This window comes from Clinocottus analis, unplaced genomic scaffold (assembly GCF_023055335.1).
Source record: "Clinocottus analis isolate CAN_PGR_092001 unplaced genomic scaffold, fCliAna1.0.p SCAF_10, whole genome shotgun sequence".
Classification (NCBI taxonomy): Eukaryota; Metazoa; Chordata; class Actinopteri; order Perciformes; family Cottidae; genus Clinocottus; species Clinocottus analis.
Genome location: NW_027175821.1, coordinates 6,993,461 through 7,064,630, shown reverse-complemented (window position 1 = coordinate 7,064,630; position 71,170 = coordinate 6,993,461). Strand labels below are relative to the sequence as shown.

General features: G+C 41.8%; 7 protein-coding genes across 10 annotated transcripts in view; 3 read left to right on the top strand and 4 right to left on the bottom strand.

Annotated features, from left to right (window-relative positions):
• Positions 1-3,462, top strand: part of gjb1b (gap junction protein beta 1b) — a 9,074-nt gene extending 5,612 nt beyond the window's left edge. For 2 of the 4 annotated variants that reach the window (XM_068584915.1, XM_068584906.1), the window contains exon 9: positions 2,013-3,462. In XM_068584915.1, the coding sequence (XP_068441016.1) occupies positions 2,013-2,854 (842 nt within the window). In that variant the 3' untranslated portion in view covers positions 2,855-3,462. Of the gene's footprint in view, positions 1-1,009; positions 1,129-1,464; positions 1,725-2,012 lie in introns of those variants that run through there. The other 2 variants (XM_068584934.1, XM_068584925.1) reach the window with 2 other exon arrangements.
• A 2,044-nt stretch (positions 3,463-5,506) lies between these two features.
• Positions 5,507-8,538, top strand: LOC137794069 (gap junction alpha-3 protein-like). The gene is made up of 2 exons (XM_068590665.1): positions 5,507-5,750; positions 6,599-8,538. Exon 2 carries the CDS (start codon positions 6,623-6,625, stop codon positions 7,703-7,705), a length of 1,083 nt encoding a protein of 360 aa, XP_068446766.1. The 5' UTR covers positions 5,507-5,750; positions 6,599-6,622; the 3' UTR covers positions 7,706-8,538.
• Positions 8,539-13,890: 5,352 nt separating this feature from the next.
• Positions 13,891-16,144, bottom strand: vma21 (vacuolar ATPase assembly factor VMA21). The gene is made up of 3 exons (XM_068581197.1): positions 15,965-16,144; positions 15,569-15,678; positions 13,891-14,794 (listed from the first exon to the last, which is right to left on the bottom strand). The coding sequence occupies exons 1-3, from the start codon at positions 16,018-16,020 to the stop codon at positions 14,652-14,654; spliced, it is 309 nt and encodes a 102-aa protein (XP_068437298.1). The 5' UTR covers positions 16,021-16,144; the 3' UTR covers positions 13,891-14,651.
• A 5,635-nt stretch (positions 16,145-21,779) lies between these two features.
• mtnr1c (melatonin receptor 1C) lies at positions 21,780-29,654 on the bottom strand. Its single transcript, XM_068582946.1, has 2 exons — positions 29,444-29,654; positions 21,780-22,642 (listed from the first exon to the last, which is right to left on the bottom strand). Exons 1-2 carry the CDS (start codon positions 29,652-29,654, stop codon positions 21,780-21,782), a joined length of 1,074 nt encoding a protein of 357 aa, XP_068439047.1.
• A 4,483-nt stretch (positions 29,655-34,137) lies between these two features.
• Positions 34,138-43,730, bottom strand: neurl1b (neuralized E3 ubiquitin protein ligase 1B). The gene is made up of 6 exons (XM_068585481.1): positions 43,523-43,730; positions 39,255-39,499; positions 38,832-39,165; positions 36,921-37,661; positions 35,551-35,676; positions 34,138-35,042 (listed from the first exon to the last, which is right to left on the bottom strand). Exons 1-6 carry the CDS (start codon positions 43,551-43,553, stop codon positions 34,795-34,797), a joined length of 1,725 nt encoding a protein of 574 aa, XP_068441582.1. The 5' UTR covers positions 43,554-43,730; the 3' UTR covers positions 34,138-34,794.
• Positions 43,731-63,593: 19,863 nt separating this feature from the next.
• Positions 63,594-66,992, bottom strand: dusp1 (dual specificity phosphatase 1). The gene is made up of 4 exons (XM_068593536.1): positions 66,329-66,992; positions 65,955-66,100; positions 65,603-65,822; positions 63,594-64,902 (listed from the first exon to the last, which is right to left on the bottom strand). Exons 1-4 carry the CDS (start codon positions 66,735-66,737, stop codon positions 64,547-64,549), a joined length of 1,131 nt encoding a protein of 376 aa, XP_068449637.1. The 5' UTR covers positions 66,738-66,992; the 3' UTR covers positions 63,594-64,546.
• A 3,304-nt stretch (positions 66,993-70,296) lies between these two features.
• ergic1 (endoplasmic reticulum-golgi intermediate compartment 1) overlaps positions 70,297-71,170 on the top strand; it is a 15,400-nt gene continuing 14,526 nt past the window's right edge. The window contains exon 1 of the mRNA XM_068595866.1: positions 70,297-70,437. Coding sequence (XP_068451967.1) covers positions 70,418-70,437 — 20 coding nt within the window. The 5' untranslated portion in view covers positions 70,297-70,417. The remainder of the gene's footprint in view (positions 70,438-71,170) is intronic.

Below are 71,170 nucleotides of genomic sequence, written 5' to 3'. Positions count from 1 at the left end.
TACTTTCATAATAAAACTGGTATCTACACGTGTATGTGTGTGTGTGCTTCGTTTCTGTATTGTAGATTATTGTATATTCCATAGAAGAAATTATAAATGAGGTTTAGTTCATTCAAAGAATTACCAGGCCACCCAAACCCGCCCACGACATCTGTCACAAATGACGCAGAAAGGCTCATTGCATAGTGAACTGCTGAAGATCATCTGATAGTACATGACAAATGAACACATTGTTTGTTGCTACTGTAAATTATTGTTTTTACTGTTATAGGGAGGAGTTTTACCAGAACTAAATGTGCACTGTCAGTTGATAATAGCAAAATGTTTGTTCAGGCGCTCGATCATAGATCATTTATGAGCTTGTGTGTTTTATAGCGGAAGTCGAAGTTATGACTGCAAATTAAGCTTTAATGACTGGATATTCATCAAGACAATGTGTGCATATGCCCACAAGAGGATATCAAATCAATAGAAAAATGCAACTCATAAGTAGTTTTAGTCAAGTTAATGGGTTATCATGAAGATTCAAAGTTATTTTAGTTTAATGGTTATAATGACAATATATTTCCTACAGTATAGCAGCGTTTACATTTGAGATATGGTTGTGAGAAAAATCAGCTTGAACACAAGAGAAGACTGGTTTAATTAAAGCATGTGTATAAATGATTGTGTCTTTAAGACTTTCTTTCATTTTCTACTTAATTGTTTTTTTTTGCATATGTATGTTTTGGATGAATCTGCGAACCTGGTGAGTGCTCTGAATGACAGCGTCAGGTCAAAGCTTCCTTCTCTTCCCGGCCCGGCCAAGCACAATAAATAATGTGACAGGCCGAGGTCTTTTGTGTCCACACAGATTCCTCCTTTTGCTCGGGGTGGGTGGAAATCGAGGCGTTTGATCCGAATTCTAAAGAGTCTTGTTGCAGCCCGATAAAGGCCACCATTGTATGTAAATGGTTTATATCGGAGCATATGACTGCTACGGTGCAGGGCACTGGCTCGTGGCGGAGGAATGATTAGCATTTTCTAAATGCATGGTTCTCAATCCAGCCTTCTGGCTTGCGAAGAAAAACACAATATTTTAATTCATCTCTTCTCTGTACACATTTTTGTGTACCACCACAGCTGAAGGTAAACTGTCCTCTCATTCAATTCTGTTTTATACTAACACTCGGTGTGCAATGAGGCCAGATTTTTGTGTGTGATTGCTGACATGCCCTATTGTCTTGATTCGACAAATATGTTATTACTATTTATAGTAATATTTGAATGAATTAGCTTTTCAAGTGTGATCATGTCAAGTATTTATTCTGGTGAATTCTGTCGCCTTTCTTACAAACAATAGAGGTCTCTCAGTTGTCTTAAAAAAAACCAAAAAGAAAATCTCATAATGAGATGGATGTCTTCCTTGTTCCTTGGAGAAATGTGCTGGCAGTTTGTCAGTCTGTCTGCAACTGGGCTGTAGGTCAGTTTGGGAGTACAGTATTAATACAGCGAGAGCGAATCACGTGGCGCGCCCAATGTTTCGTAATTGGCTTCGTTCGGTTGCGTCTTGTGACGGAGCGCGATGGCGGGCCGTCACCCCTGCTCTTATACGGCCAACTTGCTGCTGGCCAATTCTTTTCCGCTGTTCCTCACTCTGCCAGCTGGATGCTCGGTCCACAGCTCAAGATGGTCATCTTCGGACCCGGCGCTGCTTACGCCGCTTGCACCGCTGGCTGAGCCTGGTAAACTTCTAAGAACTACTGTTGCAACACTTAGACTTTTTACTAAATGACCAAGTTGTTGGAGACGACTAACTCGCTTGAACAAATAATATTTTTGCTAAATGCGAGGGGCTTAAAAGTGCATGTTTTGGGTAATTACGTTTTTCCTGAGAGACATTTTGAGAAAGTTTTCTTAAATGTTGATGTGCATTCTAATTTGGTTTGAACAGTGGACCTTAAGCGAGAGATGTAGCTTCGCCGTCATCCATGTAACCTTTAATCAAGATGTAACCTCTATTCTTTTTGCAGACCTGGAGTCGAAAATGAACTGGGGTTCCTTTTATGCCGTGATCAGCGGCGTAAACAGGCACTCGACCGGCATCGGGCGCGTTTGGCTCTCCGTCATCTTCATCTTCCGCATCCTGGTCCTGGTGGTCGCCGCTGAGAGCGTTTGGGGAGATGAGAAGTCCGGCTTCATCTGCAACACCCAGCAGCCCGGCTGCAACAGCGTCTGTTACGACCAGTTCTTCCCCATCTCGCACATCCGCCTGTGGGCGCTGCAGCTCATCCTGGTCTCCACCCCGGCCCTGCTGGTGGCCATGCATGTGGCCCACCGGCGCCACATCGACAAGAAGATCCTGAAGAGGACGGGCCGCAGCAGTCCCAAGGAGCTGGAGCGCATCAAGAACCAGAAGTTTCAGATCACCGGCGCGTTGTGGTGGACGTACATGATCAGCATCATCTTCAGAATCGTCTTCGAGGTGGCTTTTCTGTACATTTTCTACCTGCTCTATCCGGGCTTTAAGATGGTGCGCTTGGTGAAGTGTGACTCGTACCCGTGCCCCAACACGGTAGACTGTTTTGTCTCCAGACCGACAGAAAAGACCATATTCACCGTGTTCATGCTGACAGTGTCCGGGTTGTGTGTGTTGCTGAACCTGGCTGAGGTGGTGTACCTCATAGGCAGGGCCTGTAAACGGTGCTTTCGAGGCCCCGAGGAAGAGTCCAAAGGACCTTGGATAAGTCAAAGATTGTCTAATTATAGACAAAATGAAATCAATCAGCTGATTGCAGACCAGTCGCTCAAGTCTATGTTCACTGTGACCAAAAAGAGCCCAACTGAGAAGGATGAAAGGTGTTCTGCTTTCTGAAACTCTGCCTCTCCTGTTTCCTTTCAAGTAATCACTGCAGTCCCACCTGTCCATGGATCGTGCCGCTCCGCATTAATGTCACTTATTCTGTACGTACACAGCTAAACCATCTATTTATATGTCATTCAGTCCATTGCTTATTGATTCATCGTTCTTTTCTTTGTTCTCGGTCGACCTGACTGAGTGGTTCTTGCTGTTAGATCCATGTCAGGGGTTGTTGCATGTTTTAGACCATGTTGACTTCATTTTAGGCTCATTTTCATGGTTTTCAGTGAGAGAAGCAACTTGCTGAGGTGCAAAGTATCTTGAGCTGAAGAAGCCCGTGATAATACGGCTCAAACTATAGATTTGTTCTCGTCCTACAGAGTCCGACACGGTTGTATTTACAACTTATGGTGTTTGGAAATCATGCTCCTACGGCAAACATTGACTTAAAAAAGATTGTATTTGTTTTATTTGGCGTTATAGGTGTCTATTTGGGAGAGAATGTGGTTGTTAGATGACCATCAGACGTTCGCATCCAGTGTCAGTTGTCTTTTTAGTTGCTTTGTCACGCATCAATAATGTAGCTTTGACAGGAAGGCACAAAAACATGAACACAATTTTTTTTTAAATTCTGCTTTTTAGAATATGCTCAGTAGGAGTATGCATGATTTCTGATGATTCAGCAAAAATGTGCAAAAAAACACCAGTGTGGTCCTTTAAAGCCGCAAATAATACAATAGAGATTAAAATGCTGGATAGAAAGCCACCATGGTAATATGTTCCACATTTAACTCCAGACTGAGTCAAAGCAAGGAAGTGCAAAGTGCAGTTATGTGAGTAAATGCCCTTAAAGCCAGCATGGTACGTTAGATTTTATCAGACAGTTTTAGTTGTTTGACTTTGTGAGGCAGACAGCTGTACAGTGTTAAGGTGACGGAGATGTTGATGTCGGTATTCGTTTTGCTCCTTTCATGGCATGACTATGTTATAACAACGTGAATCTAAAGTAATATGGCCAACAGAAATGAGGAAATCTGTTCATTTTACCGTAACTAGTGGCGACTTCAGGGTTTTCACAGACTTGTGTGATCCTAACATTTTTCAATGACCCCAAATTCACAACATGAAAGAAATATGATGCTTCTGTCCATATATTTCGTGTTAGCCTTTCAAAAACAACATTTTTTTTGAGGTCAAGAAACTGTTTACTCACCCTGACAACATCTGCTCCGCATTTATAAATAAAATAATAATATAAGATAATGATGATGCTCTTCTGCCTGAATGATGCAGTTAAAACACTTGTATAACTTACAACATAATTACTTTTTATATGTAAAAAAAGAAACAGTATGTAATACACATGCTGTGCCTTTAGTGTCTGATTTAACAGAATATTTTATCTTCATAGGCGTACACTTATATTTGATTGACTATCCCTTAAATATATCATTTAAAATAGATATATAATTTTAAAAAAAGTTTTTAATGGATGCAAATTTATTTTTATTTATTTTTTAAATCTCACGTACTCCGATTTGAGAACCACTGTTCTAGATTATATTAATTATGTATGGTAAATTAGTAGCACATCAGGCAGGAGAAATAACCTTCAGAAAAATCCATGACAGGATTATGAAAACTAACAAAAAATTGATTAAAATTGAAACAAATGAATGAAATGTGACTTAAAATGTAACCACAAGCAAACGATAAAGACAAAAACAAAATGTTAAATTCTTGTCAACATTACCGCTGCAGCTTTAATGATTATCTAACTTCGGACAGTGTCAGAATGGTTGAGAGAGAGATTATTTCACTAAAGCACGCAGAATCTCAGTACTGTACATATGTCTTTATATGTCTTTGTATTCAACTGTAAGTACTGCTACTTACTACTCAGCTTCTGTTTGAGGTGATTGTGTTTTGTCTATGAAAAATGTTTAAGGTTGACCTCCTCAGTATTACCCTGTATAATACTATTCAGTATCTCTGTTCCTGTAAATGTCCCACACGCTGGTATCTTATACAGTTATACACATTCTAGTGCATACAAAAACCTTGATGTTGATATTCATGCCTCAATGTACAGAAATTAATTTACACCCTGGTAAACAACCCAGATAATGGATAATTAGGGTTGAAACTGTGTATATTATGTAATATACTGAAATAAAGTGCCTGATAATTTGACTTTATTTGAAGTTATTTCAAAAATGATGAACAAAATGGATAAAACAGTCACATCTGTTAAATGACAGTAACCTAACATAAAAAGTGTTTTCCATTTTAATCCTCAGATCCTGAGGCTCATCTCATTACTGATAGGTTGAAACAGAACCCCCCCCCCCTCCTCCTGTCACTTCTTTGTAACTTGAGGATGCAAATGGCTACTCATCTCCAAATCATGCCCCCCATGATAGTAGAGACCCGCGCGCTATATTTAGACCACTTGTGGCCAGACAGACCGAGCGGACAGCGTCATTGGCCAGCTGCCCCGTCACTCTCTGCAACCAGCGAGGAGAGGGGCTTCAGCCGTTTACATTAGAGAGTGGACCCTGTGCCAAATATAACCGCAGTGGGGAGGGGGTGCTGGAGGGAGGGCAGGCCGGACGTGGTTGGGAGTGTGTCCAGCAGGTTAATGTGTGTTGTGGTCAGCGGGAGACCCCCGAGGCCCGGATCCTGATTCCTGCCCCGACTTGTGTTTGGAGACACAAGACTGAGTCGGCGGGCTTGTCGGTGTGGAACGGAGGTTGTTTCCAGCAGAAGTCTACTTTTCCTGTCCATTCAAGGGCATCGCCGGGGGCCCAAAGATCAGCTTTGCACTGAGGCCCGTCAGCGAAGCAGGCGGCCTCATGGACCCTCAGAGACGCGGAGGGCTTCACTGCAGGGGATGCATAAGCTGACAAAGGTGGGTTTATCCAGAAAATGTGACTTCTCTGTGAGTGTTTGTGAAGTAAAACCTTTGTTGATTGTGATACTTCCCTCAGTTAAAGTTCAGACGCCTGACTCGGGGTGGAAGGCTCTTGTTTATTGTCTTTTGTGTGAACACAATGTTCTGACCTAAAACATATCTGTTTTTTTTTTTCTTCTAACGTCCATCAATATTATATTTTGTCATTGGGGATTTCAGTCCGAGCGGTTTGATATTGAAATTGATATTGATATTTGTTTATAATTACAACCCAAAACATTTCACCTGCCACATTCCCGCAGTCATCAGAATAAATGAATCCTCGCAGCATAGGAAAAGTGCTGAATGTGCTGTCCTGCTCCTGTACGGTACAGCCGTCAGAAGGAAGACTATATATACATATGAAATTATGTGTTACAGGAGCTGATGATACAGATATGACTCATGTTTCTATAGTTCGCACTTCCACTGCCTGGTGTTTGATTTCACCTTGTGTGTGTGGATCATGTTGCTGTGGCCCAACCATGCAGGCCAGGAGCCACAGCACCATGACTTCCCCCTGTCTACACCTGCCAAATATACCCTCCTAAAGTAAATATAATCCTGTCCGTGTCCACGTGTAAAACGTAAAAGGCAACTACCTGCTCGGTCCCCCAGTTGTCCTCTCAGTTAGCAGCTTGGCTCCTCAGAGACTCCTTTAGTCTGAGCTCTGTTGAGTTTCGTGAGAAGTTTTAGTTCATCAGCGACACTCAAGCCGACTTTACCCACTGGATGAGTATTATTACACGAGTCACAAATCGAACTGAGGAACTATTTTTTGACCTTTTTTTTTTATGTGTCTCCAGTCCCAGATCTGAGCTCACACAGCCATGGGGGACTGGAACCTGCTGGGAAAGCTTCTGGAAAAAGCCCAGGAGCACTCCACTGTGGTGGGGAAGGTGTGGCTCACCGTCCTGTTCATCTTCCGCATCCTGATCCTGAGTGCCGCGACCGAGAAGGTGTGGGGCGACGAGCTGTCGGGCTTCACCTGCGACACCAAGCAGCCGGGTTGTGAGAACGTGTGCTACGACATCACTTTCCCCATCTCCCACGTCCGCTTCTGGGTGCTGCAGATCATCTTTGTGTCCACGCCCACGTTGATCTACCTGGGTCACATCGTCCACCTGGTGCGGATGGAGGAAAAGCACAAAGAGAAGGACAAGCAGAGGGAACTTGCCCAACTCTCAGACAAGCATGCCCTCATTGTGAGTGGGAAGCACAGGAAGGCTCTGGTGAGGGACGAGAAGGGTCGGGTGCGCCTGCAGGGGGAGCTCCTGCGCACATATGTATTCAACGTGGTCTTTAAAACCCTGTTTGAAGTGGGTTTCATCGTGGCTCAGTATCTCTTGTACGGCTTTGAGCTGAAGCCCATGTACACATGTGACAGGTCGCCCTGCCCCAATGTGGTGAACTGCTACATATCACGTCCCACAGAGAAAACCATCTTCATCATCTTCATGCTGGGAGTGGCGAGCGTGTCCCTGCTCCTCAACCTCATAGAGATCTACCACCTGGGCTTCACCAAGTGTCGCCAGGGCATCACCTTCAGGAGACGCCATCGGCGCCCCGCCAGTCTCCCCGACGAGCCCAAAGAGGCCGCGGTGCCATACGCGCCGAGCTACGACGACTACTTCCACCAAGTGCGGCCGGCCTACCCGCCTGTGCCCGGCTACAACCTCTCCCCTCTGTCTGAGGGCGCAGACTCGTCCTTCCACCCTTACCACAGCAAGGCGGCCTACAAACAGAATAAAGACAACTTGGAGGTGGAAAGGAGCAGCAGCAAGCCAGAGGAATGTGACCTGAAAGGAACGAAGGGAGAGGGATCGGCCCCTGGGTCACCTACGCAGGCCAGGACGGGCCGCAGTGCCAAACACAGCAACAACAAGACTAGAATAGACGATCTGCAGATATAAGGGGTCTTATGTTTCTCTGAGGGTGTCTTAAATTGCTGTGAGGGGATCATATGTCGTTTGGACGCATGCATATATGTTGAACTTTCTCCCCTCTTTAAGACGGCACAAGTTTGACTCATTCCAACTCAGAGGGGAGTGACATTCACAGGGCACACAGAGACGCTGCAGTTGTACAGTAAGACTGTAGGCCGGGAGCCGCGTATCGAATGAGCTTCAACTTTGTCGAGGAAGTTCTGGTTTCCTTTTTGAAAAACTTAATTGGATTTCACGTTAGACGGTAGCATTAATGGAATGCGGCACACATTTTCTGACCCCTTATTTTCAGTCAAAGTCTTCCCCGCTTACTATTAGCACCCAGGAAATACAAACGAATAGACAGAAAGACACAGTCTGCTCAGGTTTGGTATGAATGTGAATGAGCTGTCACTTCTGCGTATAAAGTTTCCAAACTTTGTGAACAGAATCCGGGACAGAAACTTTAGCTCAACCTCATTCGTGGAAATCAGAAAGGGCAAATAGTTCAATTGAACTTCCTTTAACTGTTTTGAGGTCACCTCCTAAGCATAGTTCACTTGCCTAGACTTGAAGTGAAACGTTGTGCAATACCTGACGACACGTTGGACACTAGAAATGCTCTACCTAATTCCAGGAGGCGCCTCGAAATAAGTTGCACTGGTCTCAGGAGTTCTCACATTTGTACTGCCTCTTTTTATTGCGACAGCTGCAAGTAGATCATTGTAAGCACATTGTTATGTTCATCCGTGTTTATATCTGTGTTTGTTATCTGTAAAGCACTTGGTGACAACCATATTTGTGAAATTGCTTGAAATAAATCTGTCTTAAATTTGCAAAGGAAGCGTTTGTAATCTTAAATCTTTAAAATGGCGACTCATTTCACTGGCACACACGTTGCAACTCTTCTTTCATTTTTCTCATAAACCAGACCACCTCACGCATCTGAATCTTTTTTTTGAAACACTGGATCTCTGATTAGAATCGACCAGGTGTACTTTGAGTCATCATATCCACCCACAAACATTTCAACCTGTTCACAACTGACGTGCTTGAGCGGGAACAAACATGTCTTCTTACACACTCGTGTGCCGGGAAAGCGCCTCACACAGGCACCGCTGGTATGGAAACCTTGAAATGAATGACATCGCATGCTCATGCCGAGGAAGCGGTCTGACACCTCGTGACTCGTACATTCATCATTTTCTGTCACTGCTTCAACGTGTCGACAGAAGAACAAATAGCATTTTTACCGAACTTGTATTCAAACTAAAAAGTACCATTTCTGATGAAATAAATGACTCCTTCAGCTGAATTTGCGAGTGTAGTCTGGCCATACTATTCCGTACTTTAGTGTGTTGTGGTGCCAGAAAACCAGAATCCTCTATAATTCTTAAAATGTCACATCTCATTTAACAAACGAGATTAAAACACGATGGTTACCGAAAGTTATTTTAAAACATACTCAATCATGTCGACATGTAATAAAGTGATCATCTTTGAAAAGTGGGTTATACAATGTTGACAGATGAATTGATATGAGTCATGAGCAAAGCCGGATATCCAGCACTTTGAAATCAAATCCTTTTAGTGTCTGGCCAGCATTTGGAATCGTCGTTGCATCCGAGCGTCGTGATATAAAAGGTTTCTATTTTGACTGAATCACACGATGAAAGTACGTGATATGTTAGCATTAGATGACATGAGGTAGTTTTGTTTTTTTTATAAAAAGTGCCATGATTTTGATTAATGGTGGCTTTTTGATTACGTAGCTCTGCAAGTGAAATTAATAGCAGCATCCTCACCTCTGACACTCAACTCCACAAGAATGGTGATCTCAATGCAGTTTGGAGGGAGAGCGGCTGCACACTCTGTTTTCAATATATCAGTTTTCTTTGTATCCTCCCTGTGACTTAGAGAAGTCTGAAAGTTCTCTTCCCAATATACAATAAAGTTGGTTAACACTTTAGAACTGGTTAAATTCATTGTGTCATTATACAAATGTTTTCAAATGTGTTCCCTTATGTAAACCTAAATATCTTATTGAATGAATCATTTTCACAAAGCCAAGCAAATTGCATTATGTATACTATGAGGAAAATAATACTCACATAACTCTAAATGCAACATGTTCAGCTTGCCTCATCAGAGAGCCCTTCAATTACCTTTCACTTACATTAAAAACTCTGATGCGCAACACAGATTGTGGTAAACAAAGAAAAATATACAAATGCAAAATTTAATTCAGCGGTAGCATAAAAACACAATTTGAAATCTAAACATCAGTTATGATTGTATAGTATCTGTGGCTTAACTAAAGCTATATTTAAATATACAGGGTTATTTATTGTAGCCGAGAGTCCAGACTGAGGACACTTTTAAACTCTGCAGATCTCCACGAAGAACCTGGACAACAATGATACGCTGCACGTCTATACTTTTCAAATGTACGCTGTAAAAGATATTTAACATTTGAGGAAGTTGTTTCTTCAGTGCTGAATCCAGTAAAAGCACCTGAGCAGAGTTACATGAGAAATACCAACACAGACTATTACAATAAAGCACCGTCCTGGTTATGTGTACTGTTGGATATGAATGTTCCCTGTAGTGCGAGGCTTCCCATCATCTTCTCCGAGTTGTAGCACAGTGCTCTACTGCCCTCTCTCTTCACTTGTACTTAAACACCGGCTAGCCGGAGCATCTGAGGCTGTGTCTGCTGCTGCGCACGCCATCTGCTGGGCAAAAGACATCCATGGTGTGCAGATACTGGTAAATAACTCAGTACGTACAAGTGAACATGTATTATAATGCGTTGCTGGATATCTGTCTATTTTGTTCTTCACTTCAAACATTCATTCAAAGAGTCTGTACTGAATAGGAAATGCATTTTAGGATAAGGAGGGGCCCACGAAATAAACACCTCCAAGTCCTGTGTTTATTTAATGCCGGACTCAAGTAAGTTCAGCACTCTTTGGCCTATTTTTATTTGTATCACACTCACACCATACACCCAACATGCTAATGTGTGATAAATGACAAAGAGCTAAAAGCGAAGCCTGCCCTTGCAGCAACTTTGTCAGGCTTTCGAAATATCAGCCATAAGGCAAGCGAGGCCTCTGGTGTTTGCTGACTGAATCAGCTCCATTGCTCGCAGGCCTGTCACCTCATCACCAACACCAGCCGAGCTAAACTCAGCGCTGACTGCACGGCGCCAACAACAACAAATACAATATATGAGCTGGAGAGTTTGTTGAAAATCAGAGGGAGATGAACTGAATTCGGATGCAAAATGGTTTCTGAGGCAAAAAAAGCGTCATTATGGCTCGGCGGCGCTGTTCTTTTCTTTATATTATGTTGCAGAAGTCAGTAAGGTTGCTGAAGAGCTTTCGTCTCAGCAGACTTTATTCTCACTGAACTATGTCAGGCTTGATAAAAAAAAAATCTGGATAACCATGAAATGTCTCCATGTGAATTGTGCTTTGAAAAAGGATGAATCAGGAAATCAATTTCAACATTTCTCCCCGTAGCATTGTGTTGTTATTGCATGCCAGACATGGCGCCGCAGTGACGGATGAATTTGCTTCTGGGATGAACACTATAATAAACCTATAATAAATCTATGACAAAGAGGGGCACGCAGAGACTTAACGTGCATACAAATACTGTCTGTTTTCAAGTGAAGCTTTGATTTAGGATTAGGTTGAACATAAAGCTGACATTCTTCGGAGTTTTCAAGTTCATTCCTAAACTCAAGCCACTGAATTCAACATTTCAATATGAAAGCACATCCTCCCTCAGAGCTTCAGCACATAGAAGACGTGTTCTCCGCCTGAATAATGTTCCTCTTCTTCCCAGATGTCCTCCATTGACGCTGCATACCTACCACTGAGAGGCATATAAAAGACACAACTGACAGTTCAAACTAAAAGCATACAGCGAAAGCCTTTTATAGAACTAATACTTATATGTATAGTTGACACTGTAACTTAATCCACTTTGGAATGAGGCAGTAACATAACAAAAATGTGTAAAAAGTGAAGCGCTGTGAATGCTTTCCGGATGCACTGTATCACAGACTGGATCCATGTTCTACACACTTCAGTAAGGAAGGTGGCGGCATGAGCCTGAAGTTGGAAAAAAAGTGGAAAATTGCATGATGTTTATGATTAAAAATGACAAAGAGTCTTCCGTAGTTCCCAAGGCCGAGGTGGGGAAAATGTTCACACAGCATTATTATATATGTTGGGTGTCAATATTGTATAGATAAACGGCTGCCAAGTAATCTTTTATTATAGAAACCAATATTGATTAATTAACATTGCAAATACAAATGAAACCTTTTGGTAACAATTGCTTATCAGTCTATTAGATGGTGCTGAGTTTTTTTTTTGCACTCATGTAAAGTAAATGGGATTGTCATGAAGCTGGTCAGACTAAGATTATGTTGGTCTCTTTGAAGAAGGATGCAACAGTAGTTTAGCTTAAAATGCCCATCCCAACAAACATATTGTGTATTGTGTATTCCAGCTGTGTTTTTCATCATTTTTCATCAGATAATAATAATATCAAATCTTATGTGTAATAGATTTGAGTAATCCAAAAGGATCATTGTTTTGGCGAGAATAGATCGACTGAAATATTCAATATAATCTGCTGAAAAAGAATATTTAACACAAGAATACAAAAATGAAAAAATAATTGAAAGAAAACGTTATGACAAACATTGACGACTAAAAGTGGATTTACATTTAATAACTTTTCGGGGTCTAAAACTGCACTAAAAAGATTTGTGTTGTCCACGAAAGATAAAAATGCTAAAAAATGTGACAAACTAATGAACCCTGTTATGCTGAAAAAAAACAGTTGAAGTAACCGAGTGGAAACTTTGTCTTATTAGATAAAAAAAGATATGAATCAAATATGGTCAAATGAATCATAATATAATGCGCAATACTATCACAATACTGAGCATATGGCAAAATGCTAACAACCCCAATAAGATGGCAGCGTGACTTATGAAACGTGATAATATTGCATCGTGGGGCTTCTAGTGATTCCCACCAAGTTTTGAGCCTCATTCCTTTCCAGCTGAACCATGGTGCACACATTCAAACAAACATATGGTGGTGTATGAAATAAAAAGTGGATATTTGTGCTGATAAATTATTTCATTTTCGTTCAGTTTTTAGGAAAAATCAACTGACCCATTTCTCTGTAATTGGGATCCTGCACCCACTTCCAGTTCTGGGAATATTCAGACTTTGCCTAAAAAGAATCGCACACACCGCTTATATTGTGTTCAAGCCATTCATCTATACTTAATCAGTCCCTATGTTGTCCCCTGAGAGGGGGACGATCTTACTGGACAGGGACGGCTGCGCTCTTTTCTGATTTTAGTAGTGAAGCATTGGCACACATTCTCCAATATGCATAATTTACACCATGCTGGCATAGTGTGGGTATCTTTCCTATTTTCCCATTTTTAATTATGTCTTATATTATTGCACTGTGTTTTGAGTCACGCACCATTCACCAAGTCAAATTTATTTTGTGCCAAACATATTGGCGATAAACAGTTTTGGACTCTGATTTGGATGGCGTGTGGACAATAATATGATCCAGAATCATTTCAGTTATTGGAATGCTATAATTAAATGGGTTATAGACCAAAAGGGTTAATTAGCCACCGGAGAAACTATCAAAATATATCCACAAATCGTTAAATCATTGAGTAATCTGATATGACATTATAAGCCTATGTTACATATTTAGGCCTCCTAAAATTATATAATTCAGTTTATAAGAGCAACGTTAATGCATTTAGGCAATTTATATTGTTACAGAAATAGGAGTATCGTGGGCTGCAAATTAAAACGGTTGTCTAAACTAATAAAACTGATGCTGAACATTTGAAACACTCAGAAACCAATTTTCAGAAAAATTACAGCTCTCCTATTTCCAGGAATGGTCTGGACACTCGTCCCGCACGCTTGAATGGCGGCATTAACGTCTTGCAGCATCTAACAATAATCACAATAATGTATTCCTAGATGAGAATATCAATAGTAACAAACGTTTAAACATTTCCATGCACAATTTGACACGTTTAAAAAATTCTAAATCTACATTGTGTGAGTGACTTATCAAAAAAGCAGAAAAGCTTTGATAATATGTAACTTTTGAAACTATATAATTATATTTTCAAGTTTATTTGAGCAAGTGAACCTTTCCATCTGCATCACACGACTTCACTGAGAGCATCCTGGAATACAAACTGATCTTGCAATAGTTTTCTGATTCAAAGTTACAAAATGTCACTGAGCTACATTACACACATTGATAATTGTGGACAGGACGTAATGACATCTTTTGCTACAAAATACAGCACGAAAAGTTAAGCATCTTCTGAGTTTATATTGACATGAGTTATTTTAAAGAAATGTATGCAGATAATAACTGAAATTTGAGAACAGAATTATGAATTCCGCTCTACAAATTCTCACAGAATGGATGTAGATAATTTTGAACTAAAGATTCTTTACACATAAACATTACAAGCACATACAGAGAGTGTGTGTGTGTGTGTGTGTGTGTGTGTCTGTGAACACGCGTCATCCAAAACCCAAGATGTTTTCCTACACAACAAAATTTTAACTGTGGAGGGACTTGTAGCTTTTAGCCAAATGGCAGCTTATAACAACGCCTCCTAAAAATAGGGGCCGTCCTTTCCGCCAAGCCAGGAAATAATACAGTAGTTTCATGCTTTAACCTTGTGTTAAAGCCAAACGCAACCAGATCCCTTAACTGTCTGGTTGGTATTGATGGTACTTTGTTTAGTGCTGGAGACCCTGGTGGTTTTGGGGTCGGGGGGCCTGCGGATCCATGCCAGCATCTGCCCATCTCCTCCAGTCTTACGAGCTGATAAGAACACGCCTCAATCGTGTTTGCCCTTCCCTTTGGGTGTTGTGCCTTCGTTCCAGGCCACGTAAACAAACAAAGCCAAAACAACATGCACAGCGAGCACTGCAACGATGGCTGCATAGAAGTAGCTGTCGGAGCTTGACATCTTCATTGAACCTGGAAAAAAGAGGTGGAGAACAATTAACAGCTGCATTACAGTGCCAAACGTGTCGACATCAACTTGATTTAACAGCTATTAGAAAAATAAGAGTATGAATGAGCGATATGATTATCTTGAGATTAAACAAAGTTTTCTATCCCGATTATGCCGTGTGTTAGGTACACTTTAATATCTACAGTTTTACTAGACCATTGTAAGATTGCAAGGTTATAAACCAATGGATTGGAATGCTGTCAGACTTGGATACACATTTTGTAATTTGCCACAAATACACTCTTGTCCAGTTAGATTATGTATGGTTAAAAATAATTAAAATTAAATAAGTCAATATTCAGGTAATAATGTTCTGCACATGAACGTCTTAGAGTGTGTATGTTCTGATGACAGTTTGCATCAACAACAACACAGTTATGAATAATGCAAACTATTTATTTGATTTACGGTTACTATTGAAGCCAATAAATTGGCTATATTATTGGCTGTTATTCGTACTTTAGGGCATTAAGGCCGTAACGAATAGAGGTATGATAGGAAACGAGGAAAGAGAATTTTACATAATTTGTAGACAGTATTGTTTTTAAACTCCAATATCAATATATGTATTGTCCTGCATCAGTCAGACTGTGGGTCGTTTTTTGAATTTGGAACAAACATAAGACCTGGAGCCAAGTGATGAGGGCAGTTTGCGGTCCAGTATCCTTTCATCTAATCAGTGGAACAAGATAAAGGTCAGGGGGCTGACACAAACAATCCAGTGGTGCGAAACTCACCCTCAAAGAGATACGCCTTCGTCGCAAAGTAGAGCCCAATGGGCAGCGTCACCATCAGGATGGTGAAGAACAACAGCGTCTTGAGGGCTGACACCAGCGAGCTTTCATTTCTGCAGGAGCACAAGTTCAGTCAGTCAGCACACATGAAACAAGACAGCGACCCTGCTGTCAGGAAGCAGCGGGTCGTGAGCTGAACACACCGATGTTAGGCGTCTTCGTGTCGTGTTTAAGCCACTGAAAATACACGTATTTTGTAAAATGTTGCTCAAACTCGAGCAGCACTGGGTGTTTATTTAAAACAGACGTCACTTCGCAGACAGAGGGGCTAAGCTAAGATGCTAGCCAGCTAGGTTAGCTCGTTGGCTGTTGGTTTAAAGTGCATTACTGTGTCCTTACCCTCTGTAATAAGCCGAAGGTCCGGCGTCCGAAGCTGCTCCGACAGGTCCGTCCATTGCTGGGCTGATCGGACACGAGGTTAAAAAATGAAACGAAACGGAGAAAATATAACCTATTAATGCTAACGTTTGCCCCGTTTGTGTTGTATTTTCACTGTAGCTCAAATCTCTGCTTCCGCATAGGGTCATGTGGTCGTCACGTGACAAGTTAGTCTCGCGCGACCAGACTTGGCGTTGAAGCCATGCGGATTTAACCTATTATGTCCTGCAGAAATACAGCAGATTTATTGGCAAAAATGTTGTTGTTTTTTTCAAAATATGGAATTATGCATCAACTCTCAAGCAATATGTATTTTGCTTACAGTACATATGTAAGATTTTCATATATTTTGTCTTATTCATTACCTACCATGTTTTCACAGTTTGTGAGTGGAAATGAATTATATGCTCCAGTCAGCAGCTGTACATTCATCGCCATTATTAAGTCAAACACATCTTATTGAGCTTTTTCAACTGTTGAAACATGTTTTTTTGTTCCCGTTTTAGTAACCAAACTACAAAAAAGAACGGTTGTCAACTTGCAAATTCATTATTCAAGGGTCATTTATGGATGTATTGTCTCATGTGCGTGTGCACCGTCCTGAATAATTAAACACCGGACCAATTGTTTAATCGCAGAGAACCATTTTGTCCATTTCGTGCCGACTATATACATTGCGTGTCATGCCCTGCCCCTGTGTTTCTAGTTGAAGTCTTGCTGCTGTACATGTCAAGGAGTGGTACTTTCTGCTCCAGTGGGCTTTGTTCTCTCCGGTCCCACGCCCAGCAGGTTCCCCAAAACACATTTCATTTGAAAAGCCTCTCAAAGGGAACCAGTCAGAACCATTAAGAATAATCCACTGATGTCTGTTGAAAATAATCATTTCACTTTCTGTGGCAATTTCACTCCCAATTAATAACCCAACACAGGACACTCTGTCAATATCAATATCACATTAAAGGCACAGTTATTTGACCTATTATTAGTATTAGGCCTGCTGATATTATTCTGAGGAACATAAAACATAACTGTACTTAAAAAAAACAATGTATGCAGATCTGGAAATTCTAAATCTAAAAATGAACTTCATGTGCATTTTTACAGTGAACAATATCAATTCTTATTTTAAATGTGTGACAATATTTATTGATAGATCAGATGAACACTATACATACAAAATGTACTTCACAAAACTGTATTGAAAACAAATGATTGATTGATTCAAATGAAACACCTTTTTGTAAAGCCAAGGCACATTGTACAATTGTGTGATTGTACAGAAAAACATCTCATTTCAAAAAGTTATGAAAAAACATTAAAGATGAGAATAATTCTAAAATAAACTAAAATAAATTCTAAATGACCTTTTTCATAAACAGGTCATTTCTAATTTTCTCAGATCAAAGTTATTTTCCCAAGACACTGGACTTTTATTTCCTCTGGAAACAAATGCAAAACAAAAAATAATTAAAAAGTTTATTGCTGTGAGCTTTGGGAATAAACCATGAACCACAAAAGCCATGTTCACCCCGTCATGGTGGGATTATAAAATGTAATAAAACTGCATCTAAAATTAAAGCCTGACAAAAGTTGCATTCTCAGTGGAATAACTGTTTATATCTGGCCAAAGGTTCTTTTAGTACATGTTCAACACAGTACTGAGTAGTCCTTCCTCAACGAGATTGACCTCTGACCTTCCACAAGTATTTCCCATGGCTCTCTTTGACTGGACCTCTCAAGCGACGCCTTTTTCGTTCCATGTGTCATCAGTGCTCTATGTCAAAGACGAGGCACCTCACACGCCACAACACACCTGTTGTTTTGACCATAGCGACAGTGACAACGTGTTGAAACTAAATAGAAAGAAAGTTTCCATTCCAAGTAGAGTACAAATAGAAAACACTTTAAAAATAGTTCCATTCTATTCTTGGCTTTGACACAGTCGCTGCCTTTACAACTGCTGCTAAAAGTAAGAAGGTTGTTATTAACATTCGTAAGTGTAGGTATTACTCAAACAATTAAAAATATTGTAGAGTTCATCCATTTATCTATAGCATTTATTTAATAGTTAGTGTTTCCAGATATATCAGGACTTGTTTTCTAAACTAAAAAAAGACATTGCACTGTTAAAGGAAAAGTGTGATATTTTAAGAAACATGCAAATTAACATTATTGCTGAGAATTTGATAAGAAGATTGTTCCCGCTCTCGTGTTTGTATGCTGAACATGGTGCTTAGCTTAGCAAGAAGACATTTAGCCTGGGCTTCTCCAAGCAGCATGTCTCAAGCTCACTAATTAACACATTTTATTTTGTTTGTTATTCTTCTCCAGAATATTGCTCGGTCAAGACCAATTGCATGGCAACCATAACCCTCTGTAAAATATCAATATGTCATGTTTACACTTCAGTTGTTCTCTGGATAAATCAAACAAGATACAGCATGTAAGTCCGCTTTAAAGTTCTAGTGGACTTCATCTCATTTGGAAAGAGCCAAGCTAACTAATGTATTATATAATACAAAATCATTACAAACATTATTCAGGTGACATTAATCAGTGGATTGAGTACTTTTATTGGTTAGGGCACTGTAGCTGACTCTTACTTGTAAATAAATATTTTTGCAGATGTGTTCCTACTTTTACATAGACGTAAAAGTATGAGCACATCTGTTATTCCATCGCTGGTATCATGACAAAGTGAGGTCACTGTCAAAAAGCAAGACGCATGCGCGTAAAAAGTAGAAAAACGTAACATTTCAATGTCATCTATTAAACCCAGTGCTGTATGCTATTCTGACAGGAGAAAAAAGTCAAGAAATCAGATGTAAATAATCATCATCATCTACATTTCCTGCTCTCATTGGCTTATTTGGATCCCTGCCACCTAAAACCTCCTGGTAGTATTGTGACCCACAGCCCATTGGGACATGTAGGAACACATTACACGCATGAGAACACAGGCAGCGCTGAACCCAATGCACAAATCCATTAGGAGACTTGCTATTGGGGCAGCAGTGAGACCCCACTGCTGTAAAATGCAATGATGTGCAAGAGCTAAAGAAATTCCTCTGTGCAAAGGGGAGCTGCGTCTGGCTTCATCGAGCGAGGCGAAAAACCATCATGGCGTGCTATCGTTGGGCCATATAACTCTTCATGCATTGTGTTGTGGAAATAATCTTTATCTCACATAACACTGAGAAGGACCATACATTCTCACCGCTATCACGTCAATGCAAAGAGCTCTGCGCATCTGTAGTTTAAAAAAAAAGAAATAAGGCAAGCCTTGTACCTGACGTCTAAAAACATGATGTGAATATATGATTCCAACGTACTCATGAATGACAGGAGGATTTATAGTGTGGCTTGGCTGTAGAAAACGTACCTGAGACTCAATGCAACTAAAGCAAATGGAACTGACGTTACAGAAAAAACAGGGAGACAGTGTCACATACGTGAAATTGTCAGAAAACCGTCACAGCATGAATAGATAGCTCTGTCCTTGAACATACCAAAATAAAAATGTCTCCACAAGCCATTGCCCTTCATATTAAATCACAGGCAAAATGACAGTGTGGAAGAATAGACGACATTTTTACTATTCGTCCTGGTCCCTGGTTTGTATTTTAGATTTATCCACTGAGCAATATAAACACATGCCAACTACTATTTTACAAAGACATTATATATATAGTGATGTTTCACTCAGCAGAGCTACTATTCACTAGTCATACAAGTGTTGGAACTGCATCATTTAGGCAGAAGAGCATTATCATTATCTTAAAGTAGCATGAAAAATTCCTTAGAGCACTTAAATTGTGAAGCAGTAACACTAGATACAAAAACCAAAGTGTAAAAATATGAAGTTGTGGTTTTATCTAGGGTTATATGTCAGACTGGATCTTGGTTACTTGTTGGTTTTTGTACAGATTAAACAAATAAATTACAATCTGTGGACTGCTGAGGCTAGCTAGCTTTGTGCCTCTGCTTCCAGTCTTTACGCTTAACTTAGCGGACTGTTTAGCTTCATACTTTGTGGACAAATACGGCTATTGTATCTCTCATCTTCCACTGAGCAGGAAAGCAAAAGAGCGTATTTCCCCAAAATGTCAAACGATTCCTTTGGAGATAACATGATAAATAAATACGAGCAAAACAAACAGCAAAAGGAGAGAATGGCGAGTGGAAGGTGAGAGGAAGAGGAAGAAGAAGAATGACCCTGTCATTAGTTTGTGACTCGGCGGTGTGGTCGAGCCGACTCTGTCATCTTCCCTCGAGCCCCTTTAGCCACTCATCTGCAGCTGACCTTGCACTGGCATGTGGGCTGCTGCTTTTCTTCCACATCAGAGCACTGTCTTGTCAGCTTTCAAGCGGGACTGAACAGTTTTGGGCAACATTGCTGCGCTGCGTTTTGTTAGCCCCTGATCCGTCCAGGATTGAGATTCTATAATCGTCCACTGAGGGTTTTCATTCGGTCACGCATCAGGCAGCGAGTCCGAGCTTAGCTGCAGAAAAGCACAGCAGGATGGACAATAAATTCAGAAAACTGATATGAAAGTAAATGTTGTGCTGGAGATATTTATGAATCCTTACATGGTGAATGTGTAATGGCTTTAATATTCCAGTAGCAGTGCATCATATCAAGAATGCGTCACATTGACATCTTGGAGCCTCCCTGTGAGGTGAACTGCTCACGGTTTGTTTGCTGGATTGAAGTTATGCTGGGAGGCTGTCAGAGCTCATCTCAGTTATGTGACATGTGCTCAGGCGCACTTGCACTAACACGTAATTAAATCTCTGGCTCCTGATGCGTATCGTGTCCCCCGGCCATTTAATAAACAAGGAGGCTCGCTGTACTTCTCATCTGTTCATCATCCCCTTTTTCAAAATGTCTCTAATTTATAAATCATTCAAGGACTGAAAGGGGACATCTGGAGCTTTAATCATTTTAGTCCGATAAATTGATCCATGCAATAGTTCCAACAGGTACCAACATTTTTTACTGAAACTGTGAGAGAATACAATTTTACAAACAAGGCACATGATTTCCCATTTACACACAAAGTTCATTTCAGACATTTCTTCCCACTGATTTTTTTTTTTTTCATGAGCGCTCAGAAGACACGCCTGAGGGTGAACCAGCATCATGGTGAATTAATACAGGCTACATTCCCAGTGAGAAGGAGCCTGCGATATGCATATGCTCTCAGAATGAAATATGGAATACAAACTTCATCTTAGCTTTTACAGAAGCTACAATGTGTCAGCTACAGGGGAACAACCAACCTTTAGAATCTTCAATCGGTAATGCTGCATTCATAAGCACAGAGACATGGTGGGAATAGAAAATACATGTATTCCCCTTCCACCATGGTGTTGGAATACTCCTAAACGATCTGTGCAAATAGGCAGTGAGTCATTCTGCTGCACACGATGTACAGATGATGGCATGTAGAAGTCTCCGATCCAAAGAATAAGCTATCCGGTGGGAAGTGCCCACATCTCTGAATGTTTTTGGACAAATACTGACGAGTTACCTAAATGTTTTTTCTTGCTTGTTAACCAGGTGGTCTGTTTTTAAATAGAGAGCAGGATCACAAAGAGAGCACAATGTGCCGGTGATACAATATATTGTTTATCTCTGTGGGTCTGACACGGTTGGAAAGGAAAACATGATTACATCTTTACAACTGGAAAATCACACAAATCTTATGAAAGGCACCGGGTGAAATATGGCACATATCCACAATGAGGCTTGTTTCCCAGTAAAACATGACGATTATACATTTAACTCTGCTACATTATTGTTTGTAAAAGCCGGCGAGGGCTTATTCAGTCCCTCTGTGGCACACCTGGAGGTCTCCATGAGGAGCAAACGAGGGATGCAAAGAGCCAAAAGAATTGTCTTGTATTCTTTGCGAAAGTTTTGGTTTAGCAGTCCATATATGACGGCATTGAGGCAGCTGTTGAAGTACGCCATGAAGTAGCTCGTGACAAAGAGCCACTCAGGTATGTTGGGTGCAACTTTCACTGGGTTTATAGCTACTGCCAGGCCTATGAGGTTCAGTGGAGCCCAGCACACTGCAAACAACACAAAGACCATAAACATAGTCAGGAAGTTCCTCACGTCACTGGGTTTCAGTTTGGTCCTTTGCTCCGGTTTAACTCTATGTTTCACTTGAATCACCAGCACCCATATCCTCATGTAGCAGTATGACACCACCAGCAGCGGAATCAGAAAGTGAATGACCACCACTGAGATGGTGTAGTATGAGCTGGCCGTCTGGGCGAAGGTGCAGGAGTAGATACGGGGGTCGTACTGCAGCGAGCCGACAAAGAAGTTGGGCACTGTGGCGAGGGCTGTCAAGAGCCAGGTGAGGCCCAGGTAGAAGCAGGTGTTCCTCAGACTGTACAGCCGGTCGTAGTGAAAGCTGTGGCAGATGTAGCAGTACCGGTTGATGGCGATGGCCGTGATGTTAAAGATAGAGCCGATGACGCTCAGACCCATGATGAAGCCGCTCGCCTGGCAGTGCAGGTCACCCATGGTCCAGTCATCATGGAAAATAGCAGTCAGGACCAGAGGGTACGGGTACAAGGCCACCACCAGGTCTGCTACCGACAAACTCACCACGAAGATGTTGCCTGGAGAAGCAGAAGAGGTTTAGATAATAGAACACAACATGACCCAGACTGGTGAATGATTAAAGCAGACAGTTCTCCCTTTTGATGTTCTGCTCCGGGTTAAAATAAAGTGTGTCTCTGGAGGTGTGATTGTGTTTACCACCATAGAAGAGCAGCTTTGTGCCTTATCTAGCTCATTTTGATAAGGCATTTAGCGTGTATTCTCCACTGCAGTGATATGGACCCAGGCAGTTGCTTTATTGTCGCAGCTTCCTGAGTGTTGCTACCCTCCTTTGTTCTCACAGAAACAGTTTTTTAAACTTTAAAGTTGTATTTATTCTGTTCATTGTCAGTCAGTCTACCACTGTTAGTTCAATGTGAAATAGCCCACTAAGTATTGAGTGGATTGACATGAATTTGACACAGATATGTATCGTGCCCACAGGATGAATCCCACTGAATTGGGTGATCCCATAACCTATTCTGTAAAGAGATTAAGGTTTATGTAAATAATGTCATCATTCTGTTCATGCGTTCATTTTCTGTCTAATACCATCATGGGGTCATCATTATATCACCGCCAATGTCGTTTTGGACTAAAGTACCTGCAAAACGAATGGCATTACCATCAGCCTCGGCTGTTCTCTGTGCTTAGTGCTAATTAGCAAATGTTAGCATGCTAACATGCTAAAAACTAAAATGGCGAAGGTGAGATCAAACTTGCTGAACAACAGCATGCAACATGTTGGCAGTGCGAGCTAAAGGGCCGCCAGCATGGCTGTAGATTCCCGTCATACATAAACTATGAACTTGTTTCCCGACACACATATATTACGTCACAGAACAGATTTGTTGTATTGGCAGAGGTATAAATCAGGCCGTTCAGTTGAGGAGCACATAAAACCAGGACCTGATTTTAGTGTCAAATTACTTCCAAACAAGTTCTCGTTCTCTTGAGGTCCAATGATGGTTGTGTGACACTGGGTGTCCTTGAAGGACATGAATCATAGAAAATGACGTCTGATATTGTTACAGTGCAGCTGCTCTGGGGGTGAGGCAATAAAACAATAAATCAATTTGTAATGTATAAGATTAAGACAATAGATAACAAGAACATGCAGTATAGTGGAGCCACAATTTAAGTTAAATTTACTTCCCATAAGTTTTGTGTTGACATTGTACAAGAAAGGGACTATTGTGAGCGTAAACACAGTATTTTCCGTCATTAAATACAGTTAACCTAGTTTTAACAGAAATAGCTCTTTATGCACTTATACATGTACTTATATAATATCCAACAAGTCCAAAAAGCTGATAAACATTGCTTTCTATTACCAACTCTACCAGTTTCTTGTACATCTTTATGTCACTGGTAAGAATATAAACATTTATGGTTTCCGTAAATAATCTGTAAAGGATTATACATAATGTGCCTCGTTTTATCAAAACAATTTGTCAGACAATGGGGTTATTCAAGGGTTGATGTAACATAAACTACATTCTGAAGGTGAAATGTGAAGGCGCAAGCCTCCTGCTCATTCACACAACAGCTGAAACAACAGCGTTGATTGGCAGATATGATGGGAGTGGATTTAAAACACATGTTGGCCATCAATCCGTTCAAAGCTTGTTACAACCCCTGCACCCCGAGGACAGCACAGCGACAGTATGTCTAATTTGAATTTACTTGGCTGAACTTCATTCATTGAATGTGGTCACAAAGAGAAGAAAAAAACGAATACACAACATCATAATCATGTCATTATATTCCTACTTTGCTAACCGGGGACTTCTGATATGTTTTATTTTTTCAAGAAAGTCAGATGTTGGTCTTGTGTTTTTCCACAATCAGATACAGTCATTTTCCAAGTTACTACAACAGCACAAGCCATCTCTCAGGCCCACGGAGATAAAAATAAAAGCATTTGCTCTTTATCCTCGAGTCTGCTCAGTGGACGAATCTGTCAGATTGTATTTGTGACGCTCACGGTGCTCACTGTGTGCATTTGTCATTGTGCAGAGGTTTGATTCCTTGCTGACATCATGCGGCTCAGTGCTATGTGCGCCGGCTGGACCGGGTATGCTCCAGCCTCATAGCTCTCTCTGGCTGAACCCTCTCACCCTTTTATCATCAAAAGTATGAGGTAAGTGCTAAAACACCGCTGAGAGGCTCGCTGTGAAGCGGCCAGATGACTGTCTTTGCTTTGTTGGCATCTATTATTAAAACATTGGTCCAACCACTACCTCTCACTGTTTAATTAAACAACTTGGCCGGCCCGATGCTTCTCACACCCAAACTCGCAGCGCTGAGAACAATCATTGCTTAAGTGTAAAACAGCTGAACAACAACAGTATTCTTTCCTGCTGACAACTTTGGGAGCCATTATTATCAAAGAGTGTGGGTTTAATAGAGCTTCACCTGAATGCTGATTAGTTCCAGGCCGTCGGAGACAGCGAACTTGCAACCTTCAACTTCTCTGACACCAGTGGCTCTGTAATTATCTGATCTTACAGTACACTCTCACAAAACAACCATGGGAAAAAAAGTTGCATCAAGTCAACTGAGTGTTGCTTTAAAGTCTCTGCGTACCGAGAGTTGAGCGACCACCATGTGGATTTCCCAGAGTGAGAAGTTCTGTCACAGAGAACTTTTTGTAGCTAATGAAACCGAAATCAAAATAATACACCGGGGAACTATTCTGCTCCGCGTGAATTTAACAAGATATATATATATATATATATATATATATATATATATATATATATATATGTCACCGGAATCATCCAGCACACACCACGCTGCAGCATTATTCAGAAAATGTATGAGACAGACACAACTTCCCACCGGGCATATAGACCTGCGTATTAATACAGGCTCGGTTTACAACATATTTATTATTTATGGCATATTGCTTCCTTATAGCTGAATAGTTACAAGTAATAATAATAAAAGTGGGAATAGAAATGGTAAAAAAAAAAAAATTTAAAAGACGTGATGCGGGTGCACAATTAGATAATGAAGATACATGTGCAAGAGTTCAAACACAGCAAAAGGCAAGACAAAAGCAGAGTCAATTTTCAATTTGACAAGTTGCAAGGCTGCGTGCACAATTATATCTCAAAGGCTTGCGTTCGAATGTCAAGCCCACCGCCTGCATCCTATTACTCTCACTGCTCTGACAGGAAACGTGATCCACTGCGCTTTAATTCACCCGGTTATATTTATACACCTTTGAAAGGCTGATGAAATCATAAAGATGTGTAGGAGGGTTGGCATCACTTGGATCACGTTGCTGATGCTGAACATCAGCATCGACGACCACAAAGTGAATATCCCAAATTAGATTATATTCTACTCAGTCAGTCTTATCATTAATAAGCAACAATAACCTTTTGGCAAGGGCATTGGCGCTGATGAATTAGTAGTGACGACTTCGTGAACTCGTCTTCAAGGGGCCGGAGATTTTTTTTCCAAGAAGTATAACATGAAAATGACACAAGCTGCCTTTTGGTGATGCAGCCCGCCATGAGCCCAGCCGAAAGCGTCACAGTCATCATCAAAAGCTATCTACCAATCAGATCCCTCGTGTCTGAGACAATAAGACTCACGGGCCCTGAGAGGAAGCAGACCGTCGGGACACAAGCAGCGTCTGGTCCAGCGGCGTTTCACTTGTTAAGCGTAGTTCCGGAAACACAAGGATGATAGTGAATAATGCACAGTTGAAACAGAACAGCCCCCTGATGGATGTAATTCAAACATAACAGTGCATTGATCTTATCCAGGTGTGGTTTTGTCAAGTAATCCCAACCTGATAACATCCTGCCTCAACAACATTACAACATCTAAATGTCACGTTGGGAAAAGAAGACATGTTTAATGTAGTGTGCTAATTGATATCCCCTCTGGATATGTGCTTTCAATTTAAACTGGCTTCTGGTTTGACTCACTCAGTCCACTGACTGGATTCACGCCCCTCTGGACACGCCGGTTTTTAGGTTTTCTTCATGATTGTAGTGACTGAGGGGATGCGGCACATCATTTAACACAACTCAATCTTGAACCCTTACAAACCGCACAGCTCCTGAAATGGGGTGCAAGCTGCACACACGCACACACATACACGAACGCACTCACGCACACACATACACGAACGCACGCATGCATGCACGTGCACGCACGCACGCACGCACGCACGCACACACACACACTCATACATGCACGCACACAAACACACACACGCACGCACGCACATACATGCACACACAAACACACACGCACATACACACACAAACACACACACACGCACACACCCATACACACGCACACACACACGCGCATACACACACACAAACACGCACGAACATGCACATACAAACACACACATACAAACACACACACACGCACACACTCACACTCACACACACACACACACACAGTCAAACTCATTCTTTCGTTATTATTATCCATCTGCTCCCCATCATCGTTCTCTCTCTCTCTCTCTCTCTCTCTCTCTCTCTCTCTCTCTCTCTCTCTCTCTCTCTCTTTCTCTCTCACACACACACACACACACACACACACGAGTGCATTTTCAGGGTGTATTTTTAGTATGGTTAACCCCAGTGGGAAACTCCAGTGTTAACACCCCATTGGCAGTCCTATGCCATGCTCTACCCTTTGAAGATTCACTGGATAGATCCTTTTACATTTACACACTTGAAAGAACCTGCAAACCTTTGAAAATGGAACATATGGTACCAGTTCCCCAGAAATATATAAAGATATCAAGGACAAATTAATCACTCAGATGATGGAGCAGCATAAAAAAAATGTGTGTGTGGAGTGGGTTGGGGTGTTCATTGGTGGATAGCGAGGCGATATATGGAGGCAAGGCAAGTGAAGCAGAGTGGAAAGGTCCTGCTGCAGTGTGTAGAAGCCAACCAGCAGTCTGAATGGTGTGTGAGAGAGGAGATGGGATGTTTTGAGCAGTCTGCCTGATTCCACAAAAATACATGTGTGAGTGTATCCATCACCCACTGTAGCTGTAACACCTCAGAATATCACTCACTTGTCCCAGATACTCCAGTACCCTGTGCATTCCTCCCCTCAGTACAATTAAAAAGTCATAAGAAAAAGTGAGCCAAACCCATGAAGAGCTTGTTAAGAACCGAGAGGAGATTGATGATAACGGAACAATTTCACTCACTTAACGAAACACAAAGTTTCGCTGAAGTTTTAGATTTCTACTCAATCGAGGACCAAAAAAAAAAAGAGTCCTGCAGCAACACTGGTCAGGACTCACGTGTGACAGTCAGTCCAATTAAAGTAGGAGAAGAGTGACCCGAGGTCACTAATCACTGCAGTGTCTGTAGTCCACTGGCCAGGAGAAGACTTTTGAACGAGTCATTTACTCCTGGCCTCTTTGTTTGAAACCAGTCGACTGTGGCAATTTTGCAAACCACATAATTCAATTATTCTTCGGGCTCCTAAACTCCTCGCCAAGCGGCTTTTGGCTACTATGCACAGGAACACATTAGATGTGTTATGCAAAGTATTTGAAGTTGTAATTAAAATCCTGCTGCCTATGGTTCGCATGTGCTCATTAGCATCATGTTGTGATCACAGTTTAGACTTTTGCCTTAGCAGCAGGCATTCATGACTTTTCTTTTAACCGTATGGGCTGCTGAGTGTAATGGTGATCGATGTCTCGTACCTTTAAGTTCAAAGCAGCACAATGTCAAACATACAGGGTTTTTTTTTTAAACTCTTTGTTCTGTTTTCAGCCCCTGGAAGACACAGCTCAGTGTTCTGCGCAGTTATTTTTGGAAAACTAAATCATGAAGTTAGATCATTTCATGAATACTGTCTTGTAATTAGTGTGAGCCAAGTATATTACGTGTGTATTACATGTTTCTTAAAAACTGGTATTCTTGTTCAGTTACTTTACTTTGCTGTGATTAGGAATATAAAACTAATAGATACAAAATGGACTTAAACATGAATTATTTGTGTATTTGCAAGGAAAGACAGACCCTATACCCTCCTTCCTTCAGCAAAATATTCGTTTTTTGCAGGCCCATAGTTCATGAAAACAGAATTAAGGATTTATGGACTCATTTCCAAGTCTTGCGAGACGCTGGAAAAGTCAGCAACCAAGCAAAGGAAGGAAATGAATGATGATGACATATTCTTCAAGAAAGAAAAATGCCCCCCCCCCACCCAAAAAAAAAGTGATCGTAATAAATATGTTCTTCACCTTCACATTGCTGTCTGGACGCTTCAAATGTAACAATAGGGCTTTGTATGCAACAGCATTGGTCACCTGCTAATGGGACACTTCAGGTTCTGACAAGGAGGATTTATCTGATGAACAATAGATAAAGCCAGATGGGGGGAATAAGGTGTTATTCTGTTAGAAGAAATATGAAGACAGACAGGCAAAGCTGTGAAAACTCCATCCCACTGAGACTGGAGACGCACTTTCAATAGCAGCCTGATTGTCAGCAGAGGTCACATGCTACAAGTTATATTACATAATTATAGTTGTGAATGGAGAGAGGAAAGCAAGGCATCCCACCTACTGAAAGCCATTCAGACAGAGATAGTTTTCCTTTTGAGCAGATTAAAGAGTCTGTTGTTCAACACGTTTTGAATCAAATAACAAAACACATTCTTTCACATTCATTTTGATTAACTGAATGTGTTTTGTGTGTCTGCTTGTCTTTAATTCAGACACATTTCCAAATGAAAGCTGCCATTCCCATCAGCATATATCTTTTGGTTCTATTCCAAAGTCAACACTCTCTCGTTTCTTCATCTCTCACCTGCATTCCTAAGCTTTTTGTTCCTGTACACGGACATGATGACCAGGACATTGCCCAGAATGTCTACCACGATGGTGAAGATCAGCACGCTGGCCAGCGCAGTGGAAACGCCGGTGGAAGAAGCGCTCACCCCGCGGTCACTCTCATTCCGGGACAAACAGCTGGACCCGTTCTCAACCATCACCTCTCCAAAGTCCAGATCCAAATCCATCTCCACCTCAAGGTGTAGAGGCCATGGTCGGAATGCTCCGGTGTAGCCTACAGATCTGGAGGGAGTCTTGAACTTGGTGATACTCCTGCTCCGCCTGTGGAGCAGTGGGAGGAAGACGCGAACTCTGACATGATAATTTGAATATTAATAGACCGCATTCATGGCAGAAGAAGTTAATTTGAAAGGTGAAGCCCAGGAGCTCGCGTTTCACCGCCGTCCTCAGTGTGGTCCTCTTGACTCACCAAGGCGTGCGCGCGGCTGTATTCTGCCCGCGAAGCCTCGTCCAGAAGGCATGTGAGCCTCTCCTGTGCGTAATGGCAATGCTCGGAGTGCGAGGCGAGTTTTCAGAGCGATAGAGAGTCCAGTGTTGTTGTTTTTTTTTTTTTTAGGTCATCAATAAAGACAATAATTGTGTTCAATTATGTCTGCCAGCATGTTTTATGAACCTGTTAAAAATCAACCAGTGAGGTTGCAGTTTCCAAAATATAATTCGTCTGCAATCGTTGCGTCCTGACCCTCTTCTCTGTACACGTCTCATCAAATAACAACACGAAGATCCAACTAATTGTGGGTTTTTGGAGAGTAAGACCAAGAATACTGTGGTGTATTTATTGTGGGGTTTACAACTTGTCAGGTTGCTTACTCATCTTCATTAAAACACTCAGCCTCTCGTTCCATGTGTATGGGAATGGCGCCTTCATGTGTCCAATAGATGTCTGCAGACAAAAACATAGTTCATATTTTAGAGTAAATATTTTTGCAGACTGACAGGGCTGTTGGCAGCTCATCACGGATTGACAGTACATTACTTCCAGGATAAAAGCCAATTAAAATAAAAATAAAAATAAAAATCACATACAACTAATATGTAATAACTTTATTGCAAATAGCTGGCTGCTAAACCTCAATCACATATTAAATTAAATTAAAAAATACAAATTTCTAAGTGGCTTTAACACTGAGCTGCACAGATACTCTGTATCAATCCGACTAAATCCATTTCATGGAGCATATTGTGGTATTTCTACTGGTCATACAACTATAAGAATAGATTTCAAATCATTTTAAATAGTGATTTTGGAATATCTTGCAGGCAGTTAAACTGCCTCAGGGACATATTGACACCCTGGTTCCAGCAGAGAAATTGACACTATAGCTTAAGTCTTGCATAACTCAACTATAAGGATGATATATTTCATTAAACGTATAAATGGATAGTTGTACAATCAAACATACCTGTTTCTATTATTTATTCATCTGTGTTTCCTATAAAATACTGGATGCAGAAATTTTCTTTTGGGCAAATTTCATTTTATTCTTCAGTATGTTTGCATATATTGTAATAAACTTGTTCGTTTCTTCAGAAAAGGGACATAAATCTCTGTCACGAAAAAAAAAAAAAAGGTCGCTGCTGATGGAAGAGATTACACTTTAAATCTGATGCCTTCTTTTTGGAAGTCTGAGAGTGTTTCTCTTCAATAAAAGCTTCTGTACATGAAGGCTAACCTATATGTGATACGGCTGGAGAAACATTGTGTTTGGAGTCACTAATTGTCTGTAACGGTTCAGGGTTTAACGAAGACTCAATAGCAGACACAGGACACACACTAGATTAAAAAAGACAAGCTCTTTACTGAAAGGCTGTCCTACACAGACCAGATAATCCCAATGTCTCCTAAAGCCTTAGTGACGTATGGGTATTTATTTTATACTCCTTACTCCGGGGTTTCGAAAGTCTCCCAGGCTCTTTCTTTACGAGATCAGGTAATTTCAAATAATCAATTTAGTCGTTTTTGTCAAAAGAGCTTCAAAGACAAAATTAATATGTCTGTGTACTGTTGTCTCTTCTTCCATTCCTCTGATTTCATGTGTTTTTGTGTTCCATCAAATTGTAACACGCCAGGCTGAACACATGGGTCTCCATGCTTAAACTGGCAACTCCGTGTTTAACCTCACATTGCTTTGAATTGTGGGTAATTGGGATTGGGCCTTTCAGGCCTCAGGGGAGGGGGGGACATTGGGATTGGGCCAATGTACCAAAATAAAACAGGAAATAATGAAAGAGTGACGCAAAATTAAAGCCATGGCCTAAAGGCCGGGCAGAACATGACAGCTCTGTCCAAGTTTCCACTGTGCCATTTAGAAAAAAATAATTGTACACTTTTTCAGTTTGGCACCTCATTCATTATACATGGATATCTATATGGAGCAACAATGCAGTCACTTTCTCAAACTACAACATTTCAATTACACTCTTCACACAACACACTGCTTAATCACTTTTATTAAAAGGAAACTGTGCGTTCCTGTCAGTCAATGTGAATGAGTCTAAAATGAACTGGTGCACTGTGGTTGTGTGATACAGTAAATTGTTACACGAGTCAACTTGCGTGAGGAAAAACAGTTTTACTTTCGGCCCAAGGGATTAGATTTTGCATAACTCAGCATGAAGTGACAGGTCTTTGGGAAGTGCAGACATAAACACACTTATGATTACAACAGAGGTGACTACACTGTCAAAACACTGGGGCCATGTTGGTAGCTTTGCTTCTAAAAAGCTGGGCACACTTTGTGGATTTAAACGTTGGCTTCACCGGCGGCAAAGTTGTCCACGTCCCGAGAAGCCAGTAAACACCGCGTGCCATCGTGAAAATACCTCACCTAGTCATATCTGCCACTAAACATATTTTCTTAGTACAATTATCAACTCAAAACTGAACTTTGAAGCGAACTGTGAAGCTGTGTGCAAGAAGAGGCACCAGCGTTGGTTTGGTTTAGGGAACCTGTCCTATTTCCACATTGACAAAAACCATGATGACCTTATATGATCCTACTTTTATTGAATCAATTTGATCTTTTCATTGATGTTATGGTTTGAAAAAACGATGTTTAAAGAAAGGAAACTCTCTGCATCAGATTGCTAAGTGGTCTAGTAGGCTGATTGGCGAGTCACAGCCCAGAGTCCCAGCACCAGGCATTTACAACAGATAACTGGACTGGATAAAAGGACGACTCCCACCCTTTCCACAGGGAATTTCAGCTTCTCCCTTACACACGGAGGAATTTAGTACCACAAATGTAGAACAAAGCGTTATAGAAATCTTTGTTCCAGCAGCCATAATTTAGGTGAAGAAATTATAATTATAACAGCGCACCAATCTGTAGCTTTGTGTACTTTTATCATCATGTTTATGTTGTTGCAATGTGTCGGGATGGACGCGTTGCTTTCTGATGCAAACCGAGTCTACCTGTACAAATAAAATAACCTAAAGTAACGGTCACTCGATGGTTGATCACATCATTTGATAGTTATCAGATTAAACAAAATGCTGCAGCTCGTGTACTAACGAGGACTAGAAAGAGAGATCATATTACTCCTGTATTAGCCGCTCTTCACTAGCTTCCTGTAAGATTTAGAATATATTTAAATATATTTAAAATCCTTCTCCTCACCTATAAAGCCTTAACTGGAAATGCACCGTTATATCTTAAAGAGCTTACAGAGCCATACTACCCCACTAGAGAGTTACGTATATTGAACGCAGGGTTACTTGTGGTTCCCAGAGTCTTAAAAAATAGGTTGGGGGCATGAGCCTTCAGTTATCAAGCTCCTCTTCTGTGGAATAAGCTTCCACTTTCAGTCAGAGGGGCAGACACAGTCACCTCATTCAAGAGTAGACTTAAAACGTTCCTCTTTGACAGAGCTTATAGTTAGGGCTGGCTCAGGTTAGCCCTGCTCCAGCCCCGAGATGCTGCTATAGGCCTAGACTGCTGGGAGCATCTTAGAATACACTGAGCTCCCTTTCCTCTTCTTCTTTCTTTTCTTTTCTCATCTCCCCTCTCCTTTCTTCTCTCCTTCTGGATAAGTTATTGTCTTTCAATGCACATTACTAACTCTACTCCTTTCCGGGAGCCTCTGTGTTTCCTTGCCTCAAGTTTTTATGGACCGTGGCTGTCTGGAGTTGGACCCAGTTGGGCTATACAAAATAAACTGAATTGAATTGAATTAAAGAAAATATGCCCTTGTTTTAGCAAATATTATTGTGAAAGATATATGTTATATTCACTTCAACTTACCGTACACACTACGCTTTATTCTTTACTATCAGAGGTCCTGTGTTCCTGTGGAAAAAGAAAACTTCTATAAGGACTATATAAAAGGGATTATGATGGAAAAAATAAGTCTTTAAAAGGCAAAGTGTGCAGGATTTAGGGGGACTGGTTGAGAGAAATGGAACATAATGTTCTTTATATAATATTGTGTTTGATAATCTTACAATGAGACCTTCATATCTCCACATGAAGCCGGTCCTCTTCATACAGTCGTTCACTCTGTTACATTAACTGAAGGTCAGCTCTCCGGCACGCTTGGAAAAAGAGGGATGAGCGCAGAGGTATTCAGTTTAGTGCAATCTTAACTCCTGCTCACTGGTCCTTATCTTATTAACAAAACTACACACATTTTAATCATACTAATTCCATGTTTATTAATCTCTCAAAGTGCAAATCCAGTTACTCAATTTTGTACTTTACGAAGACACTTTTCTCAAAGCAAGCCGCTGAACACACTTACCATACACTTACATCTACCCACTTACTATTACACCTTTTATTGCATAAATTCTGTATCCGTGTGTCTTTTTCACCACAAGCTTGTATTACTGTACATTGAAAATATGGCTAGGATTGTTAGCATAATTACTTGGACACACTATGTGACAAAAAAATCTAAGGCACTAGAAGTCATAGACTAGGGTCCACATATTCTGCTGAAGCACACGTACATCTACAATAGGGTTAAGGACAACATATTGACAGCAGGATGTCAGCAAATACATGTGACGTAAGAGACATCACATTGCAAATACAAAACAGGAGCACGTGAGACGTCTCTTCTTTTTCAGACAATACGAAGGAGCTCCTGCAGCAGTCCATGTAATAAGATGAGCTCCATCACAGCTCTGTGTATGAAGAGCATCTCCTGAAATGATTCACCCATATAAAATGGAAATATAGGCACAATTATGTTCTGGTGTGGCTAATCCTCCGATTGGGACCAAGATCCATGTCTAACCGAGCCTGAGAAGGAGACGCAGGTGGCATCCAGCGGGGAAAGTCACATCAGCCGTTTGTTGGACCATCATGGCCGGTATGTCTTGATTACATCTTTAATGGGCCTCCTGCATATCGGACAGCACGCATGGATCTGCCTCTTCAGCTTAAGCCCGCAGTCATTGCACAGACACATGTGTCCACAGGTGTAGATGACCGTGTCCACGTCCTGGTCGAAGCAAATGGTGCATTCTCCGTTTTTACCAGCAGAGGGCAGTTCTGAGGCGGTGAGCGTGGGAGAGACTGGGGGACTGAGAGGGGAGCTGGGAGCAGTCACTGGATGAGAAGAAAGGAAACACAAGCGTTGAAAATAGAACAGACGTGGACGCATTGTACACAGGTAACTCTTTTGTTCTTGCTATTGTTGTGGGAAGAGTATGGCAGGTTCAGATCTTCAATACTGTTGCCTTCTTATGTTATATTCTATGTGTGTTCCTCGTCTGTGTTTTGGAGTGTGTTTTTTTTATTATTTATGCGCAGTGAAAAATATAAATTTCCACGTAAACAGTATGTGTTGGGGCTGAAACAAACAGATATTTCTATAATCAATTAAGCTGCTGATTTTGTTCCTGATTAATATATGTGACATCAGAAGACAATCTCCAAGAGGGAAAGTTGGCGTCATCTTTGTGCGACCGACGGCCCAAAAGTATTCAATTCACTTTAATGTTGGGACAAGAAAAAGCACCTTCACCTCTAAACCGGTCCCAAACAGCCTTCCTGCTGGGACATTGTGGGGTTTCTACACACACCGAAGGCCGGCCGTCAACATGAGGGAACCTACCCAGAGAGGATTCAGAGGCAGAGGAGGATCTGTTGACACTGAACGCCAAGTCTGAGTCACTGTCATCTGGACTGCTGCTCTGAGAAGTGCTGGGAGATGTGGAGGGAGGACTGGACTGCAGAGTTCCTGTGTCACAAACATTAACACAAATGATAATCACATTCATGTAGAGCCTTTAAAGGTGCCTTTCAGACAAAGTGTATATTTAACTGTAGTTGAGATCATTCCAACGCAGAGTCCTTGAAGAAGTCCTTGAAGTGTTTGAGTGGAACGTGAGACTGTAAGAACCTTTGCCAGTCAGATTAGATATGAATATTTGTTTCTTTTAGTTTCCGTTTGGTGATGATATTGAGTTGATGGAAGTTTATGTGGGAGTAGTGGGACTTTAGGACAGTTAGGTCACAACAACAGGCACATGCTACTCAGATGCATTCCTTTAGTCTGGGAGAAAATTACTGTCGGGGCTGCAGAGACTCAATAATAGACTGATGATAATTAATGTCCTTTGGGGGCTTTTATCATTTCAGTATAGAAGTCAAAGTTAGACATCCTGGGAAATATGTACTTTCTTCCAGAGAGCTAATTCCAAACTGTGTTGGCACTCTCCTTTCTGTCCATTAAGACGAGACATTAGAGGCTAATACATTATTTTTTAATGCACTGGGCAATTTTGAGATTTAGGGCTATTCACTACTTTTGTCGATTTCTGAATGTAGATTTCTCCCAAATTCAACCAAAGTTAACTGAAGTTAAAGGGTTATTTGTATATTTAAAATAAAAATGTGTAATCCAAAAGCATGTTTTAATGTAAGTAATCAACTGGGGAATTTTCATGGTGATGAATATTTTTTTTTTTACCGCATCCACCTGCAGTGTCTTCAAAACATATGAAACTCTGATCCTGAAATCTCCACTTCACGAGCATGTAAACACCAAACATTCCAGTTTCATTTATATTTATATATATTATACATATATCGGTTTTTACTGAAGGTTTTTCATTCATAGCATGATTTGCAGAACATTTTAGTCCTAAAGACATGGCAAAAAAAAAACATTATTCATGGCCGTTGGCATCATTTCTGGATTTATGGAGTCATAAAAAAAGATATTAAAAAATCCATCTGTAAAAACATTTGACTAATATGTCAACAAAATGAAAGAAGAAACTGGTTTTATCCAAAGTTCAGATTTCTGTTCTTGAAATAGATGCAAAGGAGCACACACTCAAGAAGCTAAAGCCTCGTTTAGGTGATGCTAATGTCACACTCTTCTCAACTCATAACTACAATAATAGACCAAATAGGACTATGTGGGGTTTAGATGCATGACATCGCCTCTCTGTGCTGCTGTAAATGCACTCAGCTTACCGAGTATCCTGAGTCTGTTGACAGCCCCGTGCAGGGTGAAAAAGGCCCACAGGACCTGAGAAGAGTCCACGCAGAGCAGCCGGCCACGTCCCACTCCGTTCACCCCGTGGTGCACCTCTCCGCTGGGCATCAGACTGAAGCTGAGCACGTCTCCAGAGCAAGGCATGGGGAATCCCCGATGCACGACCCAATACTCTTTACGGTCCAGGAGAACTTCGGGGTCTGCCGGCAAGTCCCCGGCATGTAGACTAGCCGGGTCACAGGACGTTAAACCAAACAACAGCGCTCCAAAGTAGGGGAGGCCCAAGTGGCCGACTTCCACGTACAAAGTCTCGCCTACATGTAGCGGCCGGTCACTGAACACCAGAGTCCGAGTGCTGTCCAGAAAGTGGATGCAGGCGGCCGAGCGGTCTGCAGAGAGGATTACATCAGAGCCACGGACGGGGTGAAAGTGCAAGTCATTGTCCAGCGAAGAAGGGAGGCCCCGGACGATCCTCGGGGTGCTGAATCCAGTGGATGCAGATGAGGACAGTGTGGAGGCGGAGGAGGTGGAGGAGCAGCAGGGGATGAGCTGTGTGTAGTTATTGATCTGGAGGTTGGCCATCTTGGCAGCAGCAGCCTGGTTGTTCTCCAGCTGATTGTTGCTGTAATTGGCCGAGTCGTGGCTGCTCTGAGGCAGATAGGCGCTCAGACGGGCCGCACTCAGGCAGCTGGATCCCACACTCTCAGCAAACGTGCTTTCTGTGGTGGAGAATATGCACAAACACGTTTGTGACATAGTAAGATAGGGATCTGTCCCAAATAAGCTCAGGATACTTCGATTAGTTCCTCTTGCATATTCCATAAAGTGCTTTTGACTTTTATGACGCCTGAGGAAAAGCTGGATGCTGAGATGCTATCTACATGTTACCACAGACTCTTTGATGTCTGCTTCTGCTCTATGAGCGCTATTGTTTTTATAGGCTTATCACAGGACTGCTACTAATTCATAACTTTATTCTGCTCTTTTCTCACTTGATTAATAATCTGTAAAACATAAGCAAACTGGGATGTTTTGTAGTCATAAATAGTTTTTAGTAAGCAGTTTATTTAACAGTCACCCACAAATACTTTCCTCTCTTCCTTACCATCTCTCAGCTCTCTGAACTATCACGTTTTATTCACAGGGTTCAGAGGACAGCTCAAGAAGTCTGGCGCTAGTAGTCCCCCTTTGACTTATGATGCATTCCTTTATTACTATTTCTAGTGATGCCGGAGCAGTTGAGTGCACTGGCCCCTCCAAGGCTCCTGGGATCTGCCGCCTTGACCAAACATGGCCATAGCTCTTGTCAGACTGAAGATAAACACACCCAGTGAATACGAGAGGGAACCACAGGGGAGAGGCTGATGGAAATGAAGGAAGAGGGAGAAAGTGACAAAGCGATGGGAACGTGATCGTAAGAGAGTGGAGAGCGGTTAGGAGCGAGGTGTTCAGGGTGGATTGAGATGGGTGGTGCACATCCTGTTTATCTATGGTATGGTTCACAAACAAGTTTTGTCACACAGATAGCGGATCATTGAGGCGTCACTACCTACTCCTACTACAGCATTCATGTCGAAGCTGGTTTCTGAGCTGCTGAAATGAGCTGTGAATGTGTTGACACTATAAAAATAAGTTCCTGAGGTTTTGGGGTTGTCAAAGGCATGGTCAAAATACGTGGCTTGTTGGATGACTGTTTCTCCACCAATTTGTATTTTTAGATGTATATTAAATTTAATGATGGATTGTGTACAGATTCATAACCAGTCAGTTGTGAAGGGTGTTCCCACCCCTTCTGCTCGCCTCTCTCGGCCGCAGTCATGAGAAAAACAATAAGTATTTTATGGGAGTCATTTCGGCGGAGCAAGTAAACAACATCAGGAAGTGCTTACCGAGCAGCGTGACCTCCTGCGTGATGCCATAGATATCTATGATGGCCCACAGTGGACAGCCGATGCTGAGCCCGCAATGGAAGAGGATGGGCTCTCCGTCGTTGATGCTGTAGAAAACTCTCCCGTGGCGATCGGCCCAGAAGGACAACACGTTGTCCCTCAAGGCCAGTCTCTCGGGCAGAGCTTTGGCCCAGTAGCCGGGCCGCGTCACCAGGTCTGGGCAAGCGTACTTGGGGATGTCTGTTGCGACCAATTCGCTGGGGTCCAAACTGGTGAAACCAAAGCGCAGAGCTCCACTCCAGCCAGTGTGCACCCCACTCAGGCGAAGACGCACCTGAATGAATGTCATGAATCAAAATTGAACGTTTGCACCCTTCATCCCTCGCAGTTAAAAAGAGAAATACGGGGTCGAAAAAAACGCACCTTCTCGTAGAGGTGGACCGGCCTGTGGCTGAAAGTGATGCCGTTACAGAAGCTGTTCTTGCGTGTGGCCCGGCGAAGCTGCCCATCCAGCCTGATATTCTTGCCTTTGGCGTGGGGGTGAAAGCGAGGTGACTCCATGTTGATGCTGACGGGAGCCGCAGACGTTCGTCTCTCCACACCGGCCCCATTGTTAGGGAGGTTGTAGTACTGCCTGCTGGCCACCGGACGGGGTTGCAGAGTTGCATCTGTGGGCAGCGCGATAGGAGGCACAGTGAGAGAGAAGAAAGCCGTCAATGATTCAACCTGATCAACCAATTTGGACAGCAGCGTAGTCTGCGAACAGTGGGTCTGCTTTTATGCGACTCAGACAAGGTCAAAACAGGAATGTTAGCGACAACAGCTGTCGGAAAAAGAGACGGACAAATCAGCGCAAAATAACTTGTTTGCGAGTGGTCCATGGCAGTTGGTTTAGAGGGCAGAGGCCAGTTATGTAAAGGAGCCCACAGTCTCAAGCACTTCCTTTCCAGCACTGGCCCCATAAAGCACCTCTGCTTTTCTCCCCGAGTACATTAAATAGTCTCTTTGAGCATGCAACCCACATTTACAACTGTATCAAATCCAAATCAGTCTTCTCACCGCATCCATATGCAGCATTTATATTACAGAAATAACACATAGTAAATTTAGACAAAACCCATGAGCATATATCACTGGGAAACACAAAAGGGACATTTAGCTTATGTAAAATCCTGATATATTTGAGTTGTGCTAACATTAATAGCATCACAGTCGAGAGAAAACACAACAACAACGAAAATCAACAGAAAGTCGACAGCAGATGCGATAAGCCTTCCTCTTATTTATGGGCTACACACACCCTTGGCCTACAGCATAAACAAACCCTGAATAGCCTCTTTCATTCCTCCACAGTTATCTTCAGAAGTGGAATGAATCACGCAGCGCCTAGTTAGTGCAGATACACCCAAATAAAAGGCTTAATCTTCGATCCCATCTTCACAGGAGTCAGTGTCCTGCTATGGAGACGTGTTTCTTCATGAAGCATCGCAAAGCAAATTAGCAAGGATCAGAAATCAAACGACACACAGTGGACATTTGCTTAAAAGAGACTGTGTGGGGTTTGTATGAAATCAAATGAAAGTTGTAGATGGGTGTTTATGGTAAAGAGTAATATTCAAAGGGAGGCGTTGTTTCTACTCGCCTCCGGGGCCACAGAGTGATTACATTTCTCTTTCAAATTCACTGTGATCTGGTGTAAAGACAATAACTCAGTGAAATGTTCCACAGTACATTTCCTAAATTAGACATTATCACTGATTATATTCTAAACTATGAAGCAGCAGTGAGAACATCTGTAACATCTCAGACGATGTGATGGTACCCCTTTCCTTTCTTCTTCTTGGAATTTGCCTTTGTATGGGAGTAAAATGCACTTTAGGTAAAGATCATGGAGAAAAACAAGTTGAGGATCGACCCACGGGCTTCAGGCTTCACTGCCTCGCTGACAGAGCGACGCACTGGGACTCAGCAGTTAAAGGCGGCGGAGACGGTTATAGACACTTGTTTGCCATTATTAGATGAAAGGCATAGCCCACCAGGTCATGCAATGAGGAATAGCCTAACTTTGTGCCTCTATTAACATTTCCTTGGAGTCACAGGCGATCTTTGAAAGAACACAGTAGGTTGTTTATAAACTATTCTGCTCTTAAAAACCCTTTTAACTTTCTGGTTGTATAAATAGCACAACATTGTACAAAGTGAAACAAATTTAAAGATACCGTGCAGAGGTTTTGACCTCTGGCAGCGCTGTGCAAGTGTTTTTTTTTTTTTGTTGCTTTTGTTAACAAGTCCCCATTTTGTTTGCCTTGTGCAAACAAGAGGACGCACACGTGCGACGCACGGCCCTGTCGATGGTTTAACACCACGGCGGTGGTAATGCGCTAGGAAATGCAGCAATGTGTCAACAAAGGCAAGGAACCAGAAGACAGATGGCGACTGAACATGGGTAAAATATGCTCAGCAAACACTTTATGGGGAAAGAAAGGCATTTAAATACATTTGTTTGAATTCAAGGTTACACACAATTACACCAAGTTTAAATGTTTCGTTTGTTTACAAGAAAACTCGACGGGGCATGTCAAATAATTTCATTTTGCGCTTGATTGAAGCAAAACTCTGTTGCACAAAAAGAGCAAGGATGCAGGTCATTTCCAGCTTCCTGGAAATGAAAATATTGTTAAGGTTCATACTTTTTCTTCATTGCACAGACCACATGGTCTTTGATGTTTCTGGAGGTACCGTCAGAAAAGCTGTAAGTGTCATCAAACAACTTTCTGGTTGATTATTTTTTCGGAAAATGCGTCGCTCAGCTCTGTGACTTGAATGCAAAGGATATAAAAACCCAAAACCCAAGCTTAGGCTTGAGATGTAGAAGCCAGAGAGCGATGACTACTCAGACCTACTGATAATGTAACAATGTGTAGGTGATGCTTGCATGATGGACCACCAAAATCCACAAGAACAGCAAAAGATGGGACACAACCAGAAACATCTTTTAGTAGTTAGGACTGGAAAGTCATGGGAAAGACTGAAAGTGAATTTTGGGAGGTCCACACAGAAAACTGTTCAGGTTCACAAATGTGGTCCTCATGCAAAGCTCAGTCTCAAGTCTCACAAGAAGCATATTTCTGCTACCGTTTGAGGTTCAATTGTGCGTTATGGGAACACGGTCTCTCCTGATGAAAGAAATCGCGCAAATAAATGCAATCATAAGACTGCACAAGGCCCACTGCCGTGTCAAGGAAGGCTTTTTGAAATGTAAAACTGATTATGTGCATCCGTCAGACTTATCTTTGATGATGACTATTTATTCTCTCATATCTCTAGGCTGTATGTATAAACTCATTCAGTGAGCAAGACATGCGCCTCTATAGTTTAGGCTCTGTTTTGCTTCTACGAATTGCAAAACATGAATTTCTTGGGGGGGGGGCCGACACCTTGGTGAGGTCACTTGCTATACTTCATCACACGTAAGCCTGCAAAATGACTCTTTACCGTTTGATATGAACCCATGAAAATCCACTGTGTGATTGATTGTGAGCATCTCTTTAACAAACACCCAGTAAACGCATATATTCTATTAATTTAATGTTAATTGAAGCCATACAGTGCACGCAAAGACCCACACTGCTCCTCTGTGACTAAGTGTTCTCAGTCCAAACCCTACGTCAGCTGGCTCTGGTGGCAGCAACCACATCATCACGCCACTGAGTTGGTCTGTTGGGGGCGTGGGAGTGTGACAGTCATTAAATCAAAGTGACATGGGGAACTGATTGTCAAGTAATGTGCTGTAGGTGGCATGACAACATGATATTCTGAGAGCTCATTATCAGTGCTTTATGCAAAAACTTTTTGTTGCCGATCAATTCGCATGCAAAAAATAGTTTACTAGCAGAATAGCAGATGCATTATAAGAGAATGATCTTGCAGTGACTGTTTCTATAGGATTCAGGGTTTTTTTTCTCATTATTGAGCTCTTATTTGTCCCCCTCTTATGGGATTCATGTACGACTTGGCTGCTGGAAGACTGCAATTTCCCATCAGGATGCAGTCTGCATACTCTATCTATCCATGTATAAAACACTGTTGTATAGTGATATTTGTTTTTTAAACAGACACCACAATAATAAATCGTGTCTGAAATATAAGACAGATTCACAGTTACAGAAACAATCTGATTGTGCAAAAAGCATAAACTGAATGCACAGGCTGCGGTCTTTTTAAGTCATAAAAAAATGAGCCATTTATCAACAACAGGGATGCATTTAAGAGTAGTATTTTACTGCTAAAACAATACTCAATATCAATTGTCAAAAAACAAACTAACGTGTTTGTGATGATGGATCCCTGTCAACAGTAACAGAGGAGCTTCACTGAAGATATTCACGACTTTATGTGGTGGTGGTCATAATTGTCGCAATTACATTTGCCTACTCCGTCTCTTGTTTGTTTGTTTGTTTGTTTTTTCCTTTTTTTGTTTACATTCATTATCGTGAATATCCAGATGAAATGCATTTACGTAATGAGTGAAAAGTGCATGATCAGAGCGCGCTTTGTTTGGACGCCCCGTGATGGGGAGCGCGTCCGGAGCCGCCATGTGTGTCTCTGGCTCCCAGGCGGGTTCGCGCAGACGCCGCTTCGCGTGAGTGCATCGCGAGCCTCGTGAATCACACAATAATGACGAGTCTCACCTATTAAAGGTTTAGGTGTCGTGTTCCCCATTACATCCAGAGAGTCCTCACACCGGCTGACAAGTTAATTCCGATTGCACTGTCTCTCTGTCCATCCATGTATCCTCCTCGGTCTGACGGGTATCTGCCTGGAACCAGTTCAATCGGAGGATGGGTGCCTTCAAATTGCGACGGATCTCCCCGCTGAAGCGTGGACGCGCTCCTCTTAATGTCAAGCTCGAGCCGCTGCGACAGGCTGACACCTCCAACTGGCGCACAGCAGCCCCCTCCCTTCTGTAGCGGAGCTCCCCTCTGCACGACTTTAAAGACACAGTGAGCAGAGATCCCCCTCAAGAGCGAAGCCTCTGAATAATTCATTTCATTATTCACCCGGGGCCTGCGATGAAGCCTAATGAGTGCATCCTATAGGACAAACACATCATGCTTGCAGCGGATGTGTAATCTAAAGGAAGACAGTGTGTTTGCACATATGCAGACGGGGTCACGCAAACATGCCGCGAACTTTGATAAGATTGGAAATGATTGCGAGATCATTGATCCGGTTGCTTTTTACATCCTGAACAGGGTTGAACTCATCTGGATGCAGAATTTACAAAAGAGTGGTCCTTCCCACAGACCATCACAGGCAGTTATCAGACATTAATTCACCGCCACACAGATATGCATTGCACACTGTTAAATACAAGTCCAAGCGCCATATGAGGAAATCCCCCTTATTTCCCACCCTATCCTCTGCCCTCCCACAGCCGCGACTGCTGGTCTCCTCTCAAGCTGTTTCCTGTCTTCTGGACTACACTACTCTCTGAGGAGCCATGGCCTGCAGGGTTTAGCACTGAGAGCATCAGTGAAGGGAGTGCCGGGACAGCGTATCTAACCATTTAGCGGTGAACTGGAGAGGCCCGGGGTGTCAAATATCCCGAACAAAGCCGGCTGCTTAAGCAGTGAGAACACATGCAAGTGTAGGTGCAAAAATGCACATGAATCTTCCTCGATATTGGGACTAATTGGAAAAACGTATCGCAAAGGAGGAACTTGCGTTCTGCTTTGTGTATGCAGGCTGACCACACACAGACATGATCCGTATCACACACAGCAAAGTGCTTCTGCAGCTGTAATAGTCATACGTGATCTCACTCAGTTTGAGGGCAAACAAGTCTCGTGAGAGACGGCGTTTGGGTGAAGGCAGGCCGGCACTAAATATAACTCAAAGACAAAAGCATTTGTTTCTACGTCCTCAATGCTGTTTGTTTAGGCAGGATATGGTGGCTCTTTATATGAGCCTTGGGTGAATGGTGTTTGGGGTGAAGCACAGCAGAAGTTAAATCCCCCTCGGACCCCTCCCCCTCACCCCCCACGCCCTCGACATTGCCTCACACGAAAGATCTGCTACAGCAAAGGGGATTAACACAGGAAGTGAATATGAGGCTGCGATGGAGTCTGCAATCAAGCTTTCCCCGTAAACACAGCAGAGCAGCAGGAACAAGTGCCGCTTCCCCTAATAAGGCCTGGCTTTACAGCCTGAAGGCAGACTACGGGGTGTTAATGAACGCATAATGATTACTGCGCTGAATCTGATTCAAAAGGGAAGGAACTGTATATGCTCGAGATGATCAGCACAAACATTTAAGACGTTGAATGTTTACAGAAACGTCAAACAGCACAGAGAAATGGTCAAGGCACATCCAAGTGTGTCGGCGTGTTTCCGATTCGAATCATCTGATTTTAACACAGAAGAGTGCTTTTCGTTTCTCGTCTCCGACCGGCGGTGGATGTCGTAATTATTTTTAAGTGCACGGCCGCGATCATTTCCTAAACCATGATGATGAAGCTCCCCTGACCTTAACCGAGTCCTTAATTGAACCAAAACCATGATGGTTGCTTTCGTACCTAAACCTTAATCATTGAGTTGTCGCATCATAAACATGAACCACATAGAAACAGCATGACTGGGATTAAATCACAACGATACAACATGTTACTCTGTGAGCTTTAGAGGAAGCCACAGAATGCATGTTCTTACTTTTGGACACAGCCAGGCTGTTGTTCATGTTTTCAGTCATCGGACTGGCTGCTGGATTTAGCCTCATACTGAAAATTTACAGAGGCAAAAAAATGAGTAGTGTCCATCGTTTCTTTGCAAGAGAGTCTGACTTTATCTCCCAAAATGTCAGACTATTCATTTAAGGTTTCCTGTGTTTTCTTGTTTGTTCTGTTTTCAGTGTAAAGGTGTCGTCAGTGGATTTTGGCAGCATCTAGCAGTGATGATGCAGATTGCAACCAACTGAAACCGAATGCCAAGGAAGTATAGAACAGCCCACGAGAAAAATGTGAAAAGCGAATGGTGAATCTCGAGCCAGTGCTTGGGTTCGTCCCTTCTGGAAACATGTGTACTTTAAGAAAATGCAAAGAAATACAATAAATCCTTTGGCACACACAGGCAAAATCTAAAATATGAACTATGAAAAGCAAGCACCGCTGGTGCTCTCTGATATGCAGTCAGAACTCTCTCAGTGTGTTCAGATGGTCTGAGGACAGTTGAACGTTAAACAACGCACATTAGTTTAGGAAGCGTGTCAGCGGACTGCTTCATACTCAGCCTGACTCCTAACCCGGCGTCCCCCTCAGCCCTGACCCCTGGACACTGTTAACACAGATATGTCAGTCTGATTGCACGACAGCCTGGGAGGGGCAACGACGTCTCTGGAAGGAGTTGTGGAGGCCAACTGTGAAAGAGCCCACGCTGTTGGTTTGGACTCCCGTGGAACCAAATCAAAGCCTAATTCCCCCACTGCAGTAGGGAGCCATGCATTCTGTGTGTGACTCGTTAGTAGGAAGATGATTGGTACAAGAGTTGGGATTTCCACCAACGAAACTAGGTGAAGGACATACAGTACGACACACTGTCAGCTGCGTCTATTTTTGATGTAAATGGACGCAGACAGCATCACTGTGCTCCCATAATGCATACTGTCCCCTTTTTGTGTATAGAGCATCTGTGAAGCAGAAATCTCATGAGGGCCCCTACAGCGAATAAAGTTATTTCCAGAGAAGGAGGGCAGACATGCCTCCTTTGCTCAAGGAAAGTTGGCCCGTAGCAGTGTGACTGCTGCCATGCCGAGCAGCGCAGCGACTGGGTCTTGGACAGCAAAGTGTTACATTTGCAGGATTTTAATTATCTTTAAAGATTCAAAAGCAGTGTAGCAATGCTGAGCAGATGGCTGTTTGGGAAAGTTTGTACGCAGTGGTCTCAGTATCAGGGGAGGGCTGCTGTCCAAACCCCAGTCACTGATCTAATGGATGAAGTGAGTCATACCCACCTTCAATGTGAACACAGCCATCTCCATCAAACACACATGGGCCAACACAATGAGCCACATTCATGCAACAATGTTTTTCTGGTCACCTCTTTTTGTTCGAGCCCCGTTTCCTCCAGTGCATTCACATTTGTTTTCAATAAGCGCTCTTGTCTTTTCATTAGATTGACTCTTAAAGGAGCAGCGTGCTGGATTTAGTGGACTCTAGCGGTGAAGTTGCAGATCGCATCCGACTGCATCCCCCGACGCTCACTCCTTCTACCGCGGCTGGGCATTACTGCGGCCGTCTTGTGGTTATGGACTTCCATAGCACATGGCAGCGCAACATAACAGACTAAAGGACCCACTGTGTAGATATGAAGGTGTCATTCAGATAACGTGATTAGGCACCACTGGAAACATTTGTGAAAAATGATATTCCATCTATGTTTAATCCTGAGCAACGCCCCTTTAAGAATCCATTTGAGTCAAGAATCTGCTTTTTAAAAGCACAAAAATAATTCAAATGTTGCACAAAACCATCGCACAGAGATGATGGAACATACTGAGTTGAAGAAGGTTTGTATCGAAGCATCAGAGCAGAACGTGTCTTTCGTTGGAGCCATTGAATGGAAATTCTTGCCATGTGCTCGGTGCCCTCGCAGATTGTTCTGATTTCTAAAATCCTCAGATCACGAGAGTGCTGTGGCAGTCTTGAGCTGAACCAATGCATGCATGCTTGGTTTCAGATATTAGTCAAATAAAAACATCACCTCAATGAAGGGAATCACTGGCAAGTGATGAAACAAAGCACTGCCACTGGTATGAGCGCCGCACAGCAATGCAGTCACTTGACAATTGGTGTAGAATGTTTTTATGTGCTGAGAAAACAATGTAAATACTTACAAATATTTCGGATGAAGTTAGCTTGGTTGTCGTGGAGAAACAGTAGATCAGTTGCTCAGTTTAACAGAGCAAACTTCATCCACTGAGGAAGACTGTGACTGCTTTTTGCAGTTTGAGGTCCAGTGAGAGGATGACGTTTTGAGGAAAAATATTTTTTCCAGGTCAATAATGAACTTTTATGATTAAACTCTACTCCAGTTTTTGCATACAAACACCCAAAAAGCACAAGTGAAGATTACAGACATTGTCAGATTATGATCATCCGTCAAGAGTTTTTCTCAATTCATATTTAGTTTTAAAAGTTCTGTCTACTCTTCTTGTCCACGACCGAGTCCCCTCTTCCTGTTGGTAGGCAGGTTGTTAATAATGAAAATGATAACGGACACGGATATTGACTGTGATGCGAGGAATTTCCTGATTCATTTTCCATTGAAGGAGTCTAAATCATGACATTACGTAACATGTCAGGCCCTCACATGAAATGACCCCTGCTAAGCTAACACAATGGAAACTGTCAAGGGGCTGCATTGAAAAAGAAAATTGGTCTGAATATCTTTTCAGCTATAATTGAGCATTTCACAGTATACTAAAATGTCAGTAAATCAATGGTTGTCCTTTGATAACAAAAAAAGTGTTCAGTTTATGTCAGTAAAAGATGAAATAGTGGCACGGCTCCACTAAAATGTTGTTTTAGGCCTCTCTGTCAGTGGGAGACATGCTAAAAATGGCCTTTCAATCCATTTAACCAGATGCGGACAGTGTTCTTCCTCCATCTGTTCTATTGTCTGGATTTTCTCTGGGATGAAGAGCGGATGCAACACCGAAGGAGATGCAGGAAATGCTGTTGGCCCAGAACAACCCGACCAGCTTGTTCTTGCCTTTTGCACAGTGGCTTCAGACACAAGCGTATAGTTTATGACCACGGCAATATGAAGGTATTCCCAAATAAGCGATAATGTCGTCTATTGTTTTACAAGATGGAGCAATCCGTCTTCATACTTGTGGTCCAAAAGGACAAACATTCTTCATGCAAGAATTCTATCCTCATGTGTTGCTTTTTCTTTCATCTTTTCAGCACTGACTAGACAGTATGCATGCTTGATGCAGTGGAAAATTCATGGAATTATACAGTTGGGAGGGTTAATCGCCACTCTGAGCGGTGGCCAGTCTCTGACCAGAGAGGAACAGGAAGGTCTTACGGGTGTCTATGTCAAGGTCTTTGTCATTTTTAACATGACTCCACACAAACAGCAGCAGGCTCACTCCAGACGGCCTGCCAGGCGCACGGCAGGAATAGACATTCATGGCCGAGCATTAAAATTTACAAGGTAAAGCCGTATATTTTTATTTGTTTTTCAAAAACAGGAAGAAAAAAAAGAAGGCCGTCTTGTAAAGAGATGTATATAATGCTAAATAAAGAGAGGTGTGTGTAAATATGGAAATAGTTTCATGTTGGTGTGTGTATTTCTGTATAAATGTGTGTTTTGTGGGATAATATTTTAAAGAGAGATGATGTTGTTGACCCACACCATTTCACTGCTGCACCGCAGTTGTAAAAAAAACAGTCTCTTGCCATATTCACATTAATCCTGTCAGACGTCCACGGGGAAGCAGGGAATTCTTGTGGTATATTAAACAACAAACCTATAGTTAAGAGGATCAAAATTAAACATCATTAGAATTTATGACACAGTTCAAAAGGAAATCTCTTCCCAGGCAATTTAAGGCTTGTCAGGATTTGCCTTCGGGGTCCCAAATTCTAACCTCTAAATTGTTTTACGCTCAAATTTTCGGAAGAAAAGAATCCAAAATCTCATTAGCGAAATGGGAGTGGTTTTGGGGAACTGCTGAGCAGCTCTGTTTTGGGGTTTTGAGCCACAGACATTTTAACGTTTTAATGAGTCTCTTTTCATATGTTGATGATCATTTCTCACTCGAACTAAGGCAGCAGTATATTCGAAATAATGTTCCTGAAAAGTGAAACCCAGATTTCGGTCTGTATTATGTAGTGCGAGGGTGAAAAGTGTACAGAAGCAATTACAACGCAGTAAACACTTAACCAACACGCACAATCACAAAGTATTTCCTTTGTAAACCCTCAAGTCACAAACAAAGAGAAGAAAATGAACACGATGTAAAGCCCAAGTTGGCACCATTCCAAAAATCTAGATTTGAGTATTTCCAACACGTTGCTAGAGGTAACAAAATGTTTACACACAGCCGATCCCCGCGGGTATGCAGACCTTGACCACGAAGCACTCAGCGACCCACGAAGGCCCCGGGGTTATGACACAAAATACTTCTGCTATTATTATCCTGTGCAGTCACTCGGCATGCTAAAAAAGATATCCAAGCCCCCAAAGTCTCTCGGTTCAGGAAAAAATTACAATGTTTCCACGAAGTGGGAGAAGTTCAAGAACAACAGCCAGCAGCTGTCATATTAAATACTGGCCATTTTTGAGTGCCCGTTTTGTCTCACAGTCCCAAAGGAAAGGGCATATAGGGATAACGGAGAGCTGCAGGTACTACATTACATAATCGCATATTTCTACTAAAACCTTTTTCCATTCCTCTGCAGTTGGTAGCTGCAGACAGTGAGGCTGACCTGAGCTGTATGTATGGTAACCTTCTGCTAGCTTTCCCGTTGGATGTTTTTCGACCAGATTATGAGGCTGTCCAGCTCCAATTTTCCCTTAGAAGGCAGAAACATCAGACTGGACAAACTGTAGTGGTCTGCCCATGTCGAAGGTCACAGAGGGTACTTTGTTCGTCTCGTCAATGCAGAATTCATTGGCGTCGGAGCGTTTGGTATTATCAAATAATGGAACTCCCTGTGGGAATGTGCGATTCTTTTTATTCTTCGTGATGTCGTCACAGTCCCAGCACTCTAATCATGGCAGGCCTCCAATAGCGGATCCCCCAGATGAAATACAAAATAACTTGTGAGCAAACTAAAACAGTGGCTGTAATACAAAGCAGTTTTTGTTCCCCGCAGGACTCTGCATCGTTATGAAGGACATATGATTGACCCTCTGGTGGACATAATCGAGCCTCTCTTTCCAGAGCACTGGGTGCACGAGTCACGTCAACTGCCATAAAAGACATTCAAGGCACCAGCAGCGGTATACAAGCAGGTTCGACAATAACGTTCCGCTCTTTTGTTGTCAAGGGCAATTTCAAGGCCTTAAACTCCCTTTGCGAAGGCTTTAATGAAGGCGGACAGCGTGGCCTCAATTCATGTTGCATGCCAACTATTCTTTCACTCCATGTCAATCGTGCGATGAAGGTGACACAGTCTTTCTACCACCTGTCCTCAACAAAAGAGCCCTTTTTTCCCATTTACCTGTCAGGTTCGCTCTACAGTCATGGCAGCATAGCCTCCCACAGGCCTGTGTCACGTCCTTTCCAGCCATCAAGTCGCTGCTGTGCTTTTGCCTTCACGCATCTTTCCTCCACGTATATTTCCCAAAAAAAAAGTTACAAGAAGTCAAAGACATATTGCTAAGGGTCTTGAGATGAGGCGAGCTCCCTGCCTCGGCGCTGACTCCAGTGGGCGTCGGTAATTAGGGGGCAGGTCATGTTAGTCCCGGGTCTCCAGGGAAACAGCGACCATACATCCCTGGTTCGCAAGGAGCGGCTTGAAGCTGAGGTGTGTGCCGACTCCTCGGCGAGCTCCCACTCTGTTCTGGGCGGATGACCTTCACTGAGCACATGAAGGCTGCCTTCTTTCCAGTACCTGAGGTTTCACTTCAGGATCACTGGTCACCATAACAAATTCTGACAATATGAGAGGGGAGATGCACACTGTATATCTATCATATTTCAGTCTTTTTTGTAAATTAAACTAATAATGTGTGTATTTCTTCTCTCTATGTCTCAAAGATTCACATCAAATGAAAATGGTCTGAAAACACTTTCTTTCTTCATATGCTGATATTTGAATTACTACTGATATAAATATATATATATATATATATATATATATATATATTATATATATATATATATATATATATATATATATATATATATATATATATATATATATATATATATATATATGTATATATATATATAAATTCTGCTGTGTTCCTCTGTGTCTTATCATTAGATTTCCAGACTGTAAATAAGAACAATAAATGGAGTACAGGGAGAAACAGCTCTTCTTCATGGCAGATTTGCAGCCCTGCGGCTGCATCTGAACCAGGAAGCAGAGACAGATTAGCAGCAAATGACCAGGCTCCCTCTGACAGATTATTGATGAGGTTGATGAACAGAGCCGGGCTGATTCATTCTAAAGACACTAACGTGTTTTTATAGAAACAGATTACAATTTTAGAGGAGTATACAAAATTGCATCTATGCTGTCATCCAAGCCTCTCCTTGCTTTGGTGCATGGTGGCGGGCCCTACTGACTGGCTCACGGATGCCACTCGACACTGACCTCATACAAAGTTCACCGCTAATGCTGCGCGTACCACCCACCCTCCTGAGGTAGAGACTGTTTGCGCTGTTAGCTGCAAGTTGCCGGCTCAGCCATCATCTATCATGTTGATAGCAGGCAATCGAAAATGCTCCAAAATAATACATCCAAAACAATAACCAACTAAAAGTATTACGGACGTTCATATGCAAAGCCTTCATGATTTTACATTGGACGTATAACATGATCTACAGTTAACATTCCTTCAAATGACATCTGACTTCATTTATTCATGAATATGCAAAGATTTCTCCCAACAGGACACAAGATGTCTCCGAGTTCACTGAAAAGTCAGTTTTCAATAAATGTTTCTGTAAGTTTCATCTTAGACAACGGCCGTGCTTGTGCCAAACTTTCCCCCTTCAGCAGATGAGAAAACAACCTTCTAATGTTCAACTCTGCACATACATCACTCCTCACTATAAAGGTCAAACATAAGTGAAGGAACAATTATCAAAAGACATGTTTGACTTTAATCTAAGGCCTTTGACGAGTGGTTTGCCAGTAAGTGACATCAACTGTAACTGATAGTTCCTGTGCTGTCAGAATCCAGCAATGTGTTGGATTGGACACTATCTGCTATCTAGAGGCTCACTCCTTAGACGGGCCGCATACCAGACATCAAAGACTACTGTCATGGGAAGGACATGGGCCAATGGGAACCCTGCAAGTGGATCTTACGGCCCTGACACTTTGAGACGTTACAATGTAAAGTATGCGGCTAATATGCTCAAACAGGTAAACAACTGGGAACGCAGCAGGTAAGGATTACAGCTCTGCAATCCGTCATCCACGAGATAAAAGACAAAACTGCGGGGGCCTTGAACACCCCATTACGCAACCCTCGCCTTTCATTTGAAGGGGGAAACAGCGAGGTCAATTTCACAGACACGCGGTTCACCTTTAGCGCTTTTACGCTGCTGAGTGCTTCCGCCCATCTGTGCCCCTTTTCCTGTTCTCCCTGTCCCTCCGCTGCCATGAAGTCAAGCACCATCCACGCCCTTTGCCGTAACCCCTGTCTCCTTCTAGCGTGAGCTCTTATTTATCTTACTCAATATTTGCTTTGCCGTTCCTTAAAGCTAATCTGACCTCCTTCCCATTCCCTGGCCCTCTTCCTCTCTCCCTCGCCCTCTTGTCGTGACATTGGCCTGTGACACGTGTGGGAAACTTTTGCGGGGGCCCCGCTTCGGGTAGGACACTGATATACTGAGAGTGCTGGGTGACAAGGCTATTTTGGGAACTTGTAAATATGAGAACTTCCTTTCCTAAAGTGTATCTAATTTCCCAGAGGATTATTAGCAACATGAAGCAATACAGAGGCAAAATTGCTGCGTGTGACGTCTAGTACGGCTCCGCCTTTTCTTTGGGTTTGAATCAGGGGGCTAAAAGATTGAGCTCCAGAATAGTAAGCTTGTTTTTAAACACTTCCACAAACACGCATGTACAAGTTAAAGAGACAATATGGTTCTCACTTACATGTGGCCTTTTTTCAGCGATTGTTCTTCTGTCTCTGATAGCATTTTCATGTGCTTCCACACATTTTATTTATTTATTTAGGGAGCATCCGGCTCATAGTTCTATGGATGCCAAAACCCTCTCCCCTGCTTGGAAGTCCAGAGACAAGACAAGGAACAAAACAGGGAGGAAACATTATTGAACTGGAACTTCAAAGGAGGAAGCTGAGGTTATGATAAGAGAGATCTGGGGTCCGCTGTCGGCCTTTAAGCTGCAAACGGATCAGATTGGATTTGAACTTCTGAGTGCTTTACTTGCACTTTGCTGAATACACAAGTTAGGTTTAGGGAAACCATACAATAATCATAATAACAATAATAAGGGCTGAAACTGTTAGCGATTGATTGGTGATTATTTTCATAATCAGTTAATTGTTTTACGACTTTTTCCTTGGGGGCTCCCTTTTTAAAACCATCGTGACCCAATTTAGAATTGGTTTCATTATTAAAAGGAGCTATTTTATGCAGAAAACATTTCACACTATTTGTACTTCCATCACGACTTTAATATATGTGCATATTGAAAACATATTAAATACTTTAATAAATGCTTTTATGAAGAGTTAACAGGCTCTGTTTTTTTTTCCTTGGAAGTTACGCTAGCCTTTCAAATTAGATTCAATGTCATAAGGCTACAGTTACCGCAAAAATACAAACATTCAGGCTCCCTCGTGTGGCTCAAAGGTGTACTTCAAGTATAAATATTCAATGAAAGGCTATGGAGGGAATACTGCAAATGAATTTGGTAGTCCAAACTCAGTCATTAAGGACTGGTTTAAATCATACATCAAGCAAAAATGCAAAACATTTGCTGATTCCAGCTTCTCTAAAAGTGAGGTTTTTTTAGTTATAGATATTCAAAGGTTTCACAATAATAATAATAATCATATTCTTACTATTAATAATAATGCAGGCAACAAAGGATGAAATTATCCAATATTAAAAACTATTCTCAGCCGAACGACCACCAGGGCCTGTTCATTAAATTCAAATTAACATAAAAAATGTATGGCAACTGCTTGGACGCTTGCAGACAGACTCCCCATCAGTAAAGATCATTTATTGGCGACATATGTCGAGTGAATATTACTGATAAAATGGCTCATTTTCATTCTCTTTTGTCTCTCTCTTTCACACACACACACGCACACACACGCACAAAGTCAAGCACGCTTGAATAATTAAGATGGGGCTGAATGTTGAACTGCCTCTCCTTATGCCACCCAAGAGCTTCATCACATGTAAGAGCAAAACGGCCAAGATCGTACTCGCACTCACCACAGGGGCATCCTTAATTTACTTTCCAGACACACAGATGTGCAATATAGATAGTTAACGCAGCATGTAACTTGAGATTAACTTCGCAGGGATGTGATCTGAAACCAGCATGATGGAGCCCTTGTGATGATGGATCCTTGTGCAAGAGATGAAAGTCTGCACTCTGCTTTCTGAACCACTAACTCTGTTCTCCACTCTCATCCTCCTTCAAAACACTCACTCTGTCTGATGGTATCAGATCTCCCGGTGGAAGTGGGGAGTGCTCTAACATATACAATAAGCACGAGCGCTCTTCAAAGACAGGGCCTGCATTACGGCTTCAGATAGATGGAACAGATATGAGACATTACACACCTGCTGCGAGGAGAAAGCAACCACTTCCACTGAACCGCAGAGGAAATCTCAGAATGTACGTTTACAATTGGACTGTAGATGTTTAAATACACAATGTTTACTGTTTGATGTAGTTTAAATACAGAAGAACAGAATGATTAAAGAGTGATGAGAGATTAGCGCTGCTTAGATAATCCAGTGAACCCTAAACCCTTTCCTTGCCAAAGTCTCTCTTATGGACCAGGCCCACAATACCAGTATGATGCAATGGTGCTACCTAGTGGTTTAAATGTATAAGAAGTAATGACTTCTTTCTGAGAGAGAGAGTAGAGAGAGAGAGAGAGAGAGAGAGAGAGAGAGAGAGAGAGAGAGAGAGAGAGAGAGAGAGAGAGAGAGAGAGAGAGAGAGAGAGAGAGAGAGAGACTCAAGCGCTCAAGACTAAGAGAGGCTCCCCTGAGGAACTAAGATGTCTGACATTAAAACATGTTTTGTTTGGTGTTGAACATAAAACATGTGAAGTTATCACAAGACCAAGACAGGATTTAAACTTTTTCTTCACACCACTGTTGGTTTCTCAGAACGGTTTATACTGTCAGAAAAAGAATAGCACAACCTGTGTGTGAACTGTGACGACAATGTTGATGACAAGTGTAAAAGGGAGGAAACAGATAGGGACCATCTGAAAACAAACAGAGATAGTTTGTTTTCTTTTTCTTCTGGATTACATTACTTCTTTCCTTTTCTATTCTCACAATCATTTTGTCCTTTTCCCACCACCCAACAGGGGTCTGGGAAACCCATGACATCACCAGAGGCCCAATCAGGGCCCAATACAGCGCTCACTGAGTGACAGGCATTTCCTGTCTGTCTAAAAAAATAACAAATAATAAAGTTTCATTAATAGGAGATCTTGTAAAATTTCATTCAGGGTCAGATATTTGAGGAAAACAACTATTGTGCATATCCTATAATGTGACATTTGCAGTGATAAGATGTGAAAAACAATCACCGTCTTGCCTTTTTAAAAGACATTTAAGGACATTAAGTATTACACATATTACGCATTAACATATTTAGGGAAATATTAGTGTCAAGAAGTATATTTTTTATAAGGTTAAAGTGTATATGGACGAATAATAGGCTAATCTCATTCATTCCATGCACACACAAAAGAGGAATATCTGTGATATTTCAAGTATTGCTCTAGTAGTTAGTCGGCTACAACAACCACTAAATGCATCCTTGGTCCAACTTTTCTCTATCATTTTTAATTATGCTCATAATTGACAGCCTTAACAAAAAAACAAGTCAAATATTAGTCGAATCAAAGAGGCGTGAGAAGTAAAGAGTCGGACCTACCTTCTGTGGCGCCGTGAAGTATCTCTTCTCTGTTGGAAAGAGGAATGTTTAAAGACTGATTGTGTCCCATCGTGTTCCCCACACAACACGGTATTAGTTAAACAATAATTTGGGCCAAGATGATGACGTTTACTAAAATATGGGAGAACGTCGTATAGTCGTGTCTTCCAGCCTGTGGTCTCTGTGCTGTGAGTCAGGAATGTTAAGACCAAATCCCGCCTGAAATTTGAAGACGGGTAAAAGTGAGCGCGTGGACATTGTTATGTCTTTATTCTGTCCAATAAAATCCAACCTGAGAGTGGAAGGTCGTTGGGGGTAATTGTCTGTGTGCCCGAGTGTGTGCACGAGCGTGCCCGCGGGCCGTTAAATGTGACATTGGAGGGCAGAGCGCGCTCTTCAAAGCGGTTTAAAGAAGGTGACGCGCGCGTGCATCTCCTTGAGAGGTGAGCGCGGGCCACTGATCTTTCGTACCGTACTTGTATTTGCAAAAAAAAATAAGATGAAAAGGTTTTATGGAAGTACTTTGCATTTACGAGCTCAAGTTGCTGTACTCTGGTATACTTTTGTAAACTCCGTGATACTGTAATCAAGCAGGCCTTTGTACAGAGCAACTTTGGACGAAGTAGGAAAAGCACAGGTGCAAATGATTAAATTAATGAGCTTCCGTTATCGTGTCATGTAATGGACATTCAGGGGTTTTACTTAAAAGTGAAATACAAAAGTGGAAGAATCATTTCTTACACTTAAAAACCTATTAAATTATACATATAAAAGCACTGACTGTGAAGAATGGTCACTCCAGTGTTACAATTGCTGTAACCTATAGTTTGGTTATAAGCATTTCAATGTTGTAGCTGCATGGTGGAGCTAATTTCAACAAGACACTGTTGTCAATATTGCATTTGATTAAGCCCATGCTTTGTATGTTTGTAAAAGTACACACTAATATAGTGAATAACTGTTGGAGTGTAAAGTAGTAGAAAATCGATACACTCAAGTAAGGACATGTAACATACTTGAGAAAATGTAGTTACATTCCACCACAGTTATGACTGAAGCAAGTCAAACTGTCAGCCTTGAAAAGCCCTGCCGCTGAACTGTTGAATTGTTAGTTCCTTTTTTGTATTTTCAGTAATTCTTCTTTTATAAAGTTACCCTCGAAGAACGTTTTATGTTAGCTTTACCAGTGTCACAGTGGTCAATTGTAAATTTCATTTTAACTTAATCCAGTTGTTAATAAAAAAGGATTTGAAGCTGAACTATTGTTTACTTATGATTTCTTATTTAATCAATGTTGCAGTTAAGATGAAGTCAATGATCAGTGATTGTAGACTCATGTAGTGACTCATGTTCTGAAGCGGCCGTGAGCAGCCGTGTTACTCATTAACAATACTGGTCAAAAGTCAACAGTCTGAGTCAGAATTGCAGGAGTTTGATCAATAGCAGAGCAGTCTGTCTCGCCACTTATCCTGCTCAGCTCAACAGTTTTCATCTCTTGGACTGAGGGTGTTTATTGGACTTTCGTATAAATTTGAATGGCTGATGTAAAAAGGCTATTGGCAGAGGGGGCAGAGGTCAAGTTAATCTCAGATCCTCTGGTTCCACTCATGAAAACTCCCTTGTGTGTGTGTTTGCCTGCGGCCTGTTGATCTTTCTACAACCACACTGATCGTTTCATTGTCAACAGAGACTTTGTCGATTGGGACAAGCTCAACTATCTGCTCACGTAAAGTCAATATGAAAAAACGTATTGTGTAATACAAACTGCACTGATGTGTTGCTGCCTGAGTGAATCAGCCTCAATGCTTCTATAATGCTAATATGAATAGTTTTATCCAGTTGTTTCATTCCCTTTGCATATTGTATTTTTTGATCATTGTAACACACAATATCTTCCATAAGATGGCGCTCACACACAATGAACTTGGAAGAAGGCTTCGCTCAGTATCAAGGATCCTTTTGAGGGGATCCATCCACATGTGTGACGCTCTGCTGAACATATGAGTTCAACACACTTTTGGTCATTCATCAGAGAGGGCTGCCACGACTCCTACTTCACAGCATCACATCAAATAGAATTACATTTCCTAAATCAAACATATTTAGAGGAGATCTTCTCTTAAGTGTATTTTGGTCACGCAGCACACCATGACCAGTTAACTTAACAAACAGGATAAATGTTAATGATTGATTTGAAAAATTCTTACAGTTCAAACTTGAAAACAACATAAAAACTGAATATCAACTGGAAAATAATGTTCCACATTTTTAAGTAAAGGATAATAATATCAAATATCCCATAAAATACATCTAATAATAAGCTTTTGGCTGTGTTTTTTCATCTGATGAACGACCACAGTAATACCAGTTCGACCATATGAGTGGTGATCATTACTCAGTCATATGGCACGTCCCATGCTTGCTTTTGCCAAAGGCCTTCAAATCTCTTGAGGGCACGATTTTTGCTTTTAGTTTCACTGCATTACTTTAGCACTGAAAACGTTAAGAGTAGGGATCATTTCCTTGACTTGATTCCATCTTGGATTTGACCAGATCAGCATGGCGTTTGGTTCTCTGATAGCAGCCTTGTTGAGTGCCAGCTGTGATTCATCATGTGGATCTGCACAGATGTCGTATAACTGTAGTCATATTGCCATTCGCCCATGTTAATCCTGTTTTCTTCAATTAGCCAATATAATACAACACAATTTGATTTGTTTAATCAAAGCTACCGAGCCCACTTGCTCCACCCTGATGTGATTTATGTCAGCTCGTATGTATGATCTTTGTGTCTGACATCATCCACCCAGAGTGCAGTCAGTGCAGAAGACAGGATGCCAAACATTCCTCGAATACTCCTCACAGGATCTCGCTGCTGCTTGTGAACACAACACTGTACCTCCAGTGAGTGGAAAAATACAGCCTCAGCTCAGGCTCCGGGTGGTGAATGAGGCTCGAGAAGGATTGATGGGAGTCTCACTTCAGCCTATCATTCAAATATCTAATCCGCTTTCAACAATTAGAAGCAATTAAAAGTTGTTACTTCTACACGTTTTTTTTAAAAATATATTCAACAGCATATTGTTAGAGTATTAATTACCTAATTTTATACCAAGACATAGTAGAGCGCTGTTATCTGGACAGGTGGGACAACCGCAGACACAATTGGAGATTGATATTAAACAACTTCGGTTGATCAACCAGAGCACACAAAGCCGACAAAGTTCCTCTTCCACCGTCGTCGGACATTCCAGATGGGCTTGTCAAAGGAAAGGGAGCCCTGCTGGCAAGGAAAAGCCACTTCACTGCGGCCATACGTAATGTCCTGACATTCCTTGAGCTATTCAAGTCTTTGTTTATCATGTCACAGATCTGACCGTATCTGGGCTCCTGTCACGCTAAAACAGCAGCATGTCTGGCCTTTCAAGGATTTAACACAGAAGGTTAGATGGAGTTATTTTACCAGCAGTGGCAGAAATTGTTGGAAAATATGAAGCTGCTTTCCCTCTCTTTCTTTATTCCCTATTTAAATGGTGCCTGCAACATTGCAGGGTTGATTTAAAGGTTTTTCAAGCAGGTGACATGTTGATCTCTTTCATAGGAAACTTCAGCGTTGACTCTGTTTAGGACAAAACCCAAATGAATTTGTGTGCCTGCGTCAACAGACTGTGTGCCTGCACTCTGCGTTGATGTAAATGTTTAAACGAGCCAGTCCAAATGCTAAAATCACAAGATGCCACAGAGGCCTTCCCGCCCCCGTCCTAACCTTCTTACAGATTTACTCCAGGTGAGTATTCTGCTATGACGTCAATGTGTGGACTAAATCTTCTCCCTCAGGATATTGTGTGTGTTTGTGAGAATAGATGTGTTAGTGTGAATGTGAGAAACTTAATCCAGTTTCAAGGTACAATGTGTGAGGTGTAATTACCCAGCATGCTCCATCAGTCAGACTGGCAAATCCTGTTCACACTCAAGCCTATCTCACACAGGAAGTCAGGTTGGATTTAGTGAGCACGGTTGTGGTCTTTGTTGTTGAGTCTTGTATACTGTGTGTGTGTCAGGGTGTCGTGTGTGACAACAAAAATGAGACAAAAGAGCAGGGGCCTCCCCGTGAATGAATACTGTATGGTTAAGCTCCTCATCAAGCTGCTGCTACGTGCAGGGGCTTGTTTACTACGTTTGCATGTCCCTGCCATGACATCACCTCCTCAAAACTGCAAATACATGTCATGGCTACATATTTTGAAGAAAATATGATCTGACATGTGTGTTAAACCTGCCTTGAAAAAGATCAAAAACAGCCAAAACGTTGGTGAGATCAGCTTTTGTTTTTGTTTGATGATCAATTTAAACAACATGGAGCACAGTGAAAAAAGATTGGTTACTATTTTATTTTTCAATGCTGGACAAATGTGTGCTTTGTGATCAAGTTTAGCCATCTGCACATTAAACTGCAAACCTTTTGGCCACAATTAATACACTTTTTTTTCTATCACAAAATGAAAGAGACACAATGAGCATTTTTTTTCACTCATTGGTGTTTTCAATTCTAGTGTTACATTATAATAGAAACCACTTCCTACTATAGGCTTTTAAGTAATCATGATAATGCCTCTACTGAGAAGTAGAACTGAAATATGTAAAGGTTCATAGAACTGGAGACCAGGGCCATATTGTTTTATAATGATGACGATGATCTCATGTTCTTTTATTGCAACATCAAGAGCAGGCTCGAAGCAAATCTTTGAAATGAGTCATTTGATTCCATGTTAAAGTCATTTAAACATTAGGTACACATGACAGGATTCAATTCAAAGTGGGTATGTGTCACATGTCTTATATGGAAACAGTCATGAAACACTTCAACTCCACATGTTTGATTCAAACCAAAACCAAAAGGATTAAGAAAAAAAGGATGGGGTTGTGTTTCTTCCTGTCATGGCAGCAGTGTCTAACACATTATATAGCCATTGTTTGCTCTGGATTTTGTGTGAACCAAAATGACTTTGAAGCTGAGTCAGAACTGATTGCAAGATGGAACAGCCAATTCACAACTTAGTGACACTAGCAAATGTTGTTATGGTCCTCTCTGACTGACTGAACACGTGAGATATGACAAGAAGCACATGGGTCAATCGGTCAGCAATTAATGTCATTTTTGGACTATAATCCAGTGATAAAGGGAAGAAAATACTGCTCGCCTGGTATTAAACATTTCAGAGGTACTGGAGCTATAGACGATCAAACTTAATGAAAAAAAAATAAAAATAAAAAAGCTTGTTCGAAATATCTTTACAGAGAAAACACCTTGACATCTCACACACACTTGAAATCACAATGCTTTAATGTCCCCGACCTGGCTGAGGACTTTTTCCCCTCCTAAGCGTCAGATCATAAAAGATGCCTAACAGCTTTCACACACACACACACACACACACACACACACACACACACACACACACACACACACACACACACATGCACTCCTGACAACAGGACAACAGGAAGTCTAAAGACACAAAGGCCGGTGGGCTTGTTAGGGGGGAGGAGGAGGTGGTCGCACATATGTCACCAAAGCCACAGCTTGTCTTAAGGAGCTGGTGAGGTAATGAATAAGCCTTTCATCACAGAGGAATCGCCACTTGTGATGTTTTATTCCAGACACAAACATTTGCATTGTTGTCAGATAAGAAGTGGGTGTCAGTTTAAAGAATGTGTGTATTCAAAGTGAAAGTGTAAAATCTAAGGTTTTCTCCCCCCAAAACTTTATTAAATGTTATTATGTAAGACCTTAGGGTATCATCATCATCATCATCATCACCGCTGGAGAAAGTATTTTCTCCTTTTTCTCACACCCCTTCAAGGGTCAAAGCCAATGTTTTGGCTAATTTGCAACCCAAACATATTCCTTTCCCTTTCAAGGCCGTCTCTGTCTCCCCCTCCCCATTGGTGTGGGAGGCAGGGGACACAAGGCCGGTGCTTGAATGAGCCCTGAATGCTCTTTAGATGTCACACTTTTCCCAAACGCCTTGCAGCTGCTCCTATTGTGGCCGCAGAGGGAGGGCTCCTTGGCTGATTCTTTAAGCCTCCTGCTGCTGCCCTGGTCTCAGATGGGTTCATAGAGAGGGAGTGTGGCCCGAACAATGGCCGACGCCATGACATCATGCTTCTTATGTGGGCAAAATCATTATGCAGATATACGATAGAATTCCAACACACGGAACAAAACAGAGAAAGATGTGCACAACGACATGTCTGACAGGCCAGCAGGTCAACTTTGGCTTTGTTTCGTGGAATTGCAGTTGTTTTGATTTAAGGGCATCGAAATTGGACACTTTTGTTTGTTGAATACATAAACATTTCCATTTTTACAACTAAAAATGTAACTAGTAGATGAATGAAAGTATGTTTTCACAAACAATTTCATTTATAATGTGAATATTTGCAGCTTGTATTAGTTTTCTATTCTTTTTAAAGAAATGTCTGGGCTTTGGACTGTTGGTCAGACAAAACAAGCAAAGACAACATGGACTTTGGGAAAATGTGATGGCCTTGGCTGGTTAGTTGCAGCCCTACAATGTTTGTACTACTGGCCACATACATAGAGAGATGGCGAGAATCACTTTTTAAAGACATTACATTAATAAACTTGCTTTGTATTTTAAACTTAATCGGTATCATTATAACCTGGAGATGCCACATTGTAAACATAAAGCTGTTTTATGTATTAGCGTTAGGAACACTGGCATAATTGGTCTATGGATAGATAACCGGTAGATAACCAGAGGTGGCATTTATTACACAACTACAACTGAGTTGTAGAAAATGATGTGCAAGTCAAGGTGCATCACTTAAGAATAAATCTTCAGTCAGACAAAACATTTGAAAAAGTGAACATCTTCAACTGAGTAAAAAAGTCAGATGAGATTTATTAAACGTATAAAAACAACATTTCAACAAAACATATGCAAAAATAGATATGATAGAGAAATATATTACTTTAGTTCAATAAATATATGTCAGAATGCAGGCACTGAGGACTACATGTCCCCATTTTAGTAGTTTTGGGGTTCTGTCCGTCTCAGCGCTGCAGTACACAGTACAGAAACATGAGGTATTCAATGGTCCATTTTCCCAATGTGTCAGGATCGTCAAAGTCTTGTAACTTGAAAGGCAGGCATTTGCATTTGAATTGGCGACCAATTCAACTCTCAAACTGAACATGAAGACTCCTGCCACATCTACACCGAAAAGAGGGGGGGATACATTCATTGTTCGTCAAATGAAGGTGTAACTTCCATGCAGTGTTGGGCAATGGGTTGACACGACTTTCTTTAACCAGTACAGAAAGCTAAATTGACATTTGAGAGGATACATTCCTGAGACAACTGTTCGCCTTCTCCATTTTGTTTGCTAAAAAATGATTGTGATTATCAAAAGCCTTTGCCTTCATGAAAGATACAAATTTAAAAACAATTTAAAAACCGTTGCCTTGAATAAAGAATATTCAGATACTTCTAACTTCCTCTGAGGGAATAATCTCAACTACTCATTCAGCCATTTAGGATTAAAACTGCAGATGACTTTCACATTTAGGAGATCACAACATGTATACATATATACGTATGTATTTTAGTCTAATCTCCCTTAGAAGTGATGAGGCCAACCTACAGAGATTTGGCCAGTACACCACAGAGTCAAATGAGCTGACCCCAAGTAGTAGTTCCCATTCTGTCCAGTGATACCAGTATCACAACAAAATGGCTTACAAGGCACGTGTTTTGGCCAGTGCTCTTAGCAGAGGCACTTGTGAGTTACAGTACAAGTCCAAACAAAGTCTGTGCTCCTCACACCTTCCTCAGCAGCTGGGAGAGGTGGTGATGGGACTGTGGAGGAATGAGAGCTGACCAGCTGAGGTGTGTACAGGGATGGAGACTGGGAAATTGAAGACTGTGCTGTTGTTGCCGATTGCTGGACTGCCCGCCTCTGAAGAGCAGGTAGATGAGGCCAGGACCTGGGACTCAAACTGGAGGAGCTGACCCATGAAGCTAAAGTTGGGGGAGATGATGCTGCGGCGCTGCTTGACAAACTCGAAGGCCTCGTCCAGCTTCACGCGGTTGGTCCGCATGAGGTAGGCAAGGCAAATGGTGGCGGAGCGGGAGATGCCAGCTTGACAGTGCACAAACACACGACCTCCTTTATTTCTCACCGAGTCTAGGGAGGGGACAAGAGAAAGCAACATTAGTTCACTGTAAACATCTATCAGGTGATGAAAGGTGCTTGTAAAGAATGGAGGTTTGAAGTCTGCCTGTCACAGGAAGGCAAAAACACAAAGGTCCTTGCAACACTTTCAGATGCTATTTGAATTCAACAGCGCTCATTAAGACACAGGAACACAGTCAATGGGGGTGCAGGGTGTGAGCTTGTGGGGGTTATTCCCCAAGGAGGCTGTCTGAATGGACAAAAGAGGGGAACAGACCCCTGCTGGGGGTATTGATCTGGGAGGAAGGCCGACAGTGAGAGAGGAGAAATTGCCTTTTGTTCAGCTAGAACAAAGAGCCGTGTGGAGGGAGCCATTCAAGCCCAGCCAGCCTTCCCGCTACAAAACTAGTTTGGGGCCGCTCTCCCGCAACTCATTAAAAGGGGGCATCCTTTTTTTCTATGCCTGAGAGGTGCTGATGATGTAACCACCATCATGGTGGATTGGGGAGCCCGTGCCGGGACAGCTGGTCGGTTTTGGAGGGAACTTTTTAAGATTTAAATCCAGCAGTCAAAGAGTGTTGTGAAGGAAGAGGGGGGTTGGGCATTTTTTATCGCTTGCCATCAACAGGCTCTGGTGGTGACAGCTGTGATAGGCGCTCACATTAGGCAGTTGAAGGAGCGTGAAGGGGGTGAAAATGTCGGATGTACTCACCAATAAACTCGATTGCCTCGTTGAACCAGGAGCTAATATCGGCTTTGTGGTTGTCCTCAACGGGGATGCTCTTGTAGACGAAGGAGTCCACAAAGTGGTTGGGACAGTTGGCAGAGACGTTGATCAGAGCGGTGATCCCCAACATGTCCAGCATGTCTTTTCTTGAAGCATGGTAAGCACTTCCAAGGTACAGGAAAGGCAAGATCTCCACAGGACCACCCTATCAGAAACAAATAAACAAAGCAACCCCAGTCAGTCAGTACCAAAACAGTACAACAGGAAGAGAGAAACAAAACAGAGTGTGGTGAGCAATCAATATTGTGATATATTTAATATAAATAAAGATACTGACCTGGTCATATAAAGGAGTATTGCATGGACTACAGCTGGGGTCTGCACTCCCAGGATGGCTGGAGCTCAGGGGCAAACTGAGCCCTTGTGGAGGGGAGGGTTTGGTACACGTCTCTGGATACTCTGTGGAAAATGTCTCAAAACCACCTGAGAAGGGGAGAAAAAAGACATCTATATCAGATCACAGCACAGACACGTTTAAATATGGGTGTCCAAAAGGGTGACAACTGCTCATGGGTCTATTTTGGAAGATTGTTTACTCCAGCACCAGCTGGTACGGTGACAGCTGTAATCCGCATTTGTTGCCCCGTTGTTAAGATACAGTGAAACAATTGTGTGAGGCAGTTGAGAGACCATTTTCGTGTGTCCGCTTACCTTTGAGAATAAAAACCCTGGTTCCGCAGGGGTCGCGACACAGGGCCGACACAGCGAGCATCAGTGTCCCGTCTTTCTTCGCCTGGTTTAAGTCCAAACTGCGGTCGTCAAGCAGCACGACCGACTGGTACTCCCCGGACAGGAGTCGGTTCCGTGTGTCCTCGTTGGGGACAATGTGCTCCAGACCCAGACCCCCCCTGGCTCTCCGGCGCACTATGGTGCTGAAGCGCACGTTGGTGGAGCTGTAGATGTGGGACGAGTTGAAGGAGAGGAAGGAGCGGCAGTCCAGCACCAGGCAGCCCGGGACGACGTCCTCCAACAGGCAACGGAGGGACTCACAGTCGATGGTGGGAACCTCCATTATGACCATAGTAGGACGGCGGGATAGACGTAATAAATCCAAATACATAAAGCTTGAACGGCCGGAAAACAGACGTTTGGGTTGTTCGGGGAAAAAAATAAAAGTATTTCCCCCAAAGTAATGTTTGAAGCCGGCGAGTCCTTTGTTCCGGTTAGTTTGTTTAGAGAAAAGAAGAAGAAAATAGCGCTTTAAGTTTTAAGATTATCGAAACTGGTCCTCTTTCTTGAGGGTATCCGGTAGTTTTGGTTCTTCTTTAAAAAGTTAATATATACAACTTTACAGTGAGTTGTTCTGCCTCTGAGTGGTTTGAAAAGCTTTTATATACTGCTCGTGCTTGTGAATGAGAAGGCACCAACGTCAGTCGGACCGCCCCTCTTGGCTTCCTGCCAGCGCTGCAGACGTCATTCCCTCTCTTCTCCCTGCCCCTCCCCTCTCCTCCTCTCCCCTCCCCCCTCCCCGTTCCGCCCTCCCGCCTCACCTCCCCCCCTCGCCCCGCCCCCCCAGCGCAGGACAGGGCCCGTGAACAAGCTGGATGTTTCTGTACGTGCGCACAGCACGTACGCGGGCACGAGTCAAGAATGTTTTCACAGGTCGTCTATTTTTTTAATTTTTTTTATTTATCTTTAAAAATACTTGTAGAGTTAAAAAGTTCTCACGTTCCCAAATTATAACCACTCTTATAAAATGTCTGTATGTCACACAAGAAGGAATTTGCCACATTTTTCCATGATGTTAGTGTTTAATTAGATTTCTATTTTGCCTCTTCAGCTGAGAGTTGACAAATAACAAGATAATAAGTAAATATATGCCATGGGGGCCATAAAAGTTTATTCTTTGTTTTTATTAGTCAGAGGTACATAGTGTTCAATGCCCCGAGAGCAAAGGCTAACCATAAAAGTTAATCACTGTATAGAAATCTGAAGTCCAGTAAATTTCCACATGCTGAGAAACAAAACACTGGTCTACCAAGAAGACAACAGCAGATGGAGATCGCTTGCCATGTCCCTTCTGTTTCATTTGTGACCTATAATTGAAACAGAGGAGTTTTTTATCTTCCAAAAAGTGTATTTTAAATATCAAACATTTAACGTACAATCACTCTGGGAAACCCTTTTCATTTGTTGGTGTGGTTGGCTGACTCATGGGCAACACTGCAGTCTCATAATATGGAAGCATGATGATCATTATTGACAGACAAATAGGCGTCTATAGTGACACTAGAAGGGGATGTTTTGAAACTGCAAAGCGGAGTCATGACGGGATTGTTTTGTTGTGAAATAAATGTTTACGAAGCAGACTTTAAGGCGTGCCCAGACACCCTCCCTTTCAATCATTGAGTTTTTGCTCAACAGTGCCTCAAATGTTGTTATCTTATTGCCCGGAACACCCAATGTATTTGTAATATAGATAGATAGATAGATAGATAGATAGATAGATAGATAGATAGATAGATAGATAGATAGATAGATGGATGGATGGATGGATGGATGGATGGATGGATGGATGGATGGATGGATAGATAGATAGATAGATAGATAGATAGATAGATAGATAGATAGATAGATAGATAGATAGATAGATAGATAGATAGATAGATAGATAGATAGATAGATAGATTTAACTATCTACCGATATAAATGAATGGGGAGGCTTTAAGGACAAAAACTTAACCAATCACAACAAAGTGCAAAAACTCTCAGCCGGTTTAACCTCACACTCCTGTGAGATGAGTCAACCGTGTGGCACATGCTGGAATGTTACACACTACAGTGGAGGGAGGCGGGTTAAACAGAGCTCTGAAAACTGTGTGTACCAAACATTTTGTCCTCAAATGCGTTCATAAAGGGCCGGCCTTACGTGCTAAAAATTAGGAAAGAATATAAACAACTGGTGAAGTTGTGAGCAATAACAGTGAAAAGGGTCCTGGTGAACAAACATACAGTTCAACTGATTAAACCTATTGGCCACGATAACCAGTAAAATATGACTATGTATGATCGAAACCAAAACATGAATTGAATAATTAATTAAGTGATGACATTTATTCCCACAAATGTCCTCACAGAATATAAACCTGTATGAGCATGTCTGAAAGTGGGACAGAATTTTGAACCAGAACTTGAGATGTTTCTTTGTTTTGGATTCCCATAATTATAGCCTGTAACCAACTGTGGCTTTCTCACTCAGAAAGGGAAGTGAAACAGAGGACGACACAGAGGCATTTCCTGTTGTCCGACCTCGATGTCACTTGCTGTCATCTCTGCCTATTTACTGTCATTGTCACTACAGGCAACAGCTGAGCCATCAGTGGGAAAACACAGGGCATATCCTGTCTTCTAGTGTCTCAACAAACGCACACGTTATTTGAGATGAACATGTTTCGTTTCATGTATTTATAGGAGTGTGGGGAGAACAAAACAAAAAACATATTTTTTTGACATCATCAAAGCATTATATAGCTCTCTTTTTTCTGGGTTATAATGGGAACCTAGTTTTAAAAAAATACCTTTATTTGATACACGTGATGACAATGGATAACCATTCTGAGAACATTTAGTATAGATAAAAAAGGAAATCCCATACAAATTAACTTTTCAAATCGCATAGTGAGACTAAGTTCTGATGTCTTTAAGGCAATGTTCTCACATGGTTTGGTCCAGAATGCACTGCAGTTCCTCAAACTAGGTTGATAAACTTGTGGTAGTATACTTAAAAGAATCATGCATAATGCACAATAATTTAGACGCAAGCAGATATAGGGTATAAGATAAAATATAATATAATAAATAAATGTTAATTATATCTCCCACAATTATATTCTGTGGTTATATTACATCATAGTGTCAATACCCAGTTGCACCACAGAAGTTTCACAGGAGGAGGATTAACACTTGAAAATGTATTTTACAGTACAGTGTAAGCTACTATTTGATACATATTTATAATATTGGTCACATACATTTGATGTCTTTTTATATTACTTCAGGATGGCTTTTGAACATTTGGCCAAGGAATTACTGATGGCTTATGCACACATTTGTAAAAAGTAAGCCTGTACTATAATGTATCAAAGGATACCGTTACCCTGGATCACCCTCCAACAAGGGGCTGCAGATTGACTTATTTTAGGGCGCCTTACTAGTCCTATACGCCCGCTCAAAGTGCCAGATGGAAAGTGAAAAAATCTGGTGCAAAACATCTCTTCTCTCTATGATTTTAATGTTTAGTGTACATGGTCCCGAAAAAAATAATATAATGCTAATACAAATGAAAAAGCTCAAATTGTCACAAAATATCTATGACTCTTAATTTGTAATTTTCTTCTTTTTTAATATATACATAATTTAAAGAATACAACTAAATACATTTAAAAAATTCTCCTTGGAGATTAATAAAGTACTTTTCATTCATTTCATTTCATTCATTCATGATTAGACCTAAAAAAAAAAAAAGATTTGCTTCTATCATAACGTTTTTAAATATTGGACAGTTTTCAACAAGCGTTTATTAACACCAGTCATAAAAACCTGATAAAAAAAAAGAAACGTTTCGGCCGGAAGAAGAATCATCACAAAGCGGAAGTAGCTTTCAGCCAATCGGCTTTTGCAAAGCGTACTAAGCTGACGTCAGCCCGGTACCGATGAACAACCGGTAGCGTTGAAGGGAGCCGTGTGTTAGCCCGTTGATTGTAGCTTTGTCCGCCAATCCCCCCCAAACGTGCTAGCATCATGCCTTTCGATGTTAGGAGGTGAGTACGGAGCTTCCGTTAATTTCGGATGAGGTATGAAGGGACGGTGGCGGTGTTTATACGGTCTGTGAGCTCCGGATGAATTCACCTAACGGTCGGCAAAGCATCGCCTACGAATGAGCGAGTCCAAGTTGTCACGGTGGTGTTTAACATTTGGCATGTATGGGCTCCATTGTCGCACGAGGCGCAGATTTGTTGTTGCAGTCGGCGGAGTGATGCTCAGGTACGCTCACACGAGTGTTTGCGGGGGTTCATGGCTGCGCAGCGCATGTGCAGACTGCATCATCCATCCCTGATGCATCCTAATATCTGTATGATGTGAAACCCGCCTCATGGGCTGTTGCATTCAATACACATTTGGTTGTAGTCACGTATCAAACAGACTAAACAAACATGACTTCCTGTCTAGTCAACACAAATCAAAGCGCCATAATTATTCCACCAATACACAAACTGGGTAAAAACATCCAGATTGGGTAAGAACGTTCAGATTCACGAGCTACCAATAAATGGATAAAAAATATGCAATAAACATCCAGAAATCCACCTGGCTAACAGAGCGATTCCACTAACCTATACATACCGTTTGATATCGGGCACCAAGCTAATAGTCACACCTGCAGGGCTGGTGAAACTGTCAATAGAGCACTCCCTTCTCAAAATATAGGACCGGCTGTTTGCACTCAGGGGTCACTTCATAACTTGAACTGTGCCAGTTACTCTACCAATTGGT

Excerpts from the sequence above, each read along its gene's own strand:
- LOC137794069 (XM_068590665.1), top strand. The coding sequence starts at position 6,623 with ATGGGGGACTGGAACCTGCTGGGAAAGCTTCTGGAAAAAGCCCAGGAG.
- vma21 (XM_068581197.1), bottom strand. The coding sequence starts at position 16,020 with ATGGACGGACCTGTCGGAGCAGCTTCGGACGCCGGACCTTCGGCTTAT. Across the intron at positions 15,679-15,964 it reads CCTTCGGCTTATTACAGAGG|AAATGAAAGCTCGCTGGTGT; the intron begins GTAAGGACACAG and ends GTGCTCCTGCAG. Across the intron at positions 14,795-15,568 it reads GAAGGCGTATCTCTTTGAGG|GTTCAATGAAGATGTCAAGC; the intron begins GTGAGTTTCGCA and ends TCTTTTTTCCAG.
- mtnr1c (XM_068582946.1), bottom strand. The coding sequence starts at position 29,654 with ATGGATTTGGATCTGGACTTTGGAGAGGTGATGGTTGAGAACGGGTCC. Across the intron at positions 22,643-29,443 it reads CAAAAAGCTTAGGAATGCAG|GCAACATCTTCGTGGTGAGT; the intron begins GTGAGAGATGAA and ends CTGCTTCTCCAG.
- neurl1b (XM_068585481.1), bottom strand. The coding sequence starts at position 43,553 with ATGGGGAACACGACACCTAAACCTTTAATAG. Across the intron at positions 37,662-38,831 it reads GCAGGAGGTCACGCTGCTCG|AAAGCACGTTTGCTGAGAGT; the intron begins GTAAGCACTTCC and ends TCTCCACCACAG. Across the intron at positions 35,677-36,920 it reads CAACAGACTCAGGATACTCG|GAACTCTGCAGTCCAGTCCT; the intron begins GTAAGCTGAGTG and ends TTTGTGACACAG.
- dusp1 (XM_068593536.1), bottom strand. The coding sequence starts at position 66,737 with ATGTATTTGGATTTATTACGTCTATCCCGCCGTCCTACTATGGTCATA. Across the intron at positions 66,101-66,328 it reads CAGGGTTTTTATTCTCAAAG|GTGGTTTTGAGACATTTTCC; the intron begins GTAAGCGGACAC and ends TCCCCTTCTCAG. Across the intron at positions 65,823-65,954 it reads ATACTCCTTTATATGACCAG|GGTGGTCCTGTGGAGATCTT; the intron begins GTCAGTATCTTT and ends TGTTTCTGATAG.